Source organism: Pelmatolapia mariae, linkage group LG20 (assembly GCF_036321145.2).
Source record: "Pelmatolapia mariae isolate MD_Pm_ZW linkage group LG20, Pm_UMD_F_2, whole genome shotgun sequence".
NCBI classification, from domain to species: Eukaryota; Metazoa; Chordata; class Actinopteri; order Cichliformes; family Cichlidae; genus Pelmatolapia; species Pelmatolapia mariae.
The window spans coordinates 10,279,326-10,350,258 of NC_086244.1; the positions used below are offsets into that span (position 1 = coordinate 10,279,326).

Consider the following 70,933-nt stretch of genomic DNA (forward strand, 5'->3'; position numbering starts at 1 on the left):
ATGCAGACAGACACAGAAAACAGGAAAGCAGATAGTTACGTGTTAAAACGTTCTGGCTGCTATATTTTCCATTTAATATCAAATACTTTAAAGATTAAGTTAAACTGAAATAGTTATTTTTCAGGGCAGCACGGTGGTTAGCACTGTTAGCACTGCAAGAAGGTCCTGAGTTCAATTCTACCCTCAGGCAGAGGTCTTTCTGTGTGGAGTTTGCATGTTCTCCCCGTGTTTGCGTGGGTTCTCCCCGGGTACTCCGGCTTCCTCCCACATTTCAAAGACATGCAGTTAGTGGGGATAGGTTAATTGATCAATCTAAATTGCCCATAGGTGTGAATGCGGGAGTGAATGTGAGTGCAAATGGTTGTCTGTCTCTGTGTGTTAGCCCTGTGGCAGAATGGTGACCTGTCCAGGGTGTACGCTGCCTCTCGCCCTACGACAGCTGGGATAGGCTCCAGCGCCCCCTGCGACCCTGAAAAGGATAAGCGGAAGCGGATGGATGGATAGTTATTTTTCATTTTCACCATTAGTACTCTAATAATTTAGAACGACTCTGTATATAAATGTCTCATTACTGAAGAAACAAAGCAAGATGGCTCTACATTATTATTATTATACAGGGTGGGCCATTTATACACCATTCCCATTATACACCGTAAAAAAATGGGAATGGTTGGTTATATTAAAGTCCTGTTTGTGGCACATTAGTATATGTGAGGGGGCAAACTCCTCAAGATGGGTGGTGACCATGGTGGCCATTTAGAAGTCGGCCATCTTGGATACAACTTTTGTTTTTTCAATAGGAAGAGGGCCATATGTGACACATCAAACTTATTGGTAACGTCACAAGAAAAACAATCGTGTGCTTGGTTTCAACGTAATTTGTTGCAGACATGTAATGTAAGAATTCATTGGCCTTGGTCAAATGTGATCTAAACCATAAGTGAAGGCATATAGAATATGAATAGTTTGTTAGCGTTAAATGAAGAGGAAAACAACTTAAAGTGGTTCATAAACTGAATAAATGAAGAATATTTTCCATTTACACCATTACATATAATATTTACTCATCGAGTCCGAAGCAGCAGAGTTTAAATCTGTACACAATATTATATGATAAATGCCAAATTGTGTAATGTTATTTACCTTAAGCTTTACCCCACTTCTAGTATGTAACTGGAGCTTGTTTTCAAAGTGAAGAGGTTGTAATTGAACCGTAACCTGGATTGCAGTGATTGGCTGATCCTGGTCCAATCAAAACACGACGGTCTCTCTGCCCCCCCTCCCCCCGACCCTTCCGTACATCCACAGCTTCAGTTAGCGCACACATAGCGGAACACGGTGAGTGCCCTCTGCAGCTCAATCTCAAAGTAAAACTGCTATTTTAGTGATTAATTATTAGGGCCGTGTCTTCATTGGTTTGATCATTAGTCTCTAAGCATTTGTTTGTCTCTGATGAGACACCAGAGTTACTTCCAGTTCCGCCGTAATTAAATAATAGTGGTGGTAGAATAGCTTAGCTTCGAAGCTAACTTAGATTGAGGTGCTAACAAGTAACTAACGAGTTATCGGTGCAAATGTGGTTTGCGGTTCATGTCCTTTAACATCCGATTATATATTTTAAACATTTATCCTAACATGTTTTGTGGCATGTCTGTTTGCTAACTTGTGCGTAACCAGAGTCGTTAGCCTCAGATGAAACAGAAAAAGCTATTTTTAAGAGTTCACTCTTGTGCTAACGGGCTAGCTAACTTATTAGCCCCGGTGTTTGCTAAACAGTTCTTTTACCCGTAGCGCAACTTAAAATAGAGTTTGTCAAACTGGAACTAATATTAAACCGTGAACTCGATGGAGTTCACGGTTCTTCCGCGGAACCGACATTACTTAACGCGGCGTTTGTCCCGCACAGCCTCGCCATGTCTTTTCCGGGCTAGGACGTTAGCTAGCTTTCACCGGAATGTGCTAGCAGAATGCTAACATTTGAGTTGTCGAAGTGTGACTACTTTTGGGGCATCTTAGACTCCCAGACTTGGCATTCGGCTCACATTTGTTTCGTGTTTAACTGGTGATACTTCTCTCTGTGACTGGTTGTTTTAATACGCTTGACAGTGAAGGAAGGTCTGCTGCGCTGAGAAACTAAAAGCCACACCCTTCCTTTCGAAACTAACTACGTTACAAAAGTTATCCCGAAAACAAGTTGTGGTTTGATTGTCGAATGGAAGCCTTCTGTTTTAATGTATAAAGGTTTACTTTAAAGACTTCTTCAAAAACATGTTTTATTTATTTAGGGAAGTTAACTTAAGTAATTTTTTGTGCTTTTAAGTTGAAATCCCCCCCTCCCTCTGGCTCCGACACATGATACTAGTATCTCTCAGGGTTAGAAACAGGGGTCTAAAAAATATTACTCTGTGTGATTAAATAGGCCAGAACAGCATATTTTACTGTCTGTTTGTTGATCAGCAACAGGTCCTGTAAACAGTGAGTAACTTTGCGTTTGTTATGTAACGTGACAGCTGACCTTAGCTTATTTAAATAGCCATAAAGAGTCGTCCATCAAGCTCTCCATGTGACTGCACAAACGCACCACAGTAGAGTTTTACAGTGCTTCTGATCACCTTCTTTTGTGTGACTGGTGTAATGTTTGCTCTGAATTAAATGGCTTTTTTCCCTATCGGGTGTTAACAGTTTGTAATAAATCATATTTAAGTTTGTTTGTTTGTTTTAACCGTAATTGAGTGAAAAGTTTCTACTCATTTAATGTTCTCTGAGATTTATTTATTTATTTTAAAAAGCTCTAATGGGAACAATCATTTTTCAGTTCTTTTAGCTGAAGTTTCAGCAGTGTATAACAAATGGCGCAGTATTTCATTTATAATGACTGATAGCATGGCTGGCAGGCGACAGAACAATGTGTGGCATAGAATGCACAGATGAAAGGGAAACACGTTCCAGGAATGTATTTCTTATTGACACTTGTATCCACCACTGGAAAGGGGGGGGGGGGTTTAGTGAGTTAAATTTTGACTTATGACTGGTCCCCCCCCCCAAAAAAAAAAGGCGGAACAGCTGACCGCTAGAATTTGGCCTGTTTGAGTTTCCATAATTTCTTGGTTTCAACATGTCAAATCTTTGCAGGTTGATATACAAGCTATGATATACGCTGACTGATTTAGCCAACTGTAATTGGCTCCAGACCTGTTAGAAGTATCTTCCTCCTTTTTTCTCTCATTTGATGATGATTATGATCCATCAGTATAGCTGCCATATGTGCACATTAACTTCAAAGCATGTGGAAGTCCAGGCATGAACTTGTGCTGCACCCATCCACACTTAGAAACTGTGACAGATCTAATTAGGCTACGTTCACACTGCAGGTCTTAATGCTCAATTACGATTTTTTGACCAAATCCGATTTTTTTGTCTGCCTGTTCACACTACAAATAAAATGCGACATCAAACGCTCTCCAGTGTGAACGCTCAAAGCGGCCCGCATGCGCAAAAGAAGATGTCACACACAACTCGCTCTGTTTAGACCCAGAGCAAACAATATTGTTTGACTGATTGCCCTTAATATAAAGACTTCGGACTTTATGTTTCCAGATTTTTCCCTTAAGTTATTTTGTTATTTACATAATAATGTAGATGACCTAATAATGATCCTTTTTGCTGTTTTAGAGGAGCGGTGCTTCAAAGGATAGCTGCAGATTTCCTTCAGAATCTGCAGAAAATACAGTAAAAATAAAATGTTCACATTTCTCCAACGTGGTCTTCCTAACAGTTTCACCGGATGGTAAACTGGTTCGCGATGTCCTATCGGGCGCTTCTCCGGTGCTGATAATTGGCGTCTGTCTTGTGTCAGTGACGTAAAAGACGGATTTAATGCGACCTGACCGTTCACACAGCAGTCGCTTTCTAAAACATCGGATACGTATCGGATTCAGTACCACATACGAAAGTGACCCAGATCGGATTTGAAAATATTGGATTTGTGCCGTTCACACTGTCATACCAAGATCGGATACGGGTCGCATAGGGGCGAAAAAATCGGATTTGATGCGCTTTCGCCTGCAGTGTGAACGTAGCCTTAGTTAATCTCAGAGTAATGAAAATATTTATATAATGCATCAATGAGGAAACTGGATAAAAATTGCCTTGAGTGGGTAGCTATTGCCAGTCACCTAGAATAGAATAGCTCTTTATTGTCATTGAACTTGTACAATGAAATTGTGGATGCTCCACACCAACTGTGCCAAATTAAAATGTAAATAGTAATAGTAATAAATAGCAAACAGAAGAAATATACAAAAATAAGAGAAAGACACATTGGTGAACAAGTTGTAAAGTGCAACTTGTTCATTGTCAGTGCCTGAAATCATTGTCCCTCAGCACACACTTAACAGATGCGCTGCTTCAGTGCTTAATGGGAGGAGATTCCTAACATTGGTGGGTTGTATCTTTGCTGGTGTAATAGGTTATTATTGCGTATTGGCATTTGTTAAAAGTCAAGCTAGCTGCCTGTTAGTAACTCTTATATAGGACTTTACAACAGTTTAATTATTCACTGCAATGATCAGCTTTGTCTACATTTTGATGCTGGATTGCACAGGCAGCCACATCTCACGCTCAGGATATTTGTATAATGTCATCTAATTGGCTAAAGGTTGCGCCAGAGCATTTCATGGGCTGACGCCTGTGCTGGCAGTTCTGAAGTTGAATTTCTTTCAGTGCAAGAAACACTAAGCAATACAACCATAATTCAGCACCACTCTTTCCATTAGTGTCATTTTCGACAATGTTTGGTTAGTTTTCTTCTATATCTGTAGTTGGCATTCAAGAAAATTTGTTTGAAAGAAAACAAAGGTTGCTCCCAAAGTTGATGTGCAGTTATTTCAAATTGTAATTGTCATTCCTGCTGGATGATAATTGTTCAATTTAGAACTTTGTTTCTGTCTGAACAGTTTGGCGTGGCCTTGCTGGCACCTGAGCGACCCTTGGACCCTTCCTGTTGACATCCCTGTACCTGAGGATCTGCCAGCCCCTCCTCCCCAGATGTAGAGGGAGTTGTAATCTTCAGCAGCCGTGTACACAGTAAGTTAAGCAGTTTTGTTTGTTTTGTTTTTTTCACAGAATGAAAATATGTCCATGTCCTAGTGTCTACTGAAGTCTGAACATGGTATATCATCTTGTAAGTAGTTAACTTCTTCTTGCTCAGTCTTGGAAATTCTCTCTTTCATTGATGCCAGGACACTAACCTTTTTTACAACATCTGGGAAAACAGCCACACTGAGCATTTTATCGAAGAATAATTTAGACCTTTTTAACTCTCAGTGCTTCGGTGTGTGTTTGCCTTTGGACCTGGAAATGGCTAATGTGTCATTTTTAAAAATGGATTTTAAGGGTCTTTGTTCATTTGTAAATGGAGTTGAATATTTAGTTGTCAGTGCTGCTAGCATTCACAGGCACGTACTCTCATTACCAAAGCCAGCAAAAATTAATGAGTGGGATTAGTGAAGGTGGTCACAGCTCGCATGCTCGATAGGGCCACTGTTTGAATCCAGGCTCATATCTAATCACCGGAAGGCTTAGGTTTCTTATCTGATACCAAGGCTTTGAAGCAAGTTTTACGACACCTACATAAATTTACATTTTAAACACAGTTTCATTTTCCGCAACCTTCATTTTTATGCATCAACAAATGCATCAGACACATGCTGGCGTCTCAACGTGCACACCTACCCTCCTCGCCACAATAATGATTTCAGTGCAGTGGTCATGCATGCTCGCTCTGATCTCTGTTTTCTGTTTGTATGGCGTACTCGAGTAGATGAGGGTCATTACAATGGCGCTTTGTAGAGGCCTCGTGTGCCTGCCTCACACTGTGGGTTTCTGGTGATGCTTCATACGTCGTCGTTAGAATTGCAAATGCTGTTCGAGTGTGACAGAGTGGTTTTTGTATTGTTTGGCTCAACATTTGACAAAGGTCCCACAGACCTAGCATAATTAGTAGATTCAAAGAGGCTCTCAAATGAGATTTTAGCCTGCATCACCCCCTCTTTGACATTTATACATCAAATGAACATTACATTTGCATTTCAGAATAACATTTAAAATACGCCTCTCTTTTAATACTACTTTGAAACTTTGTCATTGTTATTACTGGTTGTTATTTCTGCACTTTCAAGTTAAAATGAAAATTCTTGAATCAGTCAACACTGAAAGCACACAGGAAATTAGTCAGATCTACTGAAGTTTCCTCTTAAATAATCAAGCAGGCAGTAGATGAAAACCCACAGCATTGACGAGTGTGATGATAAAACGAGAGGCAGTAATTTAACTTGGCAATTAGTATAATCTCTCTTTACATTCACTGAGGGGTTTCTGGAGAATAACGGGCAGATTTCAGTTAAAATGCCTGTCTTCATCCTAAACATTTTCATGCCTTTGACATCTCCTGTCTCCTCTGCCAATATTTTCTAGGTCACGCTTACAGAAATGTGTCAGGCTGATGGAGTTTAATGACGGGTCATTCTCTGTGGCCTTTCTCCTCTGTATTATAGTGAGATGAAGTTATTTGTGGCTTACCTGCTGACTGCAGTGTCACTGTCAGAATCTGCCTCACAGTGTGCTTCAGATTAAAGTTTGCATGTTTGTATTGCAGATGTAGTTCTTTCTTGAGTTTTACCTCCAGGAAAAATACTGGTTTGAATTCCTGGAGAGAGTAAGCCCATCTTTTTTCAAATTCTTTTTTTATGTAAAGAGGTGACGCCCGTATCATCATGAAGTCTCTTGATAGTGGGTGGGAAGTCGAGCAAAATTTTTTGGCAGAGGAATGATTAGGTTTCAATCCTCTGAGGTCAACAGTGACTTCTCATTGTTGTGGATACTGACGGGGGTGTTCACACTGACATCAGTGTCTAGTCAGTAGATTCACTATTCGAAATGCATCAGGGCTTATCCTAAGAGCTTATTGCCCTCCAGGCACACTAAAAATGAAGACTCCAGTCTATCTCAGTTGTCAGGACTTCTTTTGCTTGTATTGTCAGGCAGAGGCACTGCTGATAGCACATTTTGGCATCTGTTGTTTCATCAGACACTTTTCATGACAGCAGGCTCTGGTTTAGATCCAATGCTCTGCCACAGTAGGTTGTTTGGCTCCCAGCACCAGTGTTAGGGTTATTACTTGTAGTCTTTTAAAAACCTTACCTTACCCGTTTGGCTGGATCTACACACATCATCCACAGCTCTAAAAACTTTGATACAAGTTTTTAACCATTCAGTCAGCGTATATAAATTTTTAACTGTTATTATTTTGTTATTTAGTTATTTAAAGGCTTCTTTCGGGGGAGATGAGAACATAAAGAAAACTAGTGACAGAAAATGTTTTGCTTATTCAGAATAATCTCACACAGTTCAGTGAAAGTAACACATTGATTGTCTGTCTGATATTTAGCATCTGTCTTCTGTATTTTCACAGATTCTTGCGCTGTCCAGTGAAGTTGCCCACCATGCGCGAGTACAAGCTTGTGGTGCTGGGGTCGGGAGGCGTGGGAAAGTCTGCACTGGTGAGTGATGGCTTCTATTAAAGCTTGAAAGCAGAGGGTATTTTTAATGAGTTTATACAAGACTGTAAATGAATCCAATCCTAATTTTAATCACAGTTTTAGCTTCCATTAATCAATAATCGCTAAAATATTTATTATGTGCTCAGTTTCCCTTTAAGCACATCCTTTTCCTTTACTTTTGACACTGAGTAATGGGTCCATTATACTCGTCACATTGGTCATGTTGAGTGCAAATAGTGATGTCGCCACAGCTCCACGAGTAATTGCTGCAGTACTCTGGGAGTGTACAATCGTACACATCACTTGCCACGGGACCCATGTTTGATTAGAAAAATTGCGAGACAGCCTAAATGACACCAAAGCGTGGCTCGATTCAGTGGCAGTGACATCACTTTTTGGTGTTCAAGGGCAAGAACGACAAGTGTAAAATGGGCCCCTTAAAGTCCTAAATTACTTCCCATTAGACAGAGGAAGGTTCATATTTATTTATGCAGTTTATTATAGTTGGGTTATATAGTAGTTATAAAGCATAGAGCTGAGTTATAATTAAGGTTAAAGGGCATTCATTCGTCTTTTGCAGACTTTATAAATCCACTATATTTTCAAAGTCTAGTACTGCTAAATAATTATGATTTTGCTGTTAATTGAAACAAACAAACAAAAAAATATATATATATGTGTGTGTGTGTGTGTGTGTGTGTGTGTGTGTATAATATTACAACACACACAGTTGCAAAGTTTTTATTTACACATAGCTGAAATTAATGTTTTCTTTTCTCAGTGAGGTTTACAGAGCTGTTGAGTTATTTATCTCAATAACAAGAGGTGTTTTTCATATTTTATAATTATGAGGATACTTTACATATTTAACTACCCCTTAAATTCACCAGCAACAGAACTTATAAAGAAATCAAGCATGCATATATCCTTAAATGCAAAACTAATTCCTTGAACAGGTCTTACTGTTTTTTTTCCTCAGTGTTTTATCATAGACTGTTACAGTAGCGGATGATCGCTTTAAGCATGTCTAAAGTTTCAAGTAGTGAGGTGTGTGTGCGTAGACGTAATCCCTGTGATCCAAAAGCTCTTTTTCCTCCCACTCTTGAATCCGTAACAATGAAAGCACAGACGTTTCAGCCACCTGCTGTTCTGACTTTCCGTCTTACGAGGGGCAGCCAATAACGGTAAAGCCAGAGGAGCTAAAATGACAAGGTTCTGCGCACCGAGGCAGAGGAAATATAAATAAGAATTACTTTGAACTGTAAGTCCTGTAAAGCTTTTTTTGTAGAGTCCAAGGATTAAGCACAACCGGTCACCTGTAAAAACTCAAAATCATCCTGAGATAAAATCCTGTAAAGCAGAAAAAAACCCTGAACATTAAGAGCTTTATAAAGTAGGATTTACTGTACATCTGTTGTTAGATTGAAAGTCTGACACGGGAACAGCAGTCGGTCTGTTACATCACTCAGCAGAAATCTTAAACTTTTCCTTGTATGATTTCAGACTATAAAAAGTAAAAGATCACACATTGACATTTTTTCGCCCAAGAATGCCCATTGTTTAAACAAATATTTTGAAACCGTTTTTAAACAGATTTTAAAGCAGGATTTAATTTACTCAGACATGCCAGATGACCAGAAATAACAGGGAAATGCGAAGATATCTCAGTAAGGTAACAGACCAGTGGTGTGTCATTCACACAGGCTTATTTCAAGCCACAAGAGACCCTGAAAATGTATGTTATACCTTTATGAAAATGGTTATAAAAGGAGTTATTAATTGAAAGCAGGGAGTTCATTTTTACGTTTGGTGCTCCCTAAAACTGCTTTCGGGAGCGATCAAACGTCCATCTGTGCAAGAAAATCTCTCACCTCTTAACAAATTGGCATCCTGCTTTGAATGAAAATATCTACATAGGACTGTAGATCAATTCAAACTTTAAGAATATAAAAAACGTGAGCTACAATTATGTCTTATTATTTAAGGACTTGAAGTTGGATTAAATGTTTTTGTCAGATTGTCTTTGTAATAATAATTGTTATGGCCACGTCCATAAAACATTAAGGCTCAGCTGTGGCTAAGCATACAAAGAGAGTGCCACGCCCGAGATTTATTAGACTAAGTTCTTTTATTTAAACAAGAAATGAAATAAAGGCCTGAAGTACTGGCTAAAAGAGGGGGAGGACCTTGTACCATCATCCCTAAAGTAATAAAAATAAAGTAAACCCTGACAAATTAAAGCAAGGATCTTGGAATGCTGAAGACTGGCTTGTTCTGGGCCAGCTTCCTTTAAATAAGAGCAGAAGAATCCATCAACACTCCGCCCAACACACCTAGAAAATAAGGGAGGAGGTGAGAAGAAGGAAAAAAAGAGGAGTGTAGTAGTTTCGGATTGGTAATGATGTCTTGTGTTCTTTCCCTTTTCTTTTCTTCATTACAGACAGTCCAATTTGTGCAAGGCATTTTTGTGGAGAAGTATGACCCCACAATAGAAGACTCCTACAGAAAGGTATGACCTAACCTGCACACACATGCATTGCTTCACATGACTTTGTAAACATTTTCAAATAAAACAAGTCTTGTAAAAATGCACCTTTTTGTTGTTGTTGTTGTTGTTGTTTTAACAGCAAGTCGAGGTCGATGGGCAGCAATGTATGCTTGAAATCCTGGACACAGCTGGAACTGTAAGTCAAACATGAGTAGGATGCAGGGGTGTTTCGAGGATATTGTGGACCGGCCGCTGATGCCGTCTGTTATCGTTCTTTAGGAACAGTTCACGGCCATGAGGGACCTGTACATGAAGAATGGCCAGGGCTTTGCTTTGGTGTACTCCATTACAGCGCAGTCGACATTTAACGACCTGCAGGACCTCCGGGAGCAGATCCTGCGAGTAAAGGACACAGAGGATGTGAGTTTAACACACTTTCACACTTGTTTTGATTATAAAGCGCTCTCATGTAAGAGGTCCCCATTAAACATGTTTGTCCTCATTGTTCAATGAAAATTCCCAAACAAAACCTCCTAATTTTTTTCTTTAATTATTTGACACATCACAAGCAAAAAGGTTTTTAACTTTAAGGGTTCATAACTTTCTAGAACTCAAGCATCTCTTCTTTCCAAAAAGCAACAAACCTTTAATGTCTACTTCAACAATGACACGAATGATTAATTAACAGAAAAAGAAAGGGATCTACCAATTAATTGGTCAAACTTGCTTACAGCTGACAAGGCAAAAAAATAATTACTAATAAAAGTAAACACTGTCCAAACAAATATTGAGCATGAATTTTTGGAGCTCATTAGTCAAATCATGTTTCAAATGTTGCTGAATGTTGATTCGCGTTATGCTGCATATAACATGGCAGACATACAAACTGTGGTTTGCAGAGTTTGGTCGGCCAGAGCTACGTTCTCTTCTATGCTGGCGTCCACATACCGATGCAGAATGTGATTACACCTGTATTTTGGTTGTTTGGTTATATTCCAGTTTATTCAGAGACAGCCGACATGTAGCCACTTACCTCTTTTTATGTCACCGTACTGCAGAACAGCACCGGTTACCACAACTATCAGCTGTTTACTCTAACCCTCATTTCAACCAAGAACTTTCTTACTGTGAAGTGACAGCACTAACCACTCCAACACTGTGCAGCCTAGTAGCACAGTGTTGGAAATGAGTTAATGAGTTTCACACATTTGAATTGGCTAGTGGAAACACCATCAGTACACCTGTCCAATCAATTTGCTTAGCATACGTTTTTTTTACTGCTCCCTGTGCCCGTGTGAGCTCTCTTTGGATACTCTGGTTTCCTCTTTTGTGCTTGTTAATGGTTAATTGGCATTTATATATGCAAGTGTGAATGGCTGTCACTCTGTAGTGGGGACCCAGTATATGTGCCACTGCTGACATCATCGCATAGCTGCATCCATTAATGCCCACCATTAAGGCCCGCTGTAGTATTCTCCTGAAGGATTGCCACTCAGACCGTACCTCCACATCAGTCCTGATGTAGGAGAAGTGAAAACTGAAAGCAAACACACACACACACACTTTCTACAAAGTCCTGTTTTTCCAAACTGTTTCGACATTTTCCTCTGTATAATATGTGAATCTCTGAGCTTCTGTACTGGTATAGCATTAAAATGGTGGTAAAAAGTGACATGATCATACACTGGTGTTTTCAACCCAGCGGCACAAGATGCCAGGTTAAAAAAAAATCCAGCCTATAAAATGTTAACACTTTTTACTGTCAGTTGCTTACCTGATATCTGCCCACTTACCTCTGTTCACTAATTACAGTAATTAATGCCCTCACTTTCTCTTTCTTTCCTCACACTGGCAGCAGTGTGTCTGAAGTCTATAGCAGCAAGAGTTGTAACTAGGCATTAAGAAGCTCTTATAGCTTTTGCAGATACAGCATGCACTATTGCAGGAGTGTGTTTGCTCTGTTAAACTCCCCCAACCCTAAACTGGTAGTTTAGGGTTGTTGTTTTTTTCCTTTCCCCCACAATAGATAGCTAAATGTCACATTCAGATGTCTTTGAAATATTCTATTGCGTAATTAAATTTACAGTATTCATTCATATCCCTAAAATGTTCAACACTAAAGTGATACGAAGTTAGTTTGTATCATATATATATATATATATATATATATATGTATGTATGTATGTATATATATGTATGTATGTATGTATATATATGTATGTATGTATGTATATATATGTATGTATGTATGTATATATATGTATGTATGTATGTATATATATGTATGTATGTATATGTATGTATGTATATGTATGTATGTATATGTATGTATGTATATGTATGTATGTATATGTATGTATGTATATGTATGTATGTATATATATATGTATGTGTATATATATGTATGTGTATATATATATATATGTATGTATATATATGTATGTATATGTATGTATATATATATGTATATATATGTATGTATATGTATGTATATATATGTATGTATATGTATGTATATATATATGTATATATATGTATGTATATGTATGTATATATATATATGTATATATATGTATGTGTATATATATATATATATATATGTATGTGTATATATATATGTATATATTTATCACGGTTTTTTTAAGTGGAAAACGGAAGTTAAATACCGAGTAAACAAAAAAATATAACCACTGACCATGAGCCAGACTGTTGCAGATATTACTGTTGGCCCAAAATGTCATAATGCTTTAACAAAAGTAATTGGAGCTAAATTTACTCTTGATTCCTTTTCTATTATTCGCATAAAAATGCTGCTTTGAAAACAAGCAGTAGCATCCTTTGGGGTTTGAAATAGTTTGTTTGGCTTAAAATGCTGGTGCATTTCTGTGACCCACAGACAGACTCCTTTTTAAACAACCTTATCATGTTATATTTATTTATATATATTTATTATATTATAAACCTTTATTATGTTTGTCTTGAACAAACAAACGAGTAGCAAGTACTGGATAGATCATTGACCAGCCCTTTCTACAGACATCATTGGTGCACATCTGCAGAGAGAGCAAAAATAAATCCATATGTGTCTATCTAGGACATAAATACAAGTCTTACCAAAAAATAGAAACAAGTGTAAAAGATCCTTCTTTTTTTTTTAGTTTGGTTGGTTGGTTTTTTGGATGGAACACCTGATGTCTGTTTTCACCGACCAGTGATGATATGTTGGCAGAGTATAATAAACATCCGAATGCTGTAATTCTCTAAGGCTCCTCCTCAGTCTGCAGAAGGAAAACTGGCGGCGTCTCACTGTATAATCTGCCCTTGTCACCTCTCCTTCATTAAAGTCAGCACCGTGGGAGAAGAGGGCAGAGCGCAGGGGGACAGGAACTTTGTGACGGGGTGGAAATGTCAGAGCTGCTGTTGGTTGCGATCTGCTGCCTTCTCCTCTCTCTAAATCAAGAGAGATGGAGCATGCTGAGTGTGTGCGCTCTTTATTTATTCATAGCAGGTTGCTCAGCTGGTCTGTGTGTCTTGGTTAAGGTCTCTTTTTGCTGAAACCTTCTGCTCCTTAGTATGCACATAAGCTTTCTAACCACTGTTTAGTCTTGTGATGAAATCTTTCAAACATGAATTTGGTCAACATTTTTGAGCATTTCTAATATATTAAAATATTTGTTGTCTTGTTTTCCATAATCATTGGGAGCCACCATTGTAATTAATAATGATGATAATGATCGTGTGGATAGTTTTAATTAAAATCCACCCTCTGATCAGATTCCTGAAACTTGTGATAAACATGAAGATGAAGGCATTTTTATGTATTTGTTTCTTTCATTGCTTTTGTGTCATTTTACATCTGCACAAAAATAAAACTAAAGTTCCTTATTATTTTGTTTTTTGAACATGTCGCATGTCCACTAATCCATCAGGTTCCCATGATCCTGGTGGGAAACAAGTGTGACCTGGAGGATGAGCGTGTGGTCGGGAAGGAGCAGGGTCAGAACCTGGCCCGTCAGTGGAACAACTGTGCCTTTTTAGAGACTTCAGCTAAATCAAAGATCAACGTTAATGAGGTAGGTGCTAATACCACACGCTGCACGTATGGTCTCTCTTCATTATGCTTCTGCACCAGTGACTGCATGCCTTCATACGCCAATTATGTCAAAATGTCACAACTGTCTGATAGGACTGTAGCGATGACCTTTGACGTTTATGAAATGTCATATCTTAAAATTCACCATGCGATTATAATACTGTAAAAAAAAAATTTCCCTACATAATTATCATGGCCAAAATAAATGATAAATACAAAATTACAGTATAGAGGCAGGAGGTGGTTCACTGAATGAATTCATAAATAATAACATATAAACTTTCTGACAATAAATAACTGAGCAGTAATCAGCTGCCTTCCCAGTAAGTTTCTCATCCTGGACTTGAGCTCCACCATCTTGGACTTTTCCCTACAACATTCTCTAAAGGAGTGTACACAGGAAGCGATTTGCTTGTTACGTACCGCTTTGTTGCTGACAGTCAGTCACTGTGGACATTCATGTCTCAGGTTGCCGAGGTAACCCTCAGATATGTCTTGCCTTCTCATTTGTCAGTCAAAGGTATCCTTCACTCTAATTTGTAGTTGCATCAGTCGCGTGCCTTTAAGTTAATAAAGTTGAGCTCCGTGACCGCTCACTCAGTGTCATCACTCAGTGGTTATTTCACCCTGATTTTAAGTGCTCTTTAAGTGTTTGCCACATTGCTGCTAGTTGCTTCCTGTGTGGATGCCTCTTTATGTCTAGAGTAGCAGCACCTGTTCTCTTCTTCCTGCTTAGAACAACCCCTTTAGTTTGCAGTTTGCAGATCTTCAGCGCAGAAGGATGACAACTGAAAAGTTCCAGTTTGGATTCCAAGATATGGATTTGAAGAATGTCCAGCCACTAGATGAGGGATTCAGGACAGCAGCACCCTCATCACCCTGCCATTAAGAAACAGTTAAAAAAATAAAAACAGTACTGGAGCTAGCTGGCTAACAGTGAATGAACTGTCACAAATTAAACATCCATTAAATGCCTTTTATCTATCACTCTCACAGTCAGGTGGATGAACGAGGAAATCTGGCGTTTAGTATCCTGAACCACAGCTGTCCAAAACTGGTCGACAGCCTTCAGTCATTAAATCTTATTTTATCTTATATGACTTTGAAATTCGAGGCACTTTGACATTGTGTTGTGTAGGGCTGCCACGATTAGTCAACTAGTCACGATTACGTCGACGACTAATTTAATAGTCGACACGTTGTTCCCAAAAGACGCAGGAATACGTAGTAGGATTGACGTAGTGGACTGAAACAGAAGATGGCAGCACTGCATGTACAAGGATGCCAGCTGCCGTTAAACCCCGAAGAAGAAGAAGCAGTGTCCAAATTCAGGAACCGCATCCTCCTCCTGTGCCCGCATTTGTAGGCATTACAGCGGCGTTTACGTTACAGCGACACGACGAAGACTGTCCAAATTCGAAGACGCCGACAAATGCGCCCTTCATTTCCCCAGATTTGAAGGATGGGTCGGGTGTATACTTCGTGGCCCAACCTATCCCAGAATTCATAGCGCGGCCCTGCTCAGTTTCCAACAATTGCATCAGCTAGTTAGTTTTAATATTACTCTTATTATTCTTTCTGGGTCACAAAATAAACGTTTAACATATTTTCAGGCGAGAATGTAGCTGTGTAAACTTCAAATATCTGCTCAGTTTATCAAGTCCGTTTTCGGAGACGTCTGTTACCCACCAGCTCGATAGCTAGCCGGGGGCAAGGCTCACTAGAGCCCGTGAGAACACCGGACTCCCGGCAAATCGTTTTCAAACCCACCGCCGTCTTTTGCTACTCAGGTTAAACATGATATGTAAGTAACTTAGATAACTTAAAAATGTTGTTGTTTGGCTTTTTTCAGCATTTTATTTGTTCTTGAGTAAATCGATTTGGCTGAGATTAAAGTTATAGTTTTTACACAGCTGAATAAACGTCAGGCAGACAGCTGATTATCAGAAGTGTGAGATGCTGGAGAATATACTCCAGTGTCCTGTTATATTTTAGATAGCAAGGAGCAGATGGCTGAGTTTATTAAACTTCACCGAAACAATCTGCAAATTTCATTAAAATTTAATAAACTATCATCTTGTCTGTATTTTTAGTTAGCACATACCTTAAACACTTAAAGCTGTAAGCTAATGATAGTTATATAAGAGCAGATGCATGCTGGTACAATAAGCTGTACGTTTTACGTCCAATGGATGCATGATCTGATTAGTTGACTAATCGCAAAAATAATCAGTGACTAGTCGAATATCAAAATAATCGTTTGTGGCAGCCCTAGTGTTGTGCACAGCTCAAATTACCTTGCCCAGTAGGTAAACATTAACAGTGCTATCACCAGCAGCTTTCCTTCCTCACAGGTTAACGTCGACAGAATGTGGTGATACATCGCTCCAGTCAAGCGGTTACATGCAGGTTTACTCGGGCATAGCCAAAGCACTGCAGAACTGTGCTGGTTCACACGGTTGTCATCTATCTTACTTTCTGCTTTGCTCATTTACAACTTCCCATCACAAATAGGGAGATTGATGGGGGGTATTTTAAGCTACCCGATGTTGAACATTGATAAAATATGAATAGTTGGTTCAGCAGGCTAGTATTGCTGTTGTTCACCTGCAAAGGCAGCAAGGAAGTTTTAGCTCTTAAACAGGAAAAATAAGCAGACATTTACCAGCTGAAGGTAAAATGTGGTAATCTTCATGCTTTTCAAGCTGTTTTATATCTGTATTACAGTAAAATAATTACATATGCGAGCCAGCTGAACAGTTGCAACTTGGTGGGGACAGATTGCATAATCAGATGGCCACTCTTGACATCACTAGTAAAGTCTGTCTTGGAAACACTGCAATAAATGTAAACCCTATTACCAAAACTTAACAACACAACATTAAAATATCCTGAAAGACTTTACAGTTCATTTTATTTAATTATGCAAATGGGGGAAACATACTCGACTAAACCAGCATTATAAATGATATACTGAGACAAATTATAGAGAAGTTAAAATGGAGCACCAGACCTCAGTGACTCAGCCAGGCCAGCCAAAAAGGGTACACACACCTGACAGATGAGGCACAGGTTAGTGGAGTAGCTAGCTTTAAACAGTTAACTAAAGGAGCAAATTAACTGCAGGAAGAGTGGAAAACAAATCTGAAATTAAAATTGATAGTTCACCAGTCTTCAGTCCTTCGCTCAGCATTGCAATACCAGCATAACCTGCACCTGTCCGAGTGACTGTTTTCTGTTGTTGCAGCTGCTTCTCTCACTTCCCACAACAAACTCAGCAAGTCAGAGTAATAGTCATCCTCATCTTACTTTAGTCAGCCATTAAGTGTGTCAGTCAGCTCAGTGGGGGGGCTCAAATCTGCTGTGGGTGTAGTGGCAGGTGGTGTCTTCACATCCTAAACCCAACACTTACCTGCAGTTCTACATGAATAAAACATGAATAATATGTTTACCAGACTTATTTCTTTGGAAGCATGAGAGGGAATCCATGTTTAAATGTCTGGTTGACTAGTTGCACTCCTCGCTGTAGCAATAGAGTAAAACTGGGCTTAAAAAAATGTAAATATTGAGTTTTAGTTGATCAGCTGCAGATTTACACTAACACACCGAAGAGTTTCCCATAAATGCACACAACCTTCTTATGATATTCTTAAAAGCATTCAGTGTTAGTGACTTTGTGTTTCTAGTTATCTTTTAAAAATAAATTTCTAATTGTATGATTTTCATTTTAAAGACAGAAGCTGCTTGACCGCTAGACCAGCAAATGAAACAAGAGAAACTGTGTTTGCTGTCCACCATTTCATGCATTTTAGTGTTGTGTGTCAACAGGAATTTGTACTGATAACATCATTCCTGAGCTGTAGCTCTCTCCGTACATCCCATAATATACTGAAGCAAAGTGCTGAAACACATCAAATCTTCTCTGTTGTAGATTTTCTATGATCTGGTACGACAGATCAACAGAAAAACACCGATGGAAAAGAAGAAGACAAAAAAGAAGTCAAGTTGCACACTGCTCTAAATTGCCATCCCACGATAGCTCCAGGCCAGGTGAGTGGGTGTAAAAGCAAAATTTATTCCAGACATTTGCAAGGCTCCAGCTGTGCTCTGAGCTCTGGGTTATCACAGAACATTTAGAAACCTACGGCAATAATTATTATGATGATTATTTTTTGAGGGGGGGGGATTGGTGTGTTGCAAATAACAAGATCTCTGTAGGTTTAATAGTGAATGTTTCATGTGGACTTTAATTGACCAGAGGCCTCTCAAGTCCTCTTTTTGTGTCTTCTGTTACACCATCCTCCATTTTAATTGGATCAAAGAGGGTTTACAGTGTGCTTATATGAATTTTGGTGAATGTGGTGGCTCCACCTGCTGCTGCAGCAGTGCAACTGTAATGAAATCTAATTATAGAGAGCACTGTTGGAGCTTCTCTGGCCTTTTTGTTCCTACAACAAATTCACAGAAATTACCAGCTGTTTTTTTTCTCTAAATTACACCACTGTGTTATTGTCTGATGTTTGTTTGTCAATATAAATCTTTGGTTTACAGTCTCCTTACTTTGATATAAAAAATCCGCCTCTGGAGACTGGAGGCTTGGTTGAGATGCTGTGGACATCGTTTTGCTCTAGCTTCTTAAATGACGCCTGCTGTGTTGCAAACACTGAATATAATCTTCATGTCAGTAAAAACAGATATCGTGCTCCCTTTTTTTCCATGTTTTAAACCACTCTGCAGGTAATGACTATAAAATTGGTGAGAGCTCCTGTTTATACTGGTCATCAAGCAAAACAAGGCATTTCCACTGTAATGAATAGGGAGCAAACAACAGTCTCTGGACTTCGGAAGTCTCATCAGTTCTGCTACTTTCTCTCCCGTCTTGCAACAGCTTCTACAGTGTGCTGATGATATTCACCAAAAGCACTCCTCCCAAACTGAACCCAAACTGTCCTTTTGGTGCAACGCTTTAACTATTCAAATGTTTTTCTTCCTCTTTAAGGTTTTTGTGCATCTTTCGCAGCACCATTGTTGTTTACCTCCTAGTTTCCTGACAGCGATCATCTTATCATAGACATACGTCACACATGCTCAAGCTGGCTCAACTCAGGCAGCTAAGGCCTCAGAGACACATTGGGAATGATCTTTATTGCACAATAGGACTGTAGATTTTCTCCTTATCACACTGGAAGTGTTTCAGAGTGACTCAAAAGTTTGAGTCTTTCTTTTTCCCTACTACTATGATTTGCTTCTGAGGCAGTTATGACTTGTCCACACTTGTACTTGCCGTTCAGGAAATGTTTGTGAGCTAAGCATGCGACACTCTGAGTCAAATCAAGGTATGCTTTAGCCACTACATGCTGATAATTCCCAGTTTCCTCACTGGGCTAAAATCCCAAAAGACAGTCTCTGAAGTGTGGCTCACAAACTCATGAACTAGGGAAATGATGTCATAATCCTCCCTGCCTGATGGATCTTTGTGAATGCAGAAAAACAGTTTATACTGTGATTGTTTTGTCTTACAAAGCAGCAAATATGAAGCATAACGAAGTTGACATTTTTATGTTTCATGTGACATTTTTGGGAAGCTGCAACAAAAACATAAACTGGGATAAGCAGCACTCTGACATTTTGGTGCCACAGTAAATCTCTTTGTAAACTGGAAACAAAGGTTCACCAAGAGGACAGATGGTTTCCAGAGAGGTGGAGGCTGAACATTTATGAGTTGTTTCAAAGCGTCTCGCCTCATCAGCAGAAGAAAGTCAATATTATGTATGGTTTCAATATAGCTGCTTCACTTCACTGATTCAGAGCAGCTGAACAGTAAAAGTTTTCACTGCAACAAGAACATCCCTTATATGGACTGACTCCAAGTGCCAGTGACTATTGGACAGCTGAATTATGCTTTTATAGGAAAGTGATTTCATGAGTTAAATACACAAGGAGTTAGAGAATTAAGTAAAATGACAAGTACAAAAGGGGGGACAGCACTACACTGTCCCAATGTCAGGTGTCAAAAAACGGGCAGAGTACCAAAGAACTGATGCTCCCAAAGTTTGAATCGCTGACATGAGTGCAGATGGGATGGCCTTCTACAGGAAATGTGCTACAGTTCAAATGAAACATGAACAGCTGCAGCAGTGAGAGCGCTTTGGTGAAAAGTCTAGCCTAATTTTCCCATCAGTTTTTGGATTCTGAAAAGATAGAAGGTAGAAGAGGAAAAACTGAACAGCCTATCCAGTGGCTCCATGTGAGGTCTCTATCCTGCAACAGCCGAAAATTAAGCAAGTGAACATCTTGTGCCCTTGTGGATTCGCTGATGGTTTTCATTTTATAGTTTATATTTTATAAAAGCAAAGGAAATACACTTATATATACGTACGTACGTGTGTGTGTGTGTGTGTGTGTGTGTGTGTGTGTGTGTGTGTGTCTATATGTAGTAGCTATTTAGGTGTTTACATCCATGTTAACTGCCACAGTTGAGGTTCAGCAGAATTAAGAGGATAATGTGTTGAAAAAATTAACATTCGGTTTATAAACTGCATGTTTTTACAGTTTAAAATGAAAAAGAATCCCTTGTAACAATCCTTCTAGCTGTTAGTAGTCACCACAGTGGGTCATCAGCCTCCATCCAGGGCGTAACCAATTTGGTGTGGAATTATTTTGATCCGCATATTTGATTCAGTATATATTTCACATCAGTGCAGCCCTCCCCATTTATCCAGGACTCACACTGGCACAAGGAATACACGGCTTGCAGCCCACCTTGTAGCTGGGCTAGCTTCACAACTAATAACAATTCAAGTCTTAAAAAATAACCCTGGTTGTTCATTTCCATCTTGATAATCATACAGGTTTTACAAAGCCACAGGGAACTACTGAAGGTGGGCAAATGGCCTGCAGTGTCGAGACACCGTCTTGACTTTTTAAAATGTTTCAGGAACAAGTTGTGTCCACATCGTTTACATTGAATCTTCTGACTTTATTCTTTCTTTTTCTTGCTTTCAGAAACTTGTAATGATTAACTGTTTCCCAGTGGATCGTGCCAGCATTCCAAGTCCTCTCCGAAGCATTTTGAAAAAGGCTGACAGAGAAATTTCACCACTCGCAAAATGGCAGGAGACGGCACATACTCTCAAGAAACTCTTTCTTTCTGCTCTTTAATGGCAAAGATATCCACCTCTTCTTTTTGTACTGTCAGCCTGATGACAACTGTTTTGTTTTTGTTTTTGTCCTCTTCTCCAAGGTGTCTTTCTTTTTGGAAATATCAATATAAAAGAGGAGACCTTGGATTTATATCCATCTATGGGAACTAAAATGTTTTATTAAAAGTAACATCAGATATTTGACACATTGTGACAATGCGTTCGCAAAAGTATCCATGTGAAATGTTGGTCTTCTTGTACATTTCTGCACTAACAGTGTCAATGAAGATGCATCATTGTCCATAAATTACTCGCTCCTACTCACAAGGATGTGTATTGATGAAATAACATCTTTCCTAAGTGACTTTGTTTTATATCGAGAGCTGCAAGCCTTCCATATTTCCCATAATATATTCTACTTCCATTTTTGCATAATAAAGCTAAGGAAATTAGTATTTTATAGACTGATGGGGGAAATGGTGCGTTCTGATTTGTCTTGAGGCTGAAAATATATTGTACTAAACCAACTCTAATATCGCTTCTTGTGTTACCCTGTCACAGATGATTTTCCAGCTTTTATGAATGATTAAATTTTAGTACATTTTCATTAGTTTTGGTCTTGGTTTTTGTCCTTTTAGCATGTTTTTGGTGTTTAACAAAAAAATTGGGAGTGAAGTTTGAACACATCTGCTTATACTGCTGCCCTCTGGACCCAAATGAGCTGTGGAAAATTGATTATGAAATCGCTTTTTAAAATAATTGATTTGATCACATTGTATGAACAAATATGTTTTATCCACAGCAGCATGAGTTGACAGTGCGTTTCGTTAAGTTCTGGTTTTCTGTGTCACGAGTAGAGCAGTGTGAAGATCGATATCTCCCAGAGAGTTAAAAGAGTAACTTGAGTGTTTCCTGTCAGCAGAAATGACGGCCTCAGACTGAGTCACCAGAGGAGGTCTGAGCTGAGAGGAAGCTGCAGAGAAAGAGGAACTCGTACAGACAGACAGGGTATGAATTGAAGGCAGCAAAAAGCAGAATCGAGACTGATTAAGATGATGAGCAGACGGAGCTCAGCTTCTCCACCTTGGGGTGGTGGTGAGACACGGTGGCTTTAATAATTAAGTAACAAAAACAGTACATGACCACCATGATGCATTCACAGGCCAGTTCTTACGTACCCTTTGCAGCAGCTCGTTAACAAATATCTAATCAGCCAATCAGCAACCCAATCCACTTAGGCATGTAGACGTGAGCACATCCACATGTCTAAATGAATGCGGCATGGTTGTTGGTGCCAGATGCGCTGGGCCGAGTATTTCAAAAACTGCTGATCCAGTGCTTTCCCACACAAACATCTCCAGTGTTTAAAGAGAATGGTCTGAAAAAAATATATCCAGTGAGCAGCAGTTCTCCAGGAGAAAATCCTAGAGGTCAAGCCTCTGAATCGTTTACATGTTCAATGGCAAACTTACACACTGTACACATGGTTTCTTGTGCAGGGAGACCGTGTGGGCACTGCAAGATTTCAATCTATTACAGAGTTTCCAGTGATGTTCTTGGTGACTATGGTCCCAACTGCCTCCAGATCATAAACGAGCTCCTAATTGCTCCAACAACTGTTATTGTCTTACCAAGGTTCTTGCTGATAGTCTTGTAGTCCACTCCAGCCCCGTGTAGGTCTACAGACTTGCTCTTTGGCCTTGGAGGTGGTGGAGAGGTTGAAATGGAAGAAAGGTATTCTGTGGACAGGTGTGCTTTATACACATAAAAAGATAAGATCAGGAATATCTGTGAGTGATTGATTGATTGATTGATTGATTGATTGATTGATATGAATCTGTGTGGGCATACAGCCAACCTGTGGGAGCCAGAATTGTGGCTGGGCTGTAGGGGATCACATGCTTATTTCACTCAATGACATATAAATTCATTTATAACTTTTGTGTCATCTGTTTTTCTGGAGTTTCGGTTGATTTTCTGTTTCTCTCCATAAAAATTAGAGACTGTTCACTTCTTTGTTTGTGAGCAAACTTACAGTTGTTGCCAAAAGTTTTAAGAATGACACAAATATTTGTTTTCACAAAGTTTGCTGCTTCAAATTTCATGATAGCAATTTGCATATACTCCAGAGTGTTATAAAGAGTGATCAGATGAATTGCGAAGTCCTTCTTTGCCTTGACAGTGAACGTAATCCCAAAAAAACCTGCTGAGATCATTTCAATAATCTTGTCATTAACTCAGGTGAGTGTGTTGACGAGCACAAGGCTGGAGATCATTATGTCATGCTGACTGGTTTAGAATACCAGACTGGAGGTGATGAAAGGAGGGTGATGTTTGAAATCATTGTTATTCCTGTTAACCTTGGTTACCTGCAAAGAAACACAGCCATCATTGAATTGCATAAAAAAGGCTTCACAGGCAAGGATGGTTTTGCTACTAAGACTGCACCAAAATTGAAGTTCGGTTGAAATTGAAGGTTTCAGGGCAAACAAAGTCCAACAAGCGCCAGGACGGTCTCCTAAAGATGATTCAGCTGCGGGAGTGCCACCAGTGCAGACCTTGCTCAGGAAAGATAGCAGGCAGGTGTGAGTGCATCTGCACGCACAGTGAGACAAAGACTTTTGGAAGATGGCCTGGTGTCAAGAAGGGCCGCAAAGAAGCCACTCCTCCCAAATAAAATGTCAGGACAAATTGATATTCTGCAAAAAGTGCAGGAAGTGGACTGCTGAGGACTGGCGTAAAGTCATTTTATCTGATGAAGCCCCTTTCTGATTGTTTGGGGCATCTGGAAAAAGGATTATCTGGAGAGGAAAAGGTGAGCACCACCATCAGTCCTGTCTCATGCCAACAGTAAAGCACCCTGAGACCATTCGTGTGTGGGGCTACTTCTCGTCCAAGGGAGTTAGCTCACTCACAATTTGGCCAAAGAACACAGCCCTGAATAAAGAATGGAACCAAAACATCCTCTAACAGTAACATCTTCTAACCATCCAAAGGCAGTTTGGTGAAGAACAATGCCTTACCCAGCATAATGGAGCACCGTGCCATAAGACCAAAGTGATAATTAAGTGGCTCGGGGAACAAAACATTCTGGCAAACTCAAAGCATTGATTATGAAAGAATGGGTTGCCATCGGTCAGGATTTGGCCCAGAGGTTGATTGAAAGCATGCCAGGGCAAACTGCAGAGGTCTTGGAAAAGAAGGGCCAACACTACAAATATTGACTCTTTGCATAAACATATCGATGAAAGCCTTTCAGACTTATATAGTGCTTGTAATTATACTTCAAAACATCACAGAAACAACTGACACAAAGATATAAAAACACTCAAGCAGCATACTTTTTGAAAACCAATATTTGTGTCATTCTCAAAACCTTTGGCCACTACTGTACAAATTCAGTAAGGGATCAAATAATTATTTCCCGCACCGTTTACACTAGGTAAGTTTGAGCCATTCATTTTTCGTTCAGGCTGTTTATAAAAGGGTGAATGTAGCCTTCAGCGAAGTGTTTTTGTCCTCACCATTTAGGTGTTCTGAAAGCAGACATGTTGAGAGTGGATCTCAGAACCCCAGGGACACCGCACAAGATACTCTGCCAGCTTCTCTGCTTTATCACCCTTTTTGACTCTAAAAATAACCATAGTTTGCAAAATAAACCTCACTTTGCATTAAATATGATTTGAAAGCAGCGACTGAGAACATAAACTCAACAGAAAACTCACAGACTTCTATTTAACTGGACTTTTTTTGGAAGCAGAAGCCCCCTGCTGGCCATTTAGCTTCTTAGACCCAGGATATGACCATCATTTGAATACAGTTAATGCACTTTACACACACATAAAAGCAATGTTTAAAAAATTAAGGCAGACTCTATATTATTTTTGTGAATGCTATGAGACCTCTTTGACCTTCTAGGGGACCCTGGTTAGGAATCATTAAGCTACTATGATGCGGTAGTAATTTATAATGTTACAGATTACAGTTTTTTAAAATGTGAAACTTCTATTTGTAATATTTATTCTTCAGCTTTATTATTTTTACTTTGTGTCGAGTAAACTATTTCAGTAGTTCTCCCACTTCTGTCTTTTAATAAATTCCTGGATTTGTGGACGGACAAACCCAAAGTACCCGCTGTAACCGAGCAGCTCGGCTCCCTTTGATGGAGAGAAATCTCCGCTCAGACCGCTTAAAATCTCATTTTCCTATATGATCTCCGATGATTGAGGAGCGGCAATGATTTCCCCCCCTCAGTCCCTCTCTCTCTCCTACTCTGGCCCTCCTCCCTGCCTCCTTTACCCTCTCTCCCTCCCTCTCTCCCACACGCATTCATAGTCTACAGACCGACAGGCTGGGCGACCCCCCTCCCCCCCTTCCATCATTTTCCCATCCCTTACTCGCTTCCCTACAACAAATATGGCCGCGAAATCTGACGGTGCACCCGTCTCTCTCCGAAACGCAATCCCACCCGAGTGCCCCTCCAGGTCGGACCCGCGGCCTCCCCAGCGCCGTCCCGCCGAGCAGCGCTATACCCTCTCGGACTGCTGCTGGACGCTGTGCGCCCTTCTGGTGTTCTTCGCGGACGGGGCCTCAGACCTGTGGCTGGCCGCGGACTACTACCTAAGGAAGTACTACCCGCAGTTTGTACTGACTCTGGTCTTTGTGATAGTCCCGTCCGTGGTCGTGCAGGTGTTGAGCTTCCGATGGTTCGCCTACGATTTCTCGGAAACCGTGGAGAGCGGCACGGCCGCGGCCGCCGTGGTGGCAGCGTCGGGAGCTGCGGAGCGCGACATCAGCACCAAGGACAGCGGCGAGCGGGGCGCTGGCCGCTCTGCCGCGGCCGGGGTGCTGCCAGGGCCGGGCACCGGGGGAGGAGCCCGGGGGTGCTGCAGAGTCTTCGTCTGGCTCTTCCAGGCTCTCATTCACATCTTTCAGCTGGCACAGGTCTGGAGGTAAGTCAGAATACTCAAAGCGTGATCTGAGCCGAGGGGGGACTACACATTGTGGCTGTGTGTGTGTGTGTGTCTTTCAAAGCCCAGCATCACTCCCTGTAGTTATGAAACCTAATCATTCAGGGAGGACTGCGCCCAAAATGCCAGAATATCTTTTTGTATTGTTTGACGTCTTTCACGAGCATGGAAAGGCAGAATTAGACTCCACCCATCCACTCCCCCAACCCCCTGGCTGGCTTCTAGGTCAATCATCTGTCTGAAAATCACCAACTCATCCACACCAATCGCCTTCAAATGAAGTAAAAATGGGAGGAAAACAAGAAGGAAGAAAAATCCTCTTGTCTGTTCAGTAGGAGGAAGGAGCCTGACTGCTCAAGAAGAAGGATAATAGTCATAAATGTCAGGAGAGTTGCTTCACATTTACAGTGATACTTGCCTCTCTATCACTGTTTGGTGTATTTTTAGTTCCTACCTTGAGGCTCTGGCTCTTATGTTTGCAAAATCCATATTCTCAAACCTCCCAACAGTTTTTTTCCTTCGAGCCATGTTCATACCCAAACATGTTTAATTACTGGGCGCTAAAAACAAACCAGTGTACACTTTGGCATTGCTCTCAAATGGATGGCAGTAGGTCTGTAGGTCAGCTACTCAAGCAGTGATGGTGAGTCGGTGCTCAAGCTTGGAGTGCCCTGATAGGCTTTGACAGGTTTGAACTGCTGCCAGCCAGGAGGAGGCATTCATCTAAACTGTAGTAGGTGGACGGTTAGACAAAATGACATTCAAAGACAAGTTGTGTTTTGCAGACATGTCGGGCTGTTGTAGAAAGAAAGATGCAAATCAGTTGTTTGATTTATCCGTAGGCCTGCATAATCTCTGTCCTCTCTCGCTCTCGCTCTTCCTGCCTCTTTAGACAGCCCTATGGGTAATAACATATATTGATTCCTTATTTCCTCCTGGAGACTAGTGTGAGAGAGCGTGTCCTGGATCACATTAAAACATTGTGTCTGCACAGAATTACCGGTAATGCCATTAAAGCTGTGGTGCGTGCCCCGTTCATTGCCGTTCTGCTGCTGCTGCTCTCAGACCAGCGTGTCTGCACATTAAGAGGATTACCGCTGTGTGTTTTACCCTCAGCTGTTAACTCAGGAATGAGCCGTCACTGATACACAATTAGTCAGGTGAACCGGGATCAATTTGGGCCGGCTACCAGAATTGAATGTCAGTGCGCTTGAGATGTGATACGGGCTCGTGTCACACGCCCTGTGTGCGATGACACTGTTTGTATGTGTGTGTGCGTCCTCTTGTGTGGCTGAGTCTTTGACCCTCATTATTGCACATATGCTCTATTTTCCCAGTCTGTTCCATCCCAAGGCACGCTTTGTGTAGCAGGGACCAGAACAAAAAAAGGGTTACACAATCTCCCCTGTGGTTCAGTGGGCTTGTTGACATAGGGCTTCTCTGACCCTTCTCCCCGAGGCAATTACTGAGGCGATTATAGCATCAGTCCTCCGTGACAACCACCGGTGTTTTTCCAACATGTAGATGCTCTGTAGCGATAATTGTTTACACGCTGTATATTTGCATAGTGCAAACACATTTGTGCAGAAATATGTGTGCTTTTCTGCAGCATCCTGTTTGGTACCTATACAAGGTCACTGCAGAACAAATGGAGGTGGGACTACATGTCAGCAAAGCTCAAGAGTTCAACAAAGGATTTGCAGCGAGCTCTTTTCTCCCTTCTAACCTTCAGCCTTGAAGGTTGGATTGAGAGCATTTATTTGGATTTCTTTTCTCTCCGCAGCTCCTCGTATTTTACTTTTTTCTGAACTCCTTGGACTTATTTTATTTGAAGAGAGACTGGAGACAAGCTTCACACATACCCCCCTCTGATGTCTGTACTAAAATTATAACCACAGAGCTGCTTAGTTCAGTTTCAGTTTAATCTAAATCCCAGTGGGGCAAGTAACCAGCTTTCTGGCAAGAAGTACTGACGGCTCCCAGAGTTTGGAATAATGAGTTATGACTTCTCAGAGTCTATGTTTGATGTCCAAAAGTTTTTGAAGCACAGCATTAAAGCCTAATCTCCCTTTTCCATCTCACAAAAACTAATGCACCGCTGAAAGTTTCTGAAATATATCTGCCTCTGATACTCAGGTATGTCCACGCCTTGTATTTGGGCGTGCAGAGCCGCTGGCACGGAGACCCAGAGCGGCGTCACTACTATTGGCGCATGATGTTTGAGAGCGCTGATATCAGCATGCTTCGTCTCCTGGAGTCCTTCCTGAAGAGCGCCCCTCAGCTCGTGCTGCAGCTCACCATCATGATCCGGGCCAATCAGGTGCTGCCCCTTCAGGGTAAGTGCCCCCAAAACGACCAATCACCACAGCCATCATGCACATCATCACATCAGTCAGTCATGAGTCTGCAGCCCACACTGTACGCACGCTGTGAGCGATGAGTCACTTGAGCTCGCCTCAATCAGGCTCCCACTGAGATGAGGGAAGTGCATTTTCTTTCTGTGCTACATGGTGAGACAGTTAACTCACAGCCATTTCCATCCCATCTTACTCCTCTTGCCAAATCTCTGTCTCTCTTCCTCCCTCTTCTCCGCTCTCTCCCCAGGGCTTTCAGCTTCTGCCTCACTGATATCCCTCGCCTGGATGATCTCCTCCTACCAGAAAGTCCTGAGGGACTCCCGAGACGATAAGCTACCCATGACCTACAATGCAGTGATAGTTCAGATTCTGTGGCACTTATTTACCATCGGAGCTCGCACGCTGGCGTTTGCCCTCTTTGCCTCCGTGTTCCAGCTATACTTTGGCATCTTCATCGTGGCCCACTGGTGCATCATGACGTTTTGGATCATTCAAGGCGAAACGGACTTCTGCATGTCCAAATGGGAGGAAATCATCTATAACATGATGGTGGGCATTGTCTATATCTTCTGCTGGTTCAGCGTCAGAGAGGGGCGCACCTGCTGCAGGATGCTCATCTACAGTCTGACTGTGTTTGTTGAGAATGTGGCACTCACCACCTTCTGGTACCTGTACCGCAGCACTGGCGAGCGCCAGAGTACCTCAGACTTTTACGCCGTCATGATGGTGTGCGTGGTGGCCAGCAGCTACGCTTTGGGCACCTTCTTCATGTTTGTGTATTACTGCCTGCTGCACCCTGACGGTGCAGTTTCAGGGTGGAGTTACATAGTGGAGAAGGAGGTGCCCGTGGAGGCTCTGGCCTCTCCAGCCTCCAGCCTCCCTCCTGACCTGGTAAGCAGCCCTCCCAGGACCCTTCAGAGAACTAAAGGGTCAGACAGAGAGCCGGGGATAGATGGGGATGTGTTTAAGGTGCGGCCACCTCGGGGAGCTCAGACCCCAGTGCCTCACCTCACACCCAGGACAGAGGGGCCCGTCATCCGGATAGACCTGCCCAGGAAGAAGTACCCCGCCTGGGACGCTCACTTCATCGACCGTCGGCTGCGTAAAACCATCCTGGTGCTCGAGAGTGCTGCCCCCGTTACACCGAGGATTCAGTACCGCTGCCTGGGCACTCCCAAAGAAGTGATGGAGTACGAAACCACCGTGTAATGCGCCGATGGTGCTGTGACTCAGCTTGTTCCTGTGTGGACATCCTGCCTTAAATAAAAATGGCAGGAGGATGACTCTCACTGAGTGGTCAGTTTTAGCTCCACACTTACTTAATGGTTCTCTGTTCTGGCCACAAACAGCCACAGCAGGGGATGGAGTGTTGTGTGTTTACTTTCTACATGGGGCAAGATTCTGCGATATTGTCTGGTGACGGTGCATATTTTGGTTTCTGTATCATTTCTCAGGTCAGGATGTGTTACAGAAAGATATGGAAGGTAGAGAGGATCACAGGCAGGCAGAGAAGTGGAGCTGTTATCAGTCAGAGGCAGAAAGTCCTCCTCGGCGAAGGTGCTTCAGCAAATCCTCGTCAGGTGGTCGACAACAGAGACAAGCCTTCAACATGCATGATTATTTATGGCAGCTAAAACTCAAACATCACCGAGTGAGTAGGTAGACTCACACTGCATTTTTAAACACCATCTTATGTACACGCAGCACAGGTAGTGGTCTCCCGAATCACAATTTTCCATAGCTATTCACTCATGTTGAAGGAGTCTCTGAAAATGCTGTTTCTAATCCGAAGGGCACATCAAAAGCAACATTTGAGTTGAATGTAAAAACAGTTGAAAATGTGATTATTTGTGACAAGGCTTTGAGCATTTTCATGCTGTTAGTGGGATTGTCATCATTCCTGTGATACTATATTTGTTTTTTGTTTTTAAGGTAAGCTATGTGCGTGTTTACAAGCAATCTGTTATTTTGGGGACATGCCATCACTATTATAACAAGATGCACCTTCCTCCAGAATGTGTATGTACTGAACACTGCATTTTACAGGACTCAACAGCTGTATTTTCATACTGCATCCATCTTCCACAACCAAAACAAAACAGGATAGATGATAATTTACATGTAAAATACTGTAAAATGAAGAAGTTGTTGCAGAGGGACAGCACTGTCTGTATTTGTACTGTATTCATATTTTGTTGTCTGAACAGTGTTTAAAAAATAGCTGCAGACTCCAGACTCCTAACAGAATAGCTTTGATATTACTGATGGTACAGGCATGTAGTACTTTTGGTAGCCCTTTATTTTGCCAGTCTGTGATTTCCTAATAATTTCCTCAAAAGCTTTTTAGGACTAATTTTGTAGTTTGGCACAAGCAGATTAATAACATCCAGAGAAATTTTAGTGAAAATATTAAAGCACAGCATTAAAATCACTTGTCTAACTCCTCTTCGCAGATCTGTTGGGTCTTATAGGGTGTGGGGCATACCCCCTGTTAATTGAGTGTGTGTTGACACATCACTCTAGAGCACAATCCTATTAGGATCTGGAAAATTTGGATGCTGGTGCTCCTCCTAGGGCTGTTTATTGTGTTCCTTGAAAATGAGAAAGGCCATGTTTGGTGCATGGTGCATAGTCTGGTTTGAGGAAATTACTGCTACAGTAGCAGAGATGTGAACAGAGGCAAACAGACTGTTGAAAACATTTAACCCCCCCCCCAAACTCCTTTTGCGCTGTGTTGTGAAAGCCTATTGGCTGAGAGTCTCCCAAAGAATTAATTCTGCTGACGACAATCAGAAAGTGATGACAAAGCTTTTTGGTGCCATTCGTGGGCAGCTGAGAATCTTCAACTTCACTTTTATATAAAGAGGAAAGAAAGAGAGCGCTTGGAGAAAACTAAGCAAAATCACAGGACTCTTGTAAATTGTGGAAATATTGTACTTGTTACTTAAATCCAGAGTCGTTCTCCTTTTGTCTGTAAGGGGCAGATATTTGAAAAAGTGACTTTATTCTTTTGAGTAAAGCCAAAGTTACATCCACGTGAATTCCAGTCCACCCGTTGCAGTTTTTTACAGGTTTTTTTAGTATATATAATTCATTCATTCTACGCTAATTATTGTAAACAGTGTTTTTGTATTTGTAGACAAATTGCCAACAGTTTTACGCGTTTTGTTGACCTCCTGAAGGTTTTGGATGCATTCTTGTAAACTGTCCATGTGGAGACCGAAAGAAGGACTGCGTTTGCAGTCAACTATCACCTGAAGAGGATTTAGCTTTTTAGAAGCTTTTATTTTAAAGTCACCTGCATAAAACAGTGATCAGTGCATGTAACTGGAACTCTTAGCCCAGATATCAGATATGAGTGAGCCCTTTTTTATTACAATTTACCCCAGTGTAATAGCAGTTTACAAATTCACCTAACAAATTAAAGCTTTCCAGTTCGGACCCTTATGGTTGCGACAAGCAGGGCATCACAGCATATAAAATCTGCCAAATCAAACATGCAGCGCTACCTCCTGTCACGACCCCGTGAATTAGGGAGCTGCTGAAAGTAGCACCACCCGAATTTAAATAATTGTTAAAAATGGACTGTTCAGCACAGTCCATTTTTAACTATAATTAGTGACAAATTACACTGAATTAAAGTCATTTTACATGAATCTTTTGAGGAAATTATTTTTAATTAATGGACTCATAAAATAAAGTTTTACCTTCCTTTCTTTTATCAGGGTTGTTTTTCTATAGAATAGTCACACAGGAGAGATTTTCTGACTTTTGTGTGTGCTAGTGTGTGTGTGTGTATCTGTGTGTGTGTGTGTGCAAGCTCACATACCAGCATGTGTATGGGTGTATGTGGGAGAGTCCTGCCGTGTGCATTTAAATTAATTTGAAGCTGTGTCTATGACAGTTTTGTTGTAAACACCGTCCTTTAAGCTCGTTTTTCCCAGATGGCAGAAACAAAAGAGAAAAAAAAAAAGCCCACAGAGCACCTTTACCACGCCTGCTGCAGTCAAAGAAAAAAAAGCCAGAGAGGCTTTGATTATGGTGCTAACTCAATCCATCAATAACAACCACACAATGTACCATAAAATGAGCTTGTTGTGGCAGGAGTTGGGTGGGGCTGTACCTCAAACACAAAAGCTAGAATCTAAAAGCCTTAAGCTGGTCATGCCAGACTGTTGCTGTTCAGAGCAAGAAAAAAAAAAAGACGGAACAAGAAGGTGGAGATGATTTCATGATGTTGTTGTTGCTAAAATAAAGAGCAGTGTGTTTACCTGACCTTTGCTGTTACTATCTTTTTGCATAGATAGATGGTGAATGACTGTAATGAGTCGGAACAACAGGCTAGATGTAGGCAAACAAACATTGATTTTAGTCAACTAAAACATGATGATAGATAAAATTCTATCCATGTGCATGTTTCAACCTGCAGCATGTTGATAGAGGTTGATATTATCAAGCCTTTTTTATTTCTTTTTACATTGATTTAATACTTTAGTCTTACAGTTGGTGGTCAGAAGTTTACATACACTTGTCATGGGCATCAATGTCACGGTAATTTGAATGAACTCTACTAAGAAAAAAGGTCAATTATCCAGCCAGAATTATGGCATAAGCAGGTTACAAAAAGTATTGATCGATTTGCAATTTTCTAAGAGATATTTGATCAAATGTTAGTGGAGGTGAGTGCATAAATTGAACCTGTATGTTTACTTTTAAGCCTGTTTGGATTAGAGAAAACCTGTGCACCCAATTCTTGTTTGTTTTTTTAAGTCATTATAGATGTAAGCTGTACAACCATTCCACTCTGAAAAAAAAATCACTTTAAAGAAATCAGCAAAAGCCCCAAATTACCACAAAATTCATGCCCATGATAAGTGTATGCAAACTTCTGACCACAGCTGTAGATAGATACTTCAGAGGCAGATCGACAGATTGTTCTGATTAGATTGAGTCTTAATCCCATCTCTGCAGGGGATCAGTGGATTATCAGTACTGAACTTGTCAGTACTACCCACATCTCCAAACATCAGCACAACACAATCTGCCCCCTCTTTGGCACGCTGCTAGCAGTGTAATTCCCTTAAATGGTGAAGGAAGGAAAGGACCTATTGATTGCTCCCACTCAGGAGATGGAAAAGCTTTCACACTTCAGTTTCTGTCTCGGAGAAACACTCACTACGAGACTATAAGTGTGGAACCAAAATGCAAATATTGTGCTAACCGTCCCATTAACTGTGATTGCTGCAGTGAGATAACAACCAGCCGAGCTGTCTTTGATCTCACAATTACAGTCTCACGCTCCCACTGACTTGTTCACAAATGCTAAATAGGTGCTGCTGTAATTTTCTCAAAAGCAAAACAATGGTGTGAAAATATCACTTCAACATTTATTTCTTCTAATGAGTCACAACTGTAAAATCACAGGCAACTATACAAAGAAGAGGAATTTTTTTCACAGCTGTCAACGACATCCTGAGGAAAGCTATCTGGGGTGTGAACAAAATAAGTTACCATATTTGGATGAGAAGGAGGAGTGCTAAAGTGATGACAAGATCAACTGATATCTGATTTATCATAAATTAAAATTTAAAAAGTAAAGAAGAGACGGCAGAAACACCCTTCAACCATGTTACAAGCGTTAATGTTCAATAGTTTGTCCACCAGAAGGCACTGTGCAACTTGGCGCCATATGTTTAGAACACCACAAACACAAGAAACAGCTGATCTGGGCAGAGCGTAAATGAGTAATCCACGACTTGTGACAATAAAACAAAATTATTACATGGTTACCAGTTTTAAATGAAGTGTTAAGATGAACAATTTCCCCACAGCAACGGGGTTTGACTCCACTATAGCCCCCTTTTTTATCAGTACCTACTCGGATCAACTCGACACAGTTCACCACAGTTTTCAGGGTTTTCCATTAAGTCATAGTATCTGGTACCAGGTGCCTGTTTAGTACCTGCTTGGCTGGGGTTCCAAGCATACCGAGCAGGTACTAAAATGTGACATCGTCAGACTCCATGCCACCGATTTGCCGGTCAGTAACGATGAGTCTTGAGAGGATCTCGTTCACAAAAATCAAAAGCGCCATTTTTGAGGGAACAAGGGAAATGGCTACAAAAAACAAAGCCATGGTCCCCCGAGTCTAAGGAAAACCACAGCTCGAGCAGCAGGCATATTCTTGCATCAACGTCCACCTTTGTTCTAGCATTCTTGTCGCATAATAATTATGGCACAGGATGCTCTGCAGCATTACTATGACGACAACCACACACACTAGGTGGTACTGGATTGTAATGAAAAACCAGTCGATCCGAGTTGAGTTGTGGCGATCCGTGGCGATACATGGCCGATCTGTGCCGAGTCGACCCAAGTAGATACTAATGGAAAAGGGGCTTATCGGGCTGGGGCTTTTCTTTGTGACTTTTGCATGTTTTCCCCATGTCACCCATTGTCTCTGGGTACTCCAGCCTTCTCCAAAAAAAACCTTGCAGTTAGTGGGGTTAGGTGAATTGTCTTTCTGTATTAACTCTGCAACAGACAGTCAACCTGTCCAGGGGTCATCCAGCTGGGATAGACACCCCTGCAACCGTGAATTGGATAAGCATGAAAAAATGGATGGATGGGTGGTCATATTACCTTAGTAAGGGCTCATAAATAATTACACGTAACATGTGTTAGGAAAATCTGTTTATTTTTGTGAATCTAGATGGAAAAATATCGACAGATATATCATATGTTAAATCAGAAAATATCGGCACTGGTATCAGTATCAGTCTTCAAAAATCCTGTATTGGGTCACGCTCTAATGCAGACACAATAATTAAGTAAAAGAATAATGAAATACTTGAATTTTATTCACCAAAAGTGAAACACAAACTTCTTAGATGGTCCGGCCCACACAGGAAGTCATAATGTTTGTTAAATAATTCAAACACAAAGGAGAGATCCAGTTAAAAAGTGAGTCCTAGCAGACAGCTCCCAGCTACAGTTACCTGGGTCATCATTCATTCACCCACACATCTTGAGTCATTCCCAGGCCAGATGAGATATGTAATGTCCCCAGTGAGTTCTGGCTTTACCCTGGGATCCCTTCCAGTTGGGTGTGCCTGGAAAACCCCACAAAGGGAGGCATTCGTTCACCTATCAATCAAACCAGGACTTTAGGGCTTACTAGCATTCAAGTGGATGACTTATAAATAACTGCGCAGTTGTTATCAATAGGAAAATTATCCAAAGAGAACAAAAGTGTTTTTGTGCAAGGCTGTCAACGTGCTTTTTAATGCTTTAAAGTTGGACATTTTAAGATGGCAGTCTTTGGAGACTGATTCACTTTTGGAGTCAGCCTCAAGTTGAACCCTAGAGGAAGTGCAGTTTTTTGACACTGTTGCATTGGCTTCTTTCAGCTCCAGAGACTGCTGCTTGAACATAACACATCTAGAAAAAATGTTTGCTTCCTTGTTGATTTTCAGACTTTCTTTTATGATAAAACACCAAAATATTCATAGAGCTTGGATGCTCAATAAGAGTGGAAAATTGCTAAATAAATGTCAATAAGTACATTATCAACATTTGTAGATTACACCAGCTTGACTGAATGTTTTAGGAATCGCATGTCCATAAATGGCCTATAGAATCTCTCAATCCAGCCAACAACATAGTAAAAATCAAATAAAACTCCCAAATCAGTAAGATGCAGCGCTATGCTAAACGCACAGAGGTAACTGACTGCAAAGTTCTTTAACTCATTTAAACTGCAGTGTATTTCATCAGAGACCTATGCAGTGCTGCATATCAGACAACTAGCCAAATTTAAATTAATTTAAATGCAACTGGAGCCTTTAGGTGGATTTGGCAATTCTAATCAGGCCCTTCGTTTTTGCCGGTAATATTATTAATGATAATATTAATATTATTAATGGTAATATTAATAATGGTAATATTATTAATAGTAATATTATTAATGAAATTTGTTACCATGTTTTGATGTGAACAAACACTCACCCACCTTTGATTACATTGAACACTTGATGCCCTTGGACTGAAAAAATTATGTATGCATATTCTGATTTGCTAAGAAGACTGGAAGAGCTTTAATTATATATATATATATATATATATATATATATATATATATATATATATATATATATATATATATATATATAACTGATATAACTGATTAGTTGTCATATATAAAAGCCATTGAATATTTGTCTGTGAAGGTTCTCAGTGAATATTTCCTTTGTTATTAGCGCCCTTCCCACTATAACGTTACAGCCAACCAGGTACAAGAAACTAGAATATTTTGGTGATTATATCCAATCCCCTACCAGTATTTACACGATTTAATTTGCATAATCTCCCCCAAAGCCAATCAGAAAACAGAGAGGTGGGGCAAATATGCCCTTACCGGTTTCGCTTTGCCTTTTCGTCCAACTGCCACATTTCAAACTAGAATGGCGACCGCTCTCTGCGGTCTACAGTCCACCGGCAGTAAATCAGCAAAGACTCACCAAGACCAGCGCAGGAAAGCGAAGGACTCCCGGCGAAGACAGGCTGCTCTGCTGTTTCTCAGTAATATCTCACTCGACGGACGACCCCAGTGTCAACCTAGCGAAGGAAATGCCGACCAGAAAGCCGCTGAGGAGCCCCGACCCAGGGACAGAGACTGCGGTGCCGCTGTTGTGCCCCAGCCGTCGGATAGTCAAGGACCGGTCGCCCAGGTGACAGACCTCGCCGCAAGCGGTAGTGGCTCATCCTCCAGTTTCCCAGGGGTGGTCGGTCCGGGTGGACCTTCTTTGGTAATGTCCGGGCCAGGTGCTGTTGGAGCTAACGAGGTATTTTTGGATAGTACCAGTGCGGCCGAGACGCTAACCCCAGACACTCCTCTTTCTCCCGTCCCGACCGGACACCCGCACTGCTCCCGTGTCAAGTCAACGCCCGCCGCGCTCAGCCCCGTCGGTGCCGGTAATTCTCTGGATTCACGGCAGAGGTGAGCACATTAGTGATTTATGTGTCAACAAACGGTACTTTGGGCCTTTAAACGGGGCTACTGACTTCCGTAAGAGACGGCACCAGCTGGTATCTTCAGGGGAAGTCACTTTGATTTTAATGGGTTCCAGCATTTTCGGTATTATTAGCTATCAATAGGTCTAAATGTTAAACACGAGCACTTAAATCAGGGTTATGTCCCTGTAATCTGGTCAAAACTGCTCATTTGTGTCCTGAATTAAAACGATAATGTAACATGTTCTGTATTCATGTCAGAAGTTGGGGAATTCCTTTGTTACGCCAGACAAAAACAATCAACACAACATATGACATGACAAAACAGAAGCTGAAAGTAAAATAAAGGAACCCATTATATTTTTAAATGTATATGTATATACAATTTAATAATAAAAGTGTGAATATAATAGAATCATAATCGCAACAGAAGTCTGCATTAAAAGCCCAAGTCTAAAAGTAATTTTTTAATTTCAATAGAACAAATAACGTGAAATAGCTCAGTACATGAAATAAAGCACATTTGTTATCACTCTGTGGTGAAAATACTCCAAATAATTCGGCTTTACCTCCAAACTTTTAAGGCAAAGAGATTTGTGATTACAGTGCTAACACGTGCACGCTCTTTGTTTGGGTAATGTTGTGAAAGCATTATTAATTAAAGTGGTGTTTTAATCAGGCTGAGGAATGTCTCTGGCTCACCGGGACCCAAAGTGCCAAAGAAAGTCCACTTCATCAAGAGTATGAGGCAGTACGATACCCGAGGATCCAGGTGAGTCTCTGAGCAGTGTTTATACACATATTTCCACCCAGATTTTAGCAGAGGAATGTAAAAAAATACAGAAATATCTGTCTGTTTAATTTTTAAATAGGCCTTAAATATAGCAGCGTTGCACTCCTCTGTAATAAGCTGCTTATCTGGTGCACAAGCTGCAGAGGAATAACAAGGATACAGCTGCAGAGTTGCGATTGCTACAGTGAATTTAATCACCCCTGGAAGCTTAGCAAAAGCCAAAAGAGGCGCAGTGTGGAAATTTAACACCCCATTGCACCAACAGTAAGGTAACCCAGAGGGGGCCAGGGAAATGAAATGCCACACTGCTGGCAGCTGGTTGACCACAACAGCGAAAAAAGAAATATTCTGTCTGTAAACTCTGGCACAAACATGCCAAATAATAATTCTTTTAATCGATTATCTTACTCCCCATTTGCCATCCAACATCCACTGTCTACTTCATATCCATCCCCACATGCATATATATGTGTGTTCAGTGTTTTCTGCTGGTGCGTGCAAACCAATGACAATCCCAAACTGTCCCACAGGTTTGGCTTTCTGTTTCAGTTTGAGGCAGACACACATTGCGTGTTACTTCCTGAGCTGAAGGGAAGCTCTCATTTAGAGTTTATACCATAAGGTAATTAGCACTAATAGAAGTCAGTGTTGTAATACTGTCCCCCCCACAAGAGATTTGGTATCTCTCCGAGGGTCAGCCGGGCTGCGTGTTTACAGCTGAGTGTTGGCAGTGGCTGCTGACTGTATGTTATTGATGTTTTTTTTGTGGGGAGCTGTTTTTAGTACGTACTGGTTGTGGTGCTGCTGAGTAGATCAGTCTGTTTGTCCGCATTTCTGTCAGCACAGAGGAGTCCTCGTGAGTGTTTACTGTGTTTGCTGGTTGCCTGTTCCTGGTTTGAATGAATCCAGCTCTAGTTTCAGCCTCTTGTGTATTACCAATACATTCAAGTTGCACAGAGGTTTATGCACTATATATAAGAAGAAACACAGAATCAGCTAATCTGAGTTACAAGCCCCAAAATACAGTCGCCTTAATGTTTCTGCAACCCTCATATTGTACCAGAGATGGCTGAAAAACACATTTAAGGTCTGTTAAAGTGTGAGCATTGATATCTTGGGATATTATAATGTCAAGAGCAGAACTGCACTAGTTATATGTATATGTATAAATATAAAGATTTGTGTAATGTAGAATAACAGAAACAAGCCGTGCGTTGGATGTTTTATCTGTTTTCTCATATTTCACTGGAGAAAACTTTAGAAACTGTTTTTAGGGTGAACTATCAAAGGTCAAATCATCATGCGGGAAAGGTGGCAGCTGAAAATCATTCCACTGAAAATCAATCAGTGGCTCCCACCTGACTCCCTCATAACCAGCTGTAAAATAGAAAGAAAATCACCTTCATACTATGAAAATATTCAGAGTTATGGACTCGCAAAGTATATAAGTGTGGGTCTATTAGCCAAAGGCTTAGGCTTCAGACTACTAATACATGTTTCAGTCATTTTTTCCCAATGCTGGCTCTATGTGATGTCACTGAGAGCAGATATCTCTCTACTCACATGGATCTTGCCTTTCAAACACTCTCATTTACCAGGGGCAACCATTCAGAAGAATGCTGTCTCACAGGGAGCTAAATCAGCTTGTTTCAGTAAGATAAATAAGGATTACTTTGAACTGTGAATCACACAAAGCGCTCTAGTAGAGCCTAAGGACAAAATATGGAGCTGGAAATGAGCAGAACACGTCCTCTTTAAAATATTAATTGAATATTTGCAGAGTTGATGTTATTAAAGCAAAGAAAACGCTCACAGTATTGGCATACCTGTGGTTTTTATGCCCTGAAAAAACGGTCTGTGATCCAGATTTTATGAATACCTCTGTGACTTGAATGTAATGGTTCCCTCCTCCTGCTTTAGGTTGTTGTCGAGAGCTGTGTAGCTTTAGTACTGACAAGCACAGAAGCGGCTGTGTGACTGATTTCGCCGTCGCTGCAGCTGATGAGTGTTCGTGTAGCTGCAGAGTAGTGGTGACTGTAGCTGTTGCTTGTAGACTGACACACCATCTGTTTTGTCTGCCTGTACTTGCTGTGTCCTGCAGGATCATGCTGATTTGTGCCAAGCGGTCGCTTTACGCTGCTTTCTCAGTGCTGCCCTATGGAGAGAGTTCAAATATCAGGTACAAAGAAAGCACCATCCCAAGCAGAGAGCACCCACCCTTCACTTTTATGTTTCCATCCTCCTCCTGTTTGATCCATATCATTCTCAAAAGGGCAGCAAGTGTGCAGGAGTGGGTGGAACTGTCACTTAAATGTGTCTTTTCGTGAACAGTGACCCTAAGCTGGAGGCTCAGAGGCAAAGACTCTCCTCGGTGGTGGCTGCTGATCTGCTTCCTTCTCTGGAAGGTGTGGAGATGGGTGCCTGTGGAAAGGTGAGTGCCAGTCTGATGTACTGCAATACCTACAGTATACACACGATTGAAGCTCTGCTTGTGCTGTGACTCATACTCATCTGAGACTAGCACACTGTAACTTGCCACTGAAGACTTGTGCACTATATTAAAAACATACCAGACATTGAGTAGATCACTAGATCAGAGGTGGACACATTTTTATTTTCCAGAACACTTTATTAACTACGATGAAGTCATTAGGATGACAACTAAATTATGTTAAACTCCATGAAACTGGTAGACATATCAGGTTATTTTTTCTGGGTGAAAGTGTTTCCTATAAAGAATTTTGGACTTCTTCCAAAGGACAGTAACTAAGGCTTTGATAAAAATATTTTTACCATTGCTTTCATGCTAGGGTTTAATTTACTCAACCATTTACTCACTTTTGCTCTCTGTTTGATAGATTTCTGTTAAGTAAACAGCGTTTTTTTCCCTCCATATGGAAAAAAGGGCCGCAACTTTGTTTTTTAATCTGAAGAATTTTGCCTGACTCAAAATGAGCTTATAGTGGGTGACCATGCATATAAGCACAGTGCATGTTTACTTTATTTATTTCTGGATATTTGATAAACATAAAAATCTGTTTTATGCTCGAGTAAATGAGCGCTCCAGCTGTTAAACCTGAATAAATAGCAGGTCAGAGTCATTACAGTCAGTTGCCTCGAGATTCATGAACATAGTGCTGCCTTTTATTGATTTTTAATTTATTTCATTTATTTATGTATTTTTGGGACTGGGAGTGGACGTCGGGGACCAAACTGTGATGATTTGCAGGCGGCTTCTATCCTTTGAGCTGTATTTTGCTCACCTGTGCAGTATATTCAGAGTTTGTGAAAACTGAATTGCCCTTTTTTGGGGAGGAATTGGACGAGCAGATTGTTGTTTGGTTTCTTTGTGTTCGTTTGTTTTTATTGTAACTAAATATACTGATGAAAAGGTAAATACTTGACTGTCTCGTTATTCCTCAGACGGTGTCCTACGCTCAGTTTCTTTATCCAACCAATGCCTTGGTGAGACAAAAGAGCGGTGGCAGCAGCAGCGGTGGTCCACCAGATAACTGCACAGCCCAGACCCCTCAGTCACGTTTCCGAGGCAACGGGCAGAAGGGCTTCACCCCTGCTCGTCTGAACAACAACGTGGCACAGGACCCATGTATGAAGCTTACAGATGTGCGCCTGAATCTAGATCCTAACTGACCGGAGACGTAATTATTCACTCATTTGTGTGTGTGTGTTTGATTTCAGATGTGGAGGAGGTGGCGGAATATGACCCCAACCTGCTCAGTGACCCTCAGTGGCCCTGTGGGAGACACAAGCGGGTTCTCATATTTGCATCATACGTGGTGAGCGAGGCTGCAGCTCTTACTTTCATTATCAGCTAGTCGGGGAGTTATTTATCAGATCACAGCAGATGAAACCAAGCAAAACAAAAAGAAACTCTGGTTTTTTTTTCTCATCTTACCAGCTAACTTATAAACACTGAAACACAGGTTTATAATAGAGGTGGTGTTCGTTCATCATCGGCTCATCCGTGGTGTTGTTTTTGCCATCAAAACTCAACCAATTTTAACTGAGGAAATAGCATCCATGTTTCATTCACATTTTGTGTTTTATACCAGACCTCAGTGCAACCCACCAGTTCATCCACTCTGAAATAAGGCATTTACCACCCCTCCTGCTTCCCTTTAAGCCATCTTCATTCTTATTGGCTGTCCTTCCTCTGGTGGGTGGGCCAGAGGTGTTAATATTGGAAATCTTTGGAGAATTCTCCTCAAATTTGGCTGTAGGAGTCCCAGGAGGAAAAAACACTTAAAAAAAACTTTTTAAGTGTTTCTTTTTTTAATCAGCTTAGACCTGTGATAGTTATAATTGCATTTTTTATGTCCCTATCCCCACTGAAATTATAGGAACTTTAGATAATGCTTAAAAGTAAGTTCCCAGAGGAGTTCCAAGACGGATAAAATGGCCTTGGTGTGGCTTCTGTGCTCACAGCCTGAGCTGAGTGCCTGTTTTAGCAAACTTGGACATCATATAAAAAACCTTCTGAGCATGCGCCACCTTGTTCAATTAAATCAACTGCAGCATGTGACAGAAACTAAAAGGTCCAAAATCTAAAACTGTTCAGCTGATAACCTCATAGCAGTTACAAACAAGAGCAAATGCTGACTGGAGCTGAGGCTGTTAAATGTTTAACTCTGTATCTGTATTGCTGGGGATGAGAGAAACCTGATTTTACAGTGAGGTTTGTCCTCGAAGGAGGTGCTTTCTCTGCCATGTGAATGGATAACCAGGTTACTAATGAACCTTTCCACAAATGCAATACAAAAGACTGCAGACATGGAAAGTAACAGTGGAGCAAACACAGAATAACAACAGAAAAGTAAATGTTTGTGTGCACGTTTGTTTTTATGACTCAATCCAAAACTCCCAGATGTCTGCAGAAGTCTCCAAAAGCATTTCTTACTCAAAAAAGCATCAGAGGATATAAAAAAAATCCAAAATAGTTTCCCTCGTGTTTTTGTATCAGATTCCAGTCTGCCTCAAGTCATTTCACACCCACAAACTTGAAATGGGATTGTTGCAGCAGTGGATTGTGTTTGCAGGAGGCTGCTCAATATGTTTTTGTGCAGTTTCATTCAGCACCGCCACACCCAGAGCAAACACTGTACATGCTGCTAGCTATAGAAGCTAACCCGCCTGTTAGTTTCTAACAAGAGATGACTTCTGCAAATAGCTACATAAATAAACTTGGATCCAGGTGGGGCTCAGTTGATGAATTTGTTATTAATCTTTGCTGGAAAGTAATGAAAAATATATACAATGAGAAATGATTCAAGGCACGGCTGTTCCTCTGGTTTTCCATGACGCTGTGGGCCGTGATTGTACACAATGTTACATATTAAAAAAAAAAAATTTCTGATATTTCAATAGAGTTAATATATTCACTGAAGCATGCAAAACGCTACCTTCATAATATAGTTACAGAGTTACAGGCCCTCAGATTAGACACAGAGTGGTTGAGATTTGGCATTTTTTTTAAATTTACCTTTTTTTAAAGTATATTTGAGCCCCATGACTTCATAAGTACAGTAGATATCTACATGAAAATTTTCAAAGCAGAAAAAAACAATCACGTTGTCTAATTATACCAACACAGAGGGAATCACAACTAGGAGATCAACCTGACACTAAAGTGTAGGTAAAAAGAAGACATTTCATGTGACATAACCTATTATTGACCAATTATCAATCCCATGATATGACTGTGAGATGACCCTGAAAGTCTACCCAAAATGCACTTTTTTAAAGTGTTCTTCAGTAAATTATTAGAAACCAGATCAAACATCCAGGGTACCAATGCTTGTTTCTGTTCTCAGCATCACAGATATTAAGTTGCTATTAGCAAAAGTAACACCAGACTTATAATCACATTGGCTAAAATATCATGCACCTTGAATTATTTATTTATTGTAATTTTCAGTAGTTTCCAGGAAAAAGTATTAATGAATGTATGAAATGACCCCCACTTGGAGTCAGATGAGTGATTCTGAGAGGGTCAGCTGATTTTCATCTTATTCTGTTTTTTTTTAATTGAATGACCCACATTTAATTTTATATATAAGGGCAGATGTTATACTGACAGGACTGCACAGATTCATGTGAAAGTTTTTTTTCATGTGACTGGAGACATGATGATAAACACTCACAGGTCATAAATAACCCCACCCTTTCATTTTAGTCTCTAAAGTAGCTTGGCTGCTGGAAGTTTAATATGACGGTAAATGTATGACAGACAGTCAAAAAAAGCACAACAGGGCTTCTTTGATAGTCTTAAAATGAGCTTGTTGAGTCTTACAGAAGCTCAAAGTGTAGACGACTGTGATGGAAAAGCTCCCGTCCTCTCACTCTCTGCTCTGTTATGTGTCCTCAGGCTTACAGTAACCATGTTTTCTACAGCAGGTGTGAGCTTTTCTCCATGTCCTCTGTGACCGAGTTTCTCTGGTTCTTTGTCTCGCCCCATCTGTCCTCCTTTGTTTCAGAAATCAGGACAGCCAGTTTCATTTGCCTTGTAAATTGTTGTAAAGCAGTTCTGCAGTCATGTTGAAGAGTAAATAAACCCTTTATCTCCAGTTCACATGATTTTATTGTTCCTCAGCTGACTGCGTCACTCGTCTCTGACCTCCAGCATGAGTGTGCTGGTGAAGCAGTCCTTATCAACACAAGCAAAGCTGAAACGCTTTACTGCGGCTGTTATTCCTGGCAGTTCCATATTGACACGGCAGTTTTGTTTTTCCATCTCTGCAGACGACGGTCATTGAATACGTGAAACCATCTGACCTGAAGAAGGACATGAATGAGACTTTCAAGGAGAAGTTTCCCCACATTAAACTGACACTGAGCAAGATAAGAAGGTGCAGATTTCTCACATTCCTCTCTGATTTTCAGAGTTTGAGCCTTTTAAAGATTCGGCCTCGGTCTGTAATCTGGTTCAGAGTGTACACACAATACCCCCTTCTTAGAAAACTGATTAGTCACTGTGACTTCTCACCTCCTCTAGCCTGAAGAGAGAGATGAGGGCTGTGAGCGAGGAGTGCGGCCTCCAGCCGGTGACCATAGCAATGGCTTTTGTTTACTTTGAGAAGCTGGTGCTGCAGGGACGCCTCAACAAGCAGAACAGGAAGCTGGTGGCGGCGGCGTGCGTGCTGCTGGCTGCAAAGATCAGCAGCGATCTGAGAAAGCCAGAAGTTAAACAGCTGATTGATGTGAGTAAAGTTTCCACTCAGAAAACAAAACAGGATGTGTTTAAATGTAACTACCTACCTTTCTCTTTGCGCTCATACGAGAGCGGTAACTAGTGTGCAGTGTAGTGCTAAAACCAAACTTTAACTGACCCACAATCATATAATGCAGTGTATTCTTCAGGGCCAACAGTTGGGAGAAACAGAACAGTTTTTACAGTAATATAAACTCAGCTCTGCAGAACATCTGCAGTCACAAAAAAGACTAAAACCTGTAGATTTTCTTTCACTTAGTTTTTCTAAACTCTTAATTTTCATATGAGTTAACTAAAATGTTTTATAATAGCGAGTTTTAAGTCAACTGTAATAATCGTGGTCTGCATACTGGCAGCTTTCAGTTTAACTTTTTGTTAATGTAAGCTAGCTGTGGATAGGAGCAGCTGAAAACATCAGTGTTATGACTTTTATTGTCATTTTTAACTGTAAGAAGAAACTAATCATTAGTGAAGGTTCAGTTCACTACATTTACTTCACAGGTGGTGAACGGGCCTGCGGGTCCAGTCAGCTGGACCCAAGAACTTTTTCACTGGTTTGGTGTAATAACAGGCATGTAGTGCCATTAAACTAAAAAAAATGAAGAAACGTGCACTGCTCTTAAAAAAAACAACACACATTTTAAAACCTTATTTGGTGTAAAGTCGGCAAACTAAGTCTCGAATGTGGAGGCAGAATTGTTGAAGTAACCAGTTAACCCAGTTCTCAGTGTTACATAGTTGGCTCATGCCTTACTGTTATTCCCAAGATCAGCATGTACAAAATCTACGCCTACCAGTCAAAAAGTTCTTTGGAAAATGGTGTCGCCTTTCATGGAAGATCAGACCTCAGTTCAAACATAGTAGGATGGTCTAAAAAAACAGCCTAATTTTTCCTGTTAGTGAACCTGTGAACCTTAATACTGTGAAATAGGGCAACTAAATCTTGCACTTACTGACCTTTTATATGAATTTTTCAAGGAGGCTAGTTTGAATCCTGTCTTTCTATTTGATCTGAGAGAACAGTGCTGAAACTGTCTTAGTGGCACTGTTTTAGGACCGCATCACTGTGTCGATGCTTATAAAATATGCATCCAACAGGAGGAAAGGCGAGGAATAAATCTGTTTTTTGATTGATGCTCAACAGAAAGAGATCTAAAGCTGTGCACTGAGGTCCACAAACTGTTTGTTAGAGATCTGATTGGTCAGTAATTGGTGGTTTCTTACATGCTGAGCTCTTATGTTGAACAAAATATGCTCCAGATCAGGTTAGGTCTGCAGCATAAGTTACCATGACAATGAACCACCTTCATAACACTAAAGAAAACTCAGGGTTGAACCTGAAGTTAGCTTAATAATATGGAGGCCTGCTTCATGGTGCAGGTCTATTTAATAACAAAATCACAGATCATTTAAGTCAACTGTTGGCATGGACAAAGCAACAGGACAAATCATCATCATCATCACCACCTGTTTCTTCCTCTGTTTTTTCTCTCCATGGACGAGCAGAAGCTGGAGGAGCGTTTCCGCATAAACAGACGCGAACTGATTCCTCTGGAGTTCCCGGTACTGGTTGCCTTGGAGATGGGACTATATCTCCCCGAGAGCAAGGTCATGCCGCACTACCGAAGGCTGGTACAGCAAGGTTAGACCGGACATGGCGGAGTAGGACGTGCACACGTGCGGCGTGTCGACCAGTTTATAAGCTGTGGTGTTTGAAATAAATATGTGGTACTATTTATTGTCACTGTACATTAACTAGGTTACACTCAGACTTGATGGCATGCGTTTCTCTCCCTGAATGTCTTTTTGTAGGTGTGACGTTCTCATGTTGATCCAGTCATGAGCTCTATGTTAGAGATGTTCACTGAGCACATTAATGGTGCTTTTATTTTGGTTTCTTGTGGGTTTTTAGGGTGCCACCCTGTTGTAACGTCTATTTAAAGGTACGCTGTAATGTGTGTGTGTGTGTGTGTGTGTGTTTGTAAAAAAGAAAAAAACTCCTCATGTGCACCTTTCTTGTTACTATACAGCCTGTATAGTATTTATTGTAAAAGACATACTGCTGATTTCTTTTCTTTTCTTTTTTAAATGCCTTGTAAACCCACTGTGACGCTGAAGCATTTTTAGCAATGAGCCTGAAACATGACACTGTAGATCGTAAGTGGGGAAACATCTTTTCGGGGGAAGTGGCCTTTAATTTGTTTACGTCCATTCGATATTTGTACTGTATGTCTCACAATTATCCAGCCAAACTCTCGTATTTACCGCGAATAGTAAGAAAACATCAGACTCCTGTGGCAGCTCTGTGTTCTGACTTTGGTGTTGGTCGTGCTTGTATCCAGTATTTCCACTGTGCTGTGGTGTCACATGCAGAGAAACAGGATGATGGAAGTTTCTTATTTATAGTAAACATTTTTTTTCCTCTTGTTGTTTTTGTTTCGTGTCATTACCCAGGGATATGTTTTGTAAAATGCACTGGTTAGTTATCTTTTAATTCTCAGGAATTCTTACTTTTTCTTTTCTTTTATGGTGCAGTCACACTATGGAAAAAGGGTTGGAACAAACTATGTAAAATGACCTTGAGAACGTTACGTCAAAGACATTTTTCAGGCTTGCAGCTACTCAGTTTCCATCTTCAAAGAAACTTTGAGTTGCAAGCAGTTTGTTAGCAAATCAATGATGTCAATTACATGCAATCAGTTTGTGATAATGTGGGAATTAACTGTGATTAAATTGGCAAAAATCACAAATCTGATGCCATCTGTTGGATCTACACAAAAATTCACATGAACTATTTTTATTCAGAGTCCAGCCAGGATCGCGTAGATTTAAAGGATGTGATGTAGTTGCATGTCCTGTTCCACTCACTGGTGCAAAATGACTCTGCCAACATGTTGCAATCAGTCTGTGTGTTTACCAGTGAGACAGGAATTATTTGCAAACCTCGAGCGAGTCTAAATTTAGAGACTTGCTTCTTTAGACAAGGTGACCTGCAGTTGAAAGTGGTGGCCCAGATGTTGAGGGTGTAGCGCCGAACCTCTCTCCAAAAGTTGAACATCGGAGGTTGTCAGCCTATTTTACTCTAGTGCGACTGAGCCGTTAATCTTTTGTAAAGTCAAACCCAAAGACGCCGTAGCGATCATCACTGGAAGATTGTGGTGTTTTCATTGTGACTCCATGAATAGATGAACCGGACGGTAGAAACGCATCAAATTTGGACAAGTACAGACAAAAAGTGCCTGAAATCACAGCGGCAGTGAAATTGTTAATGATCGAAGTGACATTTCTTTGTCTTTCTGTGGTTGATCTTTAAATGTTGGTCTTGTCTGGGAAAGATAATCGGTCTTCTTACTTAATGGTGATTCAGTTTATTGTGTTTGCCTGATGTGTTTACATTTTTTTTTTAAAAAGTGTTCAAAATAACCGATGTGCAGAAAATGTACGGTTGTTGTCGAATTGTTGGATGATCATTGTGTGTTTACACTGTTCTGTAAAATGAATGTTTTTAAAATATATTTTAAGACACTGAAATGAAGTTTGACTTGTCTTCTTGGCTACTAAAACAAAATCAGTCAGACACTAACAACAAGTGTTTCTATTATTTTTACTGTTCCCTCATGTTTGGACAGGATAGGCTAGTAGCTGACATGCAGGTGGAGTACATGTTCACCCAGTTACATCAGTAGATATTAATTCAACACAGCACTATCAGCTGGGAGTCACACTTTCTACTACATCAACCACAATCTTTACCCTTGAGGTGTGGCGGGAATAAAACGGCAGCTAAGCAGCAAATAAATACATTAAATAATAATATTTCTTAAAAGAGCGCTCAGTCCAGACTCATGTCTTCATCGTCGTCTTTCTTGTCTTTGGAGTCGCCGTCCTGATCAGACTTTGTCTCCGTCTCCATGGCTTTAGCAAAAGCCTCCACATCTGGAAAGAATAAAGGAGCAGAATTCAAAGCTGGAGCTTAAGTTATCATGTAGTTAGATGAGCAGGTTAACCTGGAAGCAATTTTTCATCCACAGTTTAAAGACCTTTTCTCCACTACAGTTAAAACAATTACTACATTTCAAATTTTACCTGGACAGAAAATAATTTCTGTTAAACTGCAGATTGTTTTTTTTTTTTTTTTAAAAAGTAAGCATTTAAGTTTCGTTTCAAAACTTCACACAGATGCAAACATAATTTTATTTGTTTACTACAAAACTAATCTATTGGTGGTTCTTACTGCAACGTTAGTGTCGAAGCATTTTAATATTGTGGCATTAAGAAGGATTTAAAACAAGTACAGTGTTATTAAAATATAATTAAACTGATTTTATTCAATCAAATATTTAAGTGTAAAAAAATCACAAACCCCAAAGTCTGTCAACTAACATCAACCCAGGTGAAATATTGTTAAGAATATATAAAGTAGCATAATTTGCAAAAATTAAGCTGTCAAAGTTTGGTCTAAACTTAAAACTCAACTTTTTATTAAAACTAAAATCACATGAAATTGATCTAAAATAGAGACAAAACCTACAGCTATTCATGTATTATTGCTAATGTAATATTTGCCTTGGTGTACTTAGGCCCAGTTTCAGCTCCTTTGTGTTTCTTTGTTGATCAAAGGATGATTGTTAAAGTTTTTCAAATGATCAATCACATTAGCACAGCTGCTGAACTGATTAAAGCAGGATTAAATCAGACTAGTGATGTCGATGACAATCTTAAATAAAACAGAATTGAAGCATTCTTGTTCCAACAATTTGAGACTGTTCCATGTGGGGACTCAACACAAAGGAAACGTCAGATTTCATACGACACTGTGTACGAACAGAAGCTGGAGGTGCACAGCGAAGTACATGCTGCTCAGCGGGCAGCTTCATTAAATCATACGCATGAGAGAGATTTTTTCTGGCACGTTCCTGCACAGAAAGGCTTTCATCTTTCATTCCAGTATTACAATTTAGGCCTTGCAGGAATGTGGCAGTTTCTATTGAGGCTGAGTGACGCACATTTCATCATTACAGGGCGAGCAGGAGGCCCCGCGCGGACGTCAGCATGCCCTCTGATTTGTTGCGACACATAAATGGACCAACTATGCGTCTGCCATTCAGGCAGATTTAAAAAAATATATATATATATACTTCCGCATGTGTGCCCACCTGCATGGAAAAGGAAACTCAGCCTAAGAAGAAGAAGGAACTCTGAAAAAAAATGTTTTTAACAATATATTAAAACCCATAAAGAAAACTTCTGGACTCCACTTTTGAAGCATAAGTGTTAGTATTCTGGCCGCCCTCCACTCAACGTTGATTCCTCACAGTCAGAAGTGGCCATATTTGGTAGAGAAGGTGGTCTCCTAAGCCTCAAGGCTGGTTTAAATTTTTATTACTTGTTTTAAGAGTCTTACTGGTTTGGCGCCACCCTCCTGAGCAGCCCTAAAATCCTTCCAGAGCCCTGATGCTCCATTACAAACCTACTGCTCTTAGACATTCACAGAGCCAAGCTCCAAAGCGATCGATGCAACAGAACAACCTGCTCAGTCACTAATTCACTTTAAAACACGGTCTTCCTCCCACAAAGACAGCATTTGATAAGCTCCCCAGTACCCTTAATGTCAAGTTTGAACATCTCAGTATATCAATAAAACATGTAGATTTGCGTCCATTAGAATAGCTTCTAATGGCTTTTTTAACGTCCGTGTAGCACGTTGGTGAGCTGAACTTGTTTTAAATGTGCTGTAGAAATAAACTTTGACCTGACTTGTAAATAAAAAAACTAAGCACAAGCTTATTGGACGGGCTCTGTCGCACAGCAGATACAGTGGTATGCAAAAGTTTGGGCACCCCTGATAATTTTCATGTTTTTCCTTCATAAATCATTGGTTGTTTGGATCAGCAATTTCATTTAAATATATCATATAGCAGATGAACACAATGATATTTGAGAAGTGAAATGAAGTTTATAGGATTTACAGAAAGTGTGCAATAGTTACTTCAACTAAATTAGGCAGGTGCAGAAATTTGGGCACCTTTGTTGTTTTATTGATTTGAATACCTTTAGCACTAATTATTGAAACATAGAATTTGTTTGGTAAGCTCACTGACCCTTGACCTACATACACAGGTAAATCCAGTCATGAGAAAGGGTATTCAGGGTGGCCAATTGCAAGTTTTTCTCCTCTTTGCATCTTCTCTCGAGAGTGGCTACATGGGAGCCTCAAAACAACTCTCATATGACCTGAAAACAAAGATTGTTCAACATCATGGTTTAGGGGAAGTATACAAAAAGCTATCTCGGAGATTTCAGCTGTCAGTTTCCACTGTGAGGAGCATAGTGAGGAAATGGAAGACCACAGGGACAGTTCTAGTTAAGGCCGGAAGTGACAGGTCAAGGAAAATCTTACATAAGCAGAGGTGAAGGATGGCGAGAACAGTCATAGTCAACCCACACACCACCTCCAAAGACCTACAACATTATCTTGCTGCAGATGGTGTCACTGTGCATCGTTCAACTAATTCAGTGCACTTTGCACAAGGAGATGCTGTATGGGAGAGTAATGCAGAAGAAGCCTTTTCTGCACACATGCCACAAACAGAGTCGCTTGAGGTATGATTAAGCACATTTGGACAAGCCAGCTTCATTGTGGAATAAGGTGCTGTGGACTGATGAAACTAAAACTGAGTTATTTGGGCATAACAAGAGGCGGTATGCATGGCGGAAAAAGAACACGGCATTCCAAGAGAAAGACTTGTTACCCGCAGTAAAATTTGGTGGCGGTTCCATCATGCTGTGGGGCTGTGTGGCCAGTGTAGGGACTGGGAATCTTGGTAAAGTTGAGGGTCGCATGGATTCCAGTCAATATCAGCAGATTCTTGAGAACAATGTTCAAGAATCAGTGACAAATTTGAAGTTGTGCCAGCGCTGGATATTTCAACATGACCCTAAACACTGCTCAAAATCCACTAAGGCATTCATGCAGAGGAACAAGTACAATGTTCTAGAATGGCCATCTCAGTCCTCAGACCTGAATATTATTGAAAATCTATGGTGTGACTTAAAGTGGGCTGTCCATGCTCGGAAACCATCAAACCTGACTGAACTGGAGATGTTTTGTAAAGACCAAAGGTCCAAAATACCTTCAACCAGAATCCAGACTCTCATTGGAAGCGATCAGAAGTATTTGGAGGCTGTTATTTCTGTAAAAGGAGGATCTACTAAATGTTGATGTAATTTTTCTGTTGGGGTGCCCAAATTTACGCACCTGCCTAATTTAGTTGAAGTAACTATTGCACACTTTCTGTAAATCCTATAAACTTCATTTCACTTCTCAAATATCATTGTGTTCATCTGCTATATGATATATTTAAATGAAATTGCTGATCCAAACAACCAATGATTTATGAAGGAAAATCATGAAAATGATCAAGGGTGCCCAAACTTTTGCATCCCACTGTAGATGTCAGTATTTGTCGATGTGAAAACAATCGAGGCCACAAACAGCGGTAAGCATGATTTTTATGCTGTCAAGTTTTAACGTCGCAACATGCAAGTCTGTGTGGACTGAAACAGGTTTGGAGTGTGCCTCAAGAGTCCACTAGGACAGCTGCATGCTGTTCTTCAAACTTTTCAGTGTTAGTGCGCTTTACAAATCTTCTCACCTGCTGCACATTATTAAATGTTTCTTACATTTCACGGCTGACAAAATGTAATGTTGCTGTTGACCTTTAAGTTGTGCAGAGCTGAAACAATCAGGTACAGCGTCTCTGCGCGACATGAGCCAACACTGACCTCCTTTGTTAGCAGCGTCGACGGCCTCTGCAGGCAAGCCAAACTGGTTCATTAGAGGCCCCAGCTGCCCGGACGCCAGAGCGCTGCTGAACATGCTCATAGCCTGCAGAGAGACCATAAATACCAACAATAAGGACAAATGCCACTACAAGATGCTAAATGCCAACAACCTGGATCCTCTTAAACAAACCGTATCTCAGTTCAGATGAAATTTCTGGAATCAAGGATAATAAAATATTTAGGTTTAGTAAGAAAATTTGTGCATTTATCAGCCTGAAACTGCTACAGGTGCAACAAATGTGGATATAATATGACACAGCATAAACCAAACACTATAATAAAAGAAGAACAAAGCTACAGCAGTTTTAAATGACAAATGAGGAAACTGAATCACTTTGAAGGGAACAGTCAGTTCCTCTCTGTTTAAAAAAAAAACTATACAGGATGTCCACCTGCTGAAACTGAGGTGAGCTCAGCGTGTTTTGCAGCTCCTCTGAGCTCTGAGGCAGGGACTCTCCGGAGGGCAGATAGGGCATCAACCTCTGCTGAACCTCAGGATTGGCCAGGATGGGAGCCATGATCTCAGGCGTCAGGACGCTCGCGAGGTCCACTGCGGGCAACAAACACCCACACTGACTGGTTAATGCAAATAACAACATTATCATTCATATTTCAAACATACGAGACACAAAAATCACTTTTTTCAAGCACAATTAGATGCAAGTGAATCTGTAATCTGTAATTCTGAGCCTCAGTGAGATTATTGCTGCTTTAGATCATGAGGTTTCTTTCTGACTTAAGGGTAATAATTCAGTCATCTGTTCCATAGCGCCATAGAAAATCTTTATTAATGGAGCTTAAACGGTCAAACGATGGAGCTCTCAAAGGGGTTTATGATCTCAGTCACTATTGTTAGTTTAGTAAAATTATGATTGAAATTAAAGTTAAAAGGGAAGATAAAGCAGGCTGTGCTTCAGGTCGTGACTACTTTTACTTCTTTGTGTTCCTCAGTTACAAAGTCTGATAAAATCTTCGTCTGAGATGTTTAGTGGTGGCGACTGTGAGATCACCTGTATGTCGAGTCAGGTTTTGACGTTATCTCTGAGGGTGGATCTGACTGATCCCTAAAGTATATTGTGCTTTACTGTCCTTGTGAAGTCCACAAGAATACAGGTTTAAGGCCTGGATGCTGATTGTTGCTGTTTTTCTGAGCTTTTTGTTAAAAACAAATATGAAGCAATGTGCTGGGAGTGAATCAAACAGTAAGTTAGGAAGTCATCATATGAGAGAACCTCTGTTGGTTCATTCACCAACTATTTAACCATTTAACCCCCACAGCCTATCTAAGCATTGCACTGACCAGAACCACAGTGCACCCAGCTTCTAAAGGCCCAATAGGTGATGCTATCAGGTCAATATGGACCAGACCTCTAAGGAATGTTTCCAGCCCCAACCTGGTGCTAGCAATTTGTATCTAATAAAATGTCTAATGAGGGCATATTGTGCAATTTTTCTTATAAAACTTAATTCAATATCACACACTGTCTTTGTCCCTTTTCTTCCTGTGCCATCTTACTTTTTGTATATTAATCCGTCAGCACATCAGCAGGAAGCTGTGCCTAATGTAGCACAGCACAATGAAATTAAATCAAAACAGCGACAGCCTGCAGAATTTTCAGGGGATTCGTGCTCCTGCAGCAAACTGAATTATAATGCAAAGATTACGCAGAATTAGCGACACTGTTGTGATCACAGTGTTAATTATTTGCCGCTTAATTAGTGAAGATTTCACTAATTAGTGAAGATTTCACTAATTAGGTCTAATTATTCATTTACTTTCAGAGTTTTTTTTTTTTAAATAAATAACAACTCTCAGTTTTGAGGAGAACAAAGTTCAATATGCCTGAAGCTTCCATCAAATCCTCACCTCCCTGGCTGCTGGCAGGTACGTTCATGGTGGCCAGGATGCTCTGCAGGTCTCTAAGCTGGATGGGCTGCGTGGGGTTGGCTGCTGCTGCCGCCACGGAGGACACAGCAGGGGTGGAGGGGGCGGTGGCTGTTGGGGAGGCCGCTGAGGTGGCAGAGGGAGTGATGGGAGTGGTGGGAACCTGGGAGGAGCCGAGCCGACTAGCAGCAGAGGTAGAGGTTGGGGTGACGGCTGTGGACGGACTGTGGATGGAAATTTTTAGCAAAACATTATGTAAAATCACAATTTTTTGCTATTTTTGCACAACAGAAAGAGTACTTCTCATTTTTTGTTAGTGTTTGTTTAAAGGCACATGATGAAAGACCGCTCAGATTCAACAGTTATCGGTGTTATACACTTTCTTGCCTGATTAAATGAATTATTCTGCATGTGGTGTCAAAAATCACCTAATCTTACACGTGTAAATCATGAATTATGAGTTTAATAAAGCATTTTTAGACTTTGAGCAGAATAGAGCCAAAAGAAAAAAAATTGGAGAAACTGTTCAGATGAACACTTTACAGGGACAACAGAGGAAGAGGAGTAAGGAGGTATGGAAGTGTAGCTAAGCTTTTCCATCTATTCTCTTCTGCTCAGGACAGTTAGCTCCTCTGTGTTGTGCAATCCGCTTCACCAGAGGTTGTTTGGTTTCCCTGATTTATAAATCATGGCAATCCTCCTGGCTCTTAACAGCATACACTACATTACTTTGTTTGTGTCGGGGGACCCGATCCTTGGGGTGGACCAATTTTTGGCGCAGTGTGTTTTGGGGTTTGAAAGCCACAGAGATGCTATGTTTAGAGAAAATGCGTCTCAAATGTTCCGATACTCCTAACACATAAGGGATCACTAAGGGTTTTCGCTTCGGTAGCAGTCCTTCTTTCCTGGATCGGCTGGAGCTTTCTTTATGCGCCTTCTCAGCTTTGACAAACGTCCAGCTGGGATAACCACATGTACTCAGGGCCTTCTTGATGTGACGTTCTTCTGCTTCCCTGGCCGCTGTGTCTGTGGGGATGGTGTTCACTCTGTGTTGAAGCATCCTGATGACACCCAGTTTGTGCTCAAGGGGCTGATGAGAGTCAAACCTTAAATACTGATCCATCTGCGTTGGTTTATGGTACACATCAACTTTTAAATGTCCCGGTGTTGGTCCACTAAGCTAATGTGATCCGTGAATTGTGGTACGTCCTTGGATTTGATTTTGATCAATGGTCTTTTATTGTAAAACACTTTGTGATTTTTATTTTTGAAAAGTGCTATATAAATACATTTTACTTACTTACTTTCTTACTTATCAGTGGTTGTTAATCAATGGTCATGACACTTTGCATATTAATGATCAAGGAACTGACGTCACAGCTAGTTTCAGTCATTACGCAAAGGTACTGTTTTATAAGGTTGGGAAAACCTGCAGTCAGCAGAGACTGAACAAGTCAATTGGATGAGTGATGAAACATTTCTCCCATTGAAAACGCTACATCCAGATGAACAGAATCAACTTTTTGGGATTATGGAAATAATCATATCAACTCATGACTCATGACAAACTGACTTTAGTATTCTACTAAACTCAAAGAAGGATTTAGCTTTCAGGTTGCAAAGCAAAAGTAAACATGCATTCTTTTACATGACCAGCAGGTGGCGACTTACAGTTGAAGTATATAAAAAAAAAAAAGACTCCTCGCTTTACCTCTGACCTTAGTGACTTTAATCTCAGTGTCAGAAAAGGCAAAAATGCTCAGCTTAAGGATTCAAAAGGGGAGCTTGCTAATCATTGGGTGACATCTCCATATCTATGTCCATCTTTTATATACAGTTCATGGTTAAACTGTTATTTTTAAGGTTATAGTTAACATTTGAGCTCTGCTGTACTGATGCTAAAACTTTCTCTTTCATAGCTTCCCTTTTATTGGAACTTCTCATTTTATCTTGTTTTCCACCTCAAAAATATTTTGGAATCCTTCAATATATTTAACAGAAATGTAAATAAGACACCTCGTGGAGGAATTGCTGGCTGCAGGAACGCTGCTGCTGCTGCTGCTGCTGCTTCCAAGAAGGTTGGCCAAGCCCGGACCAGCCAGTGTCCCGAGACCACCTGTCAATCACACAAACAGAGCTCAGCATCTCACCGATATTTTTAATGAGATGTTTTCATGTTGTTAGCTTGTGGACTCAGTCATGAAGGTACTCACCAATCCCTCCCAGTCCAGTTGGTCCAATAAGCTGCATCAGCTGGTTGTGGCTCATGTTACCCAGAAGGCTCTGCAGGCCACCCTCACCTTTACATGCAAGCAGAGAAGACAGGTGACAGCCATGAAGGTGAGACAGTTCAGCTTCTTACCCACGACAGGTTTAAACTACGACACAGCGTGTTTGTTACCTCCGAGCGCAGACAGATCGTGTCCTCCACTGCCGCCGCTGCCGAGAGCACCGGGCATGGGCGGGTTGTTCAGATACTCATTCACTTTGCGGCAGTACTCGTCATCCTTATCAGTCTTTGGCTCCTGAGATCAGAAAAACAAAATGCCGGGGTTACTGAACATTAAAATTTTGAGGTGTAAAGCAGAACAAACCTTATTATTGCAATACACAAAAACAAAAGATCATGAATGTTGTTTTTTTTGTTTTGTTTTTATCCTTTGTATCCTCTCATTTCCTCTAAACGTCTGCCAAAGGCATCCCGGTCTGTTTAAGCAGTTCCCAAATGCGGACGCAAACCATCGGAAAAGATAAAAGAGCAAAAAAAAAAAATGGAGTCAACAGAGTTGTGAAAGCTACCTGTCCTATGACTTCGGCTTGAATGGGAATATTGCTCATGCTGGAAACTGAAAATCCCTTCCGAGGGAAACTTGGCCTACTACCAAAGAGTGCTGGATCTGAACCAGAAGCAGGAAGATTTGTTATCGGCTTACGTGAAAGGAAGGTGACAGAAACGAGGTGGCTTCTTATGTGTAAAAATCAATCAATTCTGATTTTCAAATCTTTCTTTTTCACTCACTGTACGTTTTACACCTCTCTGCATTTAATCGTTAGTTATTATTAATCTCTGCCTCTCTTCCACAGCCTGTCTCTGTCCTGCCTTCCTCACCCTCAAACGGTCATGGCAGAAGGCTGATTGTTGGGGTTTTCTCTGTATTATTGTAGGATCTATACAATATAAAGGGTGTTGAGGCAACTGTTGTTGATTGTTGGTTGTTGTTGTGATTTGGCACTAAATAAATAAAACAGAATTTTAAAAATTGACAATTGAACTGATTTTCCATGTAATGACCCAGGGGCCAGTTATATGGACAGCACAACAGATGAACCAGTTTTTGTCTGCTTGGTTTGAAGTGAACTGGGATGTCATGAGATGATTCTCCTGAATCTTCTTCAATTTAGTGAAAGATTCAGGAGAAAAGTCAGTAACCTTTCGGTAAGTAAAATTTATACTTAGCTTGAATAAAAAGAGAAAACATGCTGGGAAACAAAGGATTAGTAAACAGACGGGTCTGGAGCAACTGCATACCTGCATCCAGAAGAAGAGTCTTTTGGAGCCAGCTTTGAATTTCAGCACATAGACTCGTCCGGTGGTGCACTGATTCACCCGTTTGAACTCGCAGTCATCAGGAAAGATGATCAGGTCCTAAATTGGCAAATGGAAATGACTGCTGTGATATTAGGAATTCAAACACCAGTTAACCTCACCCGGATGGCGTTACCTACATCGTCCACGTTCCCGGTGGTCCGATCCTTCCAGCAGAAATGGATGAGGGAGTCGTCCGTCTGTTGGATGTAGACCTGACCTTTACGCTTGTCAGGCGTCACCGTGCTGCCCTTCATGGTCATCTTACCGGCACGAAACTCCACCAGGTACTTACTGGAGGAGCCGCGGGACCCAGACACCATGCTGGGGAACAACGCTCCAGAGGCCATGATGATGACGATGATGAGCACTGACTGGTTTACAGCTGCTTTAGTGACCTAAATATTACAATAAAATAACATATAATTATGTTATGGTCCAGAATCTTATTCTCTGTGCTTATAATGAGTCAAATAATAATCTTCTCAGATTTTATGACTCTATGATCCTTTCTTTGTAACATCTGTTTGTCTGCAGCAGATAAGATGATCACAGCAGGGCAGATTACATAATATATTTGTTTTTTCTCATTTTTTAAAATATTTTATCCTTTTGATTAGCTATTTTGTGACTTTGCATTCAAACTAAACTCAACCTTCTCTGTTTATCACGAACATTGAGGCGATGCATCACGTTACACAGCACACCCAGCCTCTCTGTAACGACGAGGTCTGGTCACCGACCATCTAACTCCATCTTCTTAACCACGCTACAACAAGAAGTCTCTATAAACTTTGTTTGTACTTTAAGTGAAGCTTCACATTCAAGCGCAGCAGAAGGGAAAACAGCTTCACTCTCTGTTTTCTAGCATCACACTAAAAATATTAGTTCTGATCTGTCCATCATAAAATGAAAATGACACCAAACTTCAAACTCGTTCCTTTTATGAGAGGCTTTTATATGCAAGTAGCAGCTCTATTTACTTTGAACCCTCTAAGCACTCTTCTCCCTGTTTCTCCATGACAGTGGAGTTCAGGAATAACCCAGTCTGTTCTCTGCACTTCCATCACTGGAGGGTTTGTATCAGACACCCAACAGTACAAGAACAGACTACAACGGTCAGTCAGGTTTGTAGAAAGAAAAAATGGTGCCGACTTGCCCTCCAGTAAGGATTTATACAAATCCAGATTCAGGAAATGGGAATGCAGCATCACCGTAGACCAGGGGTCCCCAATCCCAGTCCATGAGGGCCGGTGTCCCTGCAGGTTTTAGATGTGTCCTTGATCCATCACAGCTGATTTAAATGGATAAATTACCTTCTCAACATGTCTTGAAGTTCTCCAGAGGCCTGGTAATGAGCTAATCATTTGATTCAGGTGTGTTGACCCAGGGTGATATCTAAAACCTGCAGGGACACCGGCCCTCGTGGACTGGGATTGGGGACCCCTGCCGTAGACCCATCATACCACTGCACATGACCTCTTCCCCACTCTGGTAGGTGCTACAGATCAGTCTACACCAAAGCAAGGTTTGGAGATAGTCCTACTTCTTCATTATTCCATCCACTTTGTGTGGCGAACTGACTGCAAAAAAGCTGCAGAGCACGATGCTACCATCACCATGCTTGACAGCTTACATAGTCTGAAAGTCTCACCTTTATTCCTACAAACACACCTCTCTCATTTCTTTGATTGGCAACCTTTTCAGTCAATTTTCTGTCCTTATTCTGATTTCCATCAGGTAGGATATTTTTTTTCTCCTTACTTAGAGTCTTTGAAATTATAAAATTTGGCAATATATTATCAGCATAAATTCTCACATTTTAGAGCAGGTAAATGTTTGATAGTTTTGACTGAGACAATACCTGAAAGCTAAATCCATTTGTGGGATTTGTTCTGAAGTATAATCATTGCAGCTTTATAGCACACACCCTGCTCATGCACTGGATGAAATGCTGTGTAACCACGATGGAGACTAGTATTACCCAGCATTTACAATCATCGCAGACCTTCATTCTGGTCTGCATTTGAATTTTTGAAGCTTAACAGCCAATTTAATGTAAACTTGTCATTGTGTTAGAAACATTAAGGATTAACACAGCTCTGCTACATCATCGTGAGCACTGTAAATCTAACTAAGACTGTGGTTTAGATGCATATTTGATAATGTAACTGGAGTTAACCCAGTGCTTCCATAATAATAACAGGGACAGGAGCAGCCTCCAGCCCCTCACAGATGACTCTGCATCCTGCAGCCCGTCCTCAGCTACGTGAAGTCGAGCCCGGGCTGTGGCTCTAAATTCACACACAGAGAAAATAAACCTGTTCCCGTAGTCCACATTACCAAATTCAAACATTTACATGTAAAGAAATAAGATGTTTTTTACTCACGCTTCTCTCTGAAATATCGTTCGGCCGCAGAAATGTCGGGCTCGGCGTCGGCAACTGTGATTGGCTGAGCGGTGCCGGTGCTTCGCTGTGATTGGTCGAAGCATGTGTCAATAAGGTGGACTTTAAATCCGCTGCGCATGTTTGGTAGAGATAACACGAGCCACTCGTTTTACGCACCAAACCTGCAGGTTTGGAGATTTTCATACGTTTACTGAGCTCAGCAAAACATTTTCCAGCTACAGTCTGATGAATCGACAAAGATCTTGTGGAATAAACTCACTCTGAAAGCAGGAAAAAGGTATTAAAGGAAAGTATTTTGGGTGATTAGGGCTGCATGCCATAACTTCCACTTCTGCCTATAGTGAACCTAAGGTGCGCAGATCCCATCAAACCAGAGCTGGGAGGTCAGAAACTCTCACATATCCAGCTTTAAAATAAAATGCAGGCTTCAGGTTTGGCATTTAGCAAGTGGAGGACAATAATGTTATTTGGATGCAACTTTGCCCACTGCCTCTGAGTAAATCTTGAGAGGATGAAAGGAAGCTGAAGGCTGTAATTATGGTTTACGTGATAGTCTTCTTGCACATCTGTAATTATGGTTAATATGAAGGCAACAAGTTCAGCTGCAGCTCTGTTTTGACACTCAAATTCACTTCACACCATCTTTGCCTTTGCGTGAAAATAAATAAAAATAAATAGCTTTCTATTTATTTTAGGCATAGGGTCAGGATTAAGAAGCAAGTGAACTCGCACTTTACTTGAGCCTTCGCCCACTTTCTTCACATTAATGGGCTAAAAGCCAGAAAAGTAAATATGGGACAGGATAAAATGGAAATTAGCTGCAAAGTTTTGAACCACTTAAGAATAATCACCTTTGAATTTCATTGCTTTAATATTACACACAGCACATAGGAGCCTGTATCACTGGCTCATGTGAGCAGCCCCACCGTGTGCATTATTGTTTACTAAAGCTGGTGTGCAACAAATTTTAGTTTTCGTGATGCAATAAATGTGTAAAACTGTTTCTTTTGTCCCTAAATACTTAAAGATTCACATTTTTGGGGCGCTGCACAGCACTACAATAAATGGTGGGTTTAGCAAATGTATTGACTCATCTGTCTAGGAATTTGAAATTTTTTAAACACAGCCCAGAGGTCTCAGAGGCTCGAAATTAAATGTTTTCTTCTTCTTTCAGCTGCTCCATTTACGGGTCACCAGAGCGGATCATCTGCCTCCATCTCACCTTATTTGTAGCGTCCTCCCATGTTGCATCAACCCTCTGAAATCCTCCTTCACTACATCCACTAATCTTCTCTGAGGTCTTCCTGCCTACCAGCTCCATATTCAGCATTCTTTCTTTAGTATACCCACCATCCCTATTCTGCACATGTCCAAACCATCTCTAACTTTGTCTCCAAACTGCTCGACCTGAACTGTCCCTCTGATGTTCTCATTTCTAATCCTGTCCAATCTCTCAGTGCACATCTTAATCTCTTCAGGTCTGCCTCCTGTCTTTTATCACTACCATCTTGTAAACCTTCCCTTTCATGCTATCCTTCTGTCACAAACCATGTGCTCCACCCTCCCTGCACTAATTTCTTCACCATTCATGTACTGTCTGTTACTTTAATTGAGCTAGGTATTTAAACTCATCTACCTTCCCTGCCTCTGCTCCTTGCAGTATTGTGTTTTGCCTCTGCTGATGTTTATTCCTCTTCTCTATAAAGCATCCATAGCTCTCCAGGGTCTCTCCCACCTGCTTGCTACTCTTACTACAGATCACAGCATCATCTACAAACATCAATACCAAAATCAATACCAGTACACTTCTTTTCCACTATTATATAAAACTAAAAATGACCTTGAATCTTTTTTTAAATTGTTAATTAAAAGACAAAATGAAAAGTAGTGTCGTGTGGTGGTTATGAGAGAAAAACATCTGGAGAGAATAACCAGATTTTAAAACACAAGGATTTTGTAGTCCATAATTTATTTCTTAAATATGCTTTGTATGCATACGGCTGTGTGGATACCAGTATGAAGAGGAAAGGAAACAACAGATCGACAAACATACAATGTAAACATTTTCAAATAGACGCTCGACAAAGAGACAGCGGGGGATAAAACAAGATCGGATCAGATTGATCCTGCAGCTCTGAGCGGCTGCAGGAGTCACAAAGTGCTTTGAATTCAGAGTAAAGACACGAACAGCAGCAGAGGGGAAGACATGATGTGGGATATTTCACCGTACATATGTGCACAGGACAGTGAGCATTTGAAATGTGCAGTTTAATGCAACACTAGTGCTTAGAAACAAAAAGAAACTACTGTGAGCATTTTACTACCAGCACACAATATTCATTACCTGCTGCCTCTCTAGTGTCTCCAGCACACAGGCTGCTAGCTAAAGAGTGTTTTATTTCACATTTCAGGAGGGTAGACTGGAAGGATCAGTTTGCATAGGTTCATGATGCCTACAGCATCCCGTCTTATTTGCTTTTAACTGTGTCTGAAAGCACGGCTCCGATTGGTAAAAAAATAAAAATAAAAAATTGCTTTCAAAGTGTTACTCATCCACGTGTGAAAATGGCGTCAAAATGATGCAGCTCTGTCTTTAAGGGGACAGATTATGCTCATTCCCAGCTTCATGTTTTCTTTCTTGGACTGTACTGGAGTAGCTCTGCATGACTCACAGTTCATAATAATCCCATCTTACACATGGCCCATTCAGTTCACTCTGTGTCTAAATCACAAAAAACATAAAAGACATACACAGCAACAGGGACGTCACCCAGTGTTGAATGAAGTCCTGCTATGAAGCCTCGAGTTGAACATTTTCATTACTTTGGTGTTTTGAAATCAGGTGTGAGGAGCAAGACGCAGCTCTGACTTACTATCAATCACATGACCATAAGTTACCAAAGTGACCTAATGCTCTATTGAACATGATCTGAATCTAGTACATGACTCTATAAACACACCAGCAAACTGTTTACTGAGTAAGCAAGGATTCAGGTCGCCCTCTGGTGGCCATTAAAAAGACTACAGGGTTAAAATATAAAGCTACAGCCATCTTTTATACTTTCTACATCTGAACAAAGTGTTTATCTCAGAACTACTGTTCTTCTGATTGGCTGCTCCTTGCAGATGGGTGGGGCCTTAGTGCCTAGGGTCATAGCTGTTGACCAAATTAGGGATATCCACTCTCACTAGCATCACATGGAGTGAAGAGTAGAAAAAAAAAGTCTGAAAATGAGTGTTTATAGCAGTCTGAACTATTGGCTCACAGGGATCATTGTACAAACAAAGGGCACAACGCAGTCACTTTAAAGCCGAGGTGTTCAAACTATGGAGTTCACCTTCCATGGTGGAGCAGTGAGATAGATGCCTCTACTCTTTCTCAGGCCAATGTGAACAGATGGCTGTAATCTTTTTACATTTTTAGTGTTAGTTTAACTTATATTTCCAGAGGATATCATTATGTAAATATCCAACAATCCACTCAGAACAAAGGATGCCCTCTATCACTGCAGAACTTGCCTGAGAATTTTTACATCATCTACAGTATTAAAGTATCTCTGTCGCAGTGGCCTGTACGTCCACGGGTACAACCCTCCAAAAAACCTCAGAATAACTAATTTGGCGTAGTTTTTAATGGCGAGCATTTGCTAAAAATGTAAACAAATTAAAAAAAGAAAAAAAAAGAAAACGGGACTCAAGCTGTAGTTGAAAGCTTATTAACCATTTTCATGGAAACATTATCATACGTGTTTACGGTCCTATAAGCTCCAAAGTGAAGTTAGAGCAGAAAATCAGTGTGTTCATTATTACAAGTATTACCTATGATGTTTAATATTGTTTGGCAGCACCGAAGCTCAGAGCATTATTAAAAATATGTATTTAATACAGTGTTTACACTTGGTTTTAAAAAGCCACTCTGGAAATTGGATCACAAGTGAACAGTCAAGACTCATCACAGTGTTGCCTCCATGGATCGGACCACATGTGCTCAGACTTCCTTACAATCTGTGTTACCTCCATTAGAAGGTCAAAGTGCCCCAAGTATTCACCTGTCTGTCATCAATCAAGAGTCTGGAGAGTCCAGATGTAGAGACTGGCAGGAAAAGTTTTAAAAATGGTGCACAAAACAACAAAAAGAAAAACCACCACGTCCTGGCTTGATGGTTTGTAAGAGATGAAAGTTGCCTCTCTGACATCATGCAGCTGTTACAGAAACCTCAACATCAGCGTTTTAGCCACCACGATATCTGGATGAGAGGGTGGAGCAATGAGTGATCAGTTAAGTCTAGCAAGCTTTGTCAGAAAGTTGCATACATTAAGTGCAAGAGACACATATCTGCAAACTAGAGCTGAATGGCACACAAATAAAAATAAAGAAAATAAGGAACACAGACTGCATAATTTGTCAGATAATCTAACTAAAAATGCTCCAACAGCACAAACAGAGTGGATACGTCCAGTTCAGGGCTTTGCAGCTGCCTGTAGTGACACACCTGCCAAACGAATTTATCCCCAACTTTTAGCCTCGCTAGCATCGAAAGGGGTGAGTTTAAAAGATAAAAATAAAATATGAGGGAATCAAAGGAAGAAGGAGCTGTAAACACGCTTATTAATGATGTAAAGTTGGGCATTTTATCATGGGAGCCTGTGGGGACTGAGTCGCTTTTGGAGCCAGTCTCAAGTTGTTATTAGAGGGGCTGCAGTTTTTGGCACTTTGCGCTCCGGGACTGAAAATGAGGCCAATGCAGAGATGCCAAAAAAACTCTTAATTCCTCAAGTAGAACTAAAGCTTCAGCTATGGAGACAACTTGTTTACAGCTCGTTATAGAAAAAGTGCTTTCAGTACATGTGGACAGTTTGTGCTTCATAACAACAACTGGATGCAGGTGAGACTTAAGGCTGGGGGTGACAGGTGTGTAGACACAGGCAGCAGCAGCCTCACCTCACCCAAGTCACTGAGCTGGACCTTATCACTGTGTTTCTGCCATTTTGGAACATTTTAATAGAATTATCAGATAAAAGTAGGGTAGCAGCAAAGGCAGAGAAAACCCTCATTAACTTCTAATGCACACCCAGAAGTTAGTGAGATATACAGGCCTGAAATATGACAGAAACCACTTCGATCACAAAAGAGTGACAAGGCTTATTCCTAGTAGGGTTTCAAGGGATAAAGAGTCATAACGACCAGCAGAGCAACACGCTAATGTTGAGGCTTTAATGTGCACCCAGAAAAAGTCCAGAAACCAGTGGGTGGTGTCACAGTAGCTAGCTCCAACTTTATTGTTCACAGTGCCTCCCAGACCACACTGAGAGCTGGTTTGATTGATCATATCAGTGGCTTATATACTCGTATTTAATGCGGTGTATTTGGACCTGACACATTTTAAAACCAAGTGTAAACGGGGTCTGACACTCTGTCCGTTCACCCACAGATATTTACTGTGCATTGTGAACATTTTCACAGTGTGTGAGCAGTGAAGGAGCCAGGGAGGCGGCCACAGTGTCAGACTTTTTAAAACGTCTCGTCTCTGCATCCCTTTGCCTTAAAGGTTTATATAGATGCTTTTATTCTCAGTGCAGAAAAAGTTTTTTGTATGGCTTTAACTTGTGGAAATTATGATGTTGGTGAGCATGCATGCACCGGTTATTATACACATTACTTATGTTACAGCGGAGAACAATAAAATGTACCAACGCATCTGTTTACTGAGGCAGTAAACGTGGTTATAAGCAGCTTTCATTTCTACTATAAGTCTCTATTCACAGAAACACTTTGTGACATTTTCTTTGATTTTAAGTGCTAACTAAAACAGACATCTAATTTCCAAATAGGTTATATAAAAGTAGCAGATGCGATTAAATAACCCCTGATATTTGAATGCAGCTTGACAGAAGAGCGTGGAACATCTACAGGTGAGATTATGGTACCTGAGTACCCGAACTAAAACTGAAAATATTTCCTATGCATCCTCCACCAGGTAGCTCACCATGCCACAGATCACATTGGTGGCTGCTTTTAAACCCTTGGATGAGTGAATGGTGAGTAACATACATGTTTAGGGCATATAAAGAAGATGTTTGATGTTTACAGTAAGTAAACTCTACAGTTCTCTTTAATGTTACACATCTCAGCTGGAGATGATCTGATAACCTGTTTGAAATCAACTTTCATCGATCCTAACAAAGACACAGTACCAGCGAGCGTCTGGCTGTCACGACTCAGAGAAACAAAATGAAACCTATCAAGAATAAGATTTTTTTGTTTGTTTTTTTGTTTCAAACACCAAACACCTCCTGTGTCAATAAATGTTGGGACAGTCAGTGAAGTTCCTGTCAAAGTATCCACCTGTGTACAGCCAGTCCTCGGCTCCTGTGTGAGGGTTTGTTCCCATCTGGAACCACCTGAGGAGGCAGACAACAAGCCATATCTGTTTTTAATAACATGGTTGTGAAAAATGCTGCACAGCATGAGCAATTAGTGTGTTGGGGACACATTAAAGGAAGTTTCCACACATTACAAATTAGAATTTGAATGCAAATTTGGTCAATCTCCCCTTTAAAGTCATCTTCATTTGCTTATTATTGTTTTATTTTTCTTCAGTCTTTATTTAACCAGTAAATGTCAACAAAGCAGATCATTGCAGGTCTAAAACTAATTATAGCATAAACAGACTTTGGTGTTTACTACACCAAATGTGAATCTGAAATAAATGTTAAGACACCAAGAAAAACAAGCTGTGGAGCAAACAATACGAACACAATCAACTGCTAAAATATGGAGAGATAATACTTTTCCTTTTACATAGTGCACAATATGCACTCTGAAAGAAATCATATGATCATCTTTCTGGTAGTTCTGCTTGTTCCAACTGGCTCCATTTCAAAAAGCTCCAGTTTCTTTGAAGAAATACCCAATATTTTCCCAAATCACCATGATGTTGGCTAAATTCACTCCTGAGCATTTTGGGAAAATATTTCAAACTTAAGTAAAGAGAAGGGAGGCGCATTTCTGGAGTGATTAATTGTTTGGCCAGGACAGTCATTCACTGAGTCATCTGCACACTGTTAGCTTATTTTAATTAGATTTGTCAATCTGACAGACTGACAGAATTTTTCAGTATTTAAAAGTTTATTTTTTTAGTGATTTATAATTTTAAATGAACTTTATATGCAATCCCAGCATTAACTGGAACAATAAACGGAAGACACTGCAAATGTTAGCTATGTGCTTCAATCAGGTAAATGGATGTCACCCGCTTTATTAATTCCTGCATTATAAAGTCCTCCAATAAATAAAAGCTCTATGGTTCAAATGGGTTCCAATTCAAACTAACGTCTATTTTCTAACGTCTAGCTAGTTTTTTCCATCTGTAAAATACATCACTTAAGCATTGCTGGTAGAAAGTGAAATTTTGGGAGGTAGACGAATTTACACATTCTGAGTTTGAACATTATAAAATAACAGAGTGATTATACAAGCGGCCTCTCTCTTCATGTTGAACCTCTGCTGACTGTGTTTCATGCTAGAGGTAAAGTAAATCTGACTTGGTCTGATAATACTGACATGGTTACAGTGACATATTGAGTACTCAAACATGAGATTGTCATGTTAAAAGTGTATGGAATCATAAAATTGGTCTATAAAAAAACAAAACAAAAACCCAAATCTCTTTAAATCCTCAGAAACTCTCACCTGGTTGACCACTCCTCCTCGTCCTTGGATCGTTCCCTGCGTGCAGCCCTCTGTTTCTCCTCTAAACGTTCTTTCTCAGAACTCGCCAAATCTATAAACACACAAATACAAAAGAAACTCTTTTAGAGAAGGTCAGACTGAAACGATAACTCGACTTCACCTTTTCCACTGTGTTTGTATAAACTAGGAGGCTGATAATTTTGTAATCTTTCCCTACATGGTCTTTTTAACATATTAGGTCTGGGTGGTATGACCAAAGATTCTAGCAGTTTTATAGTATACCATCATATTTTTATTAGTTTTACTTTTGTGTAAATGGGCCTTTATATTGACTCATTCTTTTGTCAGGCATCTTTAGGATAAAACATATTTTTGAAGTCACCATAAAGAAGAAATAAACCCTAAATAAAAAAAGCTCTTTTAGAGAACAAATACAGTAACTACTTGGAGAAAGGAGTCAGTCCTTAACAGGTTGCCTCTTCTGCTTTTTGGTTAGATGTCATGCCACTTATTTGTTTAAAAATAAGCTCTACTGTTTCCACAGAGGAGCTTTGAACCTGAAACAAACTCCATTCTGTTTCAGAGTCTCATGGCAGAGCTGATCATGAAAGCAAAGCTGTGAAATTTTCTAGTTGATCCATGTTCATTTATTGCCACGAATTCTGAGTAGTGACCAAAATGATGAGATGGTGGATAAAAGCACTAGAAAAGAGCTTCCTCTGTAGAATGTCTGGGCTCTCCCTTAGAAATCAGGCCAAGAGCTCAGAGTCAAGCTGCTCCACATCTAAAGGAGTCAGTTGATGTGGTTTAGCCATCTGATTAGGATGCCTCCTTGTTACGGTGTTTCAGGCATGTCCAACTAGGAGGAGGTCCTGCAGCAGACCCAGGACATGATGGAGAGTTCGGCTTTCTCTGTTGGGTTGGGGATGCTTCAGTGTCCCTCCTTCAAAAGGCTGGATGAGGTGGTTGACACGTCACGAAAAGTTTACTACTCAACACTATTTTTTACTAGAAATACCTGTATAAATACACCCGTAGTGTTGATGGAGGTTACCAGACTTATCCACTATGCTCATCTCAGAGAATTTTACTCAGATGACAAAAAATATGTTTAGGATCAACAAATTTTAAGGTATGTTATGGCTAAGGGGTCACCAGGATAAAGCCACACAGGACATGCCAGTCATAACAAACACTGGGTGAGGGTGACTTGGGTGAAGTGAATCTTATTCTCAGAATCTGCTAACTCATTCCTGCTTGTCATTTTATCACCTGTTAAGCTCACTGTAGACCAAAATGACCCTCAGGGCACCAGGAATTATCCCGGTGCACCTGATGGGCCCCTGTTCCACAGTTTTAGAGGCTCATAGTGTCCTGGTCACCAAAAAGTACACATGTACAGTTTCAGCTGTTCTCTTTTCACTCGTGTTCATGTGAGGTTGACGTTACCTATGTCTCCATTCTCCATCGCTCTGATGTCAGGCCTCAGCCGGCAGTCTGTTGGTGACAGTAGTCTCTCCATGCCGGGCTCCAGCTCGTTTAGTGTTATGGCAAAGCTGGTGAAGTTATACATCTATAAAAAGGGAGAAACTGCTTTGTTTAAAAAGTGCTACATTTGATTATTTAACACATTTTAAGTAATACTCAGCTTCAAGAGCACATTTTTATTCTTGACCTTAAGTGCAGCTCTGAGTCAGTCACAGACAGTCAAAATATAGTTGTTGTTTTTTTAATCCAATACTTTACATAAACTGGCCCAATGACAACTGAACAACATCACCTCACTTTTCCAGATGTCCATCTTTTATATTATCTACATGAATAAAATACCAACTAGGGGTGGTAACTAATTTCAAACATTCAAGAAAAAT

At 40.6% G+C, this 70,933-nt stretch overlaps 5 protein-coding genes across 6 annotated transcripts in view; 3 read left to right on the forward strand and 2 right to left on the reverse strand.

Moving 5' to 3' along the window:
• Positions 1 to 1,278: 1,278 nt before the first annotated feature.
• On the forward strand, positions 1,279 to 21,889 carry rap1aa (RAP1A, member of RAS oncogene family a). The gene is made up of 9 exons (XM_063463422.1): positions 1,279 to 1,338; positions 4,956 to 5,085; positions 7,472 to 7,559; positions 10,000 to 10,068; positions 10,187 to 10,243; positions 10,327 to 10,467; positions 13,977 to 14,120; positions 18,072 to 18,190; positions 21,146 to 21,889. Exons 3-8 carry the CDS (start codon positions 7,503 to 7,505, stop codon positions 18,159 to 18,161), a joined length of 558 nt encoding a protein of 185 aa, XP_063319492.1. The 5' UTR covers positions 1,279 to 1,338; positions 4,956 to 5,085; positions 7,472 to 7,502; the 3' UTR covers positions 18,162 to 18,190; positions 21,146 to 21,889.
• Positions 21,890 to 25,630: 3,741 nt separating this feature from the next.
• xkr7a (XK related 7a) lies at positions 25,631 to 32,876 on the forward strand. The gene is made up of 3 exons (XM_063464931.1): positions 25,631 to 26,234; positions 28,389 to 28,588; positions 28,857 to 32,876. Exons 1-3 carry the CDS (start codon positions 25,699 to 25,701, stop codon positions 29,816 to 29,818), a joined length of 1,698 nt encoding a protein of 565 aa, XP_063321001.1. The 5' UTR covers positions 25,631 to 25,698; the 3' UTR covers positions 29,819 to 32,876.
• A 4,189-nt stretch (positions 32,877 to 37,065) lies between these two features.
• Positions 37,066 to 49,173, forward strand: LOC134619028 (CDK5 and ABL1 enzyme substrate 2-like). Of its 2 annotated transcripts, XM_063464717.1 has the most exons (9): positions 37,066 to 37,607; positions 38,301 to 38,393; positions 40,516 to 40,593; positions 40,746 to 40,845; positions 41,838 to 42,021; positions 42,114 to 42,211; positions 45,174 to 45,280; positions 45,427 to 45,631; positions 47,149 to 49,173. In XM_063464717.1, exons 1-9 carry the CDS (start codon positions 37,072 to 37,074, stop codon positions 47,287 to 47,289), a joined length of 1,542 nt encoding a protein of 513 aa, XP_063320787.1. In that variant the 5' UTR covers positions 37,066 to 37,071; the 3' UTR covers positions 47,290 to 49,173. The 2 variants fall into 2 exon arrangements, with proteins under 2 accessions (XP_063320787.1, XP_063320788.1); XM_063464718.1 differs by lacking the exon at positions 40,516 to 40,593.
• A 64-nt stretch (positions 49,174 to 49,237) lies between these two features.
• On the reverse strand, positions 49,238 to 61,463 carry LOC134619486 (proteasomal ubiquitin receptor ADRM1-like). The gene is made up of 10 exons (XM_063465317.1): positions 61,349 to 61,463; positions 59,099 to 59,356; positions 58,902 to 59,018; positions 57,774 to 57,897; positions 57,586 to 57,672; positions 57,389 to 57,488; positions 55,355 to 55,596; positions 53,880 to 54,037; positions 53,428 to 53,530; positions 49,238 to 49,578 (listed from the first exon to the last, which is right to left on the reverse strand). The coding sequence occupies exons 2-10, from the start codon at positions 59,306 to 59,308 to the stop codon at positions 49,475 to 49,477; spliced, it is 1,245 nt and encodes a 414-aa protein (XP_063321387.1). The 5' UTR covers positions 59,309 to 59,356; positions 61,349 to 61,463; the 3' UTR covers positions 49,238 to 49,474.
• Positions 61,464 to 63,334: 1,871 nt separating this feature from the next.
• LOC134618235 (oxysterol-binding protein-related protein 2-like) overlaps positions 63,335 to 70,933 on the reverse strand; it is a 21,038-nt gene continuing 13,439 nt past the window's right edge. Inside the window, exons 12-14 of the mRNA XM_063463537.1 lie at positions 70,512 to 70,635; positions 69,063 to 69,153; positions 63,335 to 67,771 (exon numbers count right to left, since the gene is read on the reverse strand). Of these exons, the coding sequence (XP_063319607.1) occupies positions 67,669 to 67,771; positions 69,063 to 69,153; positions 70,512 to 70,635 (318 nt within the window). The 3' untranslated portion in view covers positions 63,335 to 67,668. The remainder of the gene's footprint in view (positions 67,772 to 69,062; positions 69,154 to 70,511; positions 70,636 to 70,933) is intronic.

Coding starts and splice junctions, on each gene's coding strand:
- rap1aa (XM_063463422.1), top strand. CDS start 7,503: ATGCGCGAGTACAAGCTTGTGGTGCTGGGGTCGGGAGGCGTGGGAAAG. Junction 10,069..10,186: donor TAGAAGACTCCTACAGAAAG/GTATGACCTAAC, acceptor TTGTTTTAACAG/CAAGTCGAGGTCGATGGGCA. Junction 10,468..13,976: donor GAGTAAAGGACACAGAGGAT/GTGAGTTTAACA, acceptor CTAATCCATCAG/GTTCCCATGATCCTGGTGGG.
- xkr7a (XM_063464931.1), top strand. CDS start 25,699: ATGGCCGCGAAATCTGACGGTGCACCCGTCTCTCTCCGAAACGCAATC. Junction 26,235..28,388: donor CAGCTGGCACAGGTCTGGAG/GTAAGTCAGAAT, acceptor TCTGATACTCAG/GTATGTCCACGCCTTGTATT. Junction 28,589..28,856: donor TCAGGTGCTGCCCCTTCAGG/GTAAGTGCCCCC, acceptor CTCTCTCCCCAG/GGCTTTCAGCTTCTGCCTCA.
- LOC134619028 (XM_063464717.1), top strand. CDS start 37,072: ATGGCGACCGCTCTCTGCGGTCTACAGTCCACCGGCAGTAAATCAGCA. Junction 42,022..42,113: donor CAACGTGGCACAGGACCCAT/GTATGAAGCTTA, acceptor GTTTGATTTCAG/ATGTGGAGGAGGTGGCGGAA. Junction 45,281..45,426: donor ACACTGAGCAAGATAAGAAG/GTGCAGATTTCT, acceptor CACCTCCTCTAG/CCTGAAGAGAGAGATGAGGG.
- LOC134619486 (XM_063465317.1), bottom strand. CDS start 59,308: ATGGCCTCTGGAGCGTTGTTCCCCAGCATGGTGTCTGGGTCCCGCGGC. Junction 57,673..57,773: donor CGATCTGTCTGCGCTCGGAG/GTAACAAACACG, acceptor TTGCATGTAAAG/GTGAGGGTGGCCTGCAGAGC. Junction 53,531..53,879: donor GCTCACCTCAGTTTCAGCAG/GTGGACATCCTG, acceptor GTCTCTCTGCAG/GCTATGAGCATGTTCAGCAG.